Source organism: Pezoporus flaviventris, unplaced genomic scaffold (assembly GCF_033815535.1).
Source record: "Pezoporus flaviventris isolate CSIRO_AGI_PZ_B2104156 unplaced genomic scaffold, CSIRO_AGI_Pfla_v1 ptg000324l, whole genome shotgun sequence".
NCBI classification, from domain to species: domain Eukaryota; kingdom Metazoa; phylum Chordata; class Aves; order Psittaciformes; family Psittacidae; genus Pezoporus; species Pezoporus flaviventris.
Genome location: NW_026892871.1, coordinates 178,972 through 237,048, shown reverse-complemented (window position 1 = coordinate 237,048; position 58,077 = coordinate 178,972). Strand labels below are relative to the sequence as shown.

The following is a 58,077-nucleotide window of genomic DNA, read 5'->3' as shown; positions in this document are numbered from 1 at the left end:
TGATGCAGGGACACAAGGGGGGATGCAGGGACACAAGGGGGGGATGCAGGAACACAATGGGGGGATGCAGGGACACAAGGGGGGATGCAGGAACACATGGGGGGATGCAGGGAGACGCACGCCCGCCGCACACCCGTGCCCACCGTCGCTGTCCCCGCAGCGGTGCCTACTCGCTGACGCTGCGGGAGCTGTCGGTGCGGGCGCTGGGGCTGCGGTCCCTGCAGGAGATCAGCAGCGGGATGGTGCTGGTGCACCACAACCCCCAGCTCTGCTTCCTCCAGAAGGTGCCGTGGGGCAGCATCTTCCGCAACCCCCGGCAGCGCCTCTTCCAGACCCACAACAAGCCCCCGAGCAGTGCGGTCAGTGGCACCCATGGGATGGTGGGGACGGGAGCTGGAGGAGCCCCCCCCCCCCCGTTGATGCTCATTGTGTTCTGGTGCAGAGAGCGAGGGGTTGGTCTGCTTCCACCTCTGCGCCCATGGGCACTGCTGGGGCCCCGGCCCGACCCAGTGCGTGGCCTGCGAGCGGTTCCTGCGGGGCCAGGAGTGCGTCGCCTCCTGCAACCTCCTGGAGGGGTGAGGACTGAGCCCAGGGGACAGCGCTTTGGGGGGCCCGGGACCCCCATCCCATGCTCCCCTTCTCCCCCGCAGAGCCATCCGGGAGCACGCCAACGGCACGCGGTGCCTGCCCTGCCACCCCGAGTGCCAGCCCCAGAACGGCACCGAGACCTGCTTCGGACCGGTGAGCATGGGGGGCACACGCACAAGAAGGGGTGTCCCCGAATTCCCAGCTCCCTCCAACCACCCCGTTCCCATAGGAAGCGGACCAGTGCGTGGCTTGTGCCCACTACAAGGACGCGCAGCAGTGCGTGCGCCGGTGCCCCAGCGGGGTGAAGGCGGACGCCTCCTTCGTTCCCATTTGGAAGTATCCGGATGAAGACGGCGTTTGCCAGCTCTGCCCCACCAACTGCACCCACTCGTGAGTTTGGGGGGGGGTGGTGGGTCCCAGCACAGACAGGGGGCTGTGGGGGGGCTGCTGATGGTGGCAATGCTGCACGCTGTGTCCCTAGGTGCACGATCCGGGATGAGGACGGCTGTCCCGTGGACCAGAAGCCAAGGTACGAGCGCGGGTGCCCTGTGCCACCCTGACCCCCATCACTATGGGTGGTGGTGGGGGGGGTTCCTCCAGCCTGGACCCCCCCCCCGCCACCCCATCACCCATCTCCCCATTGCTGGTGCTGCCCTGCAGCCAGGTCACGTCCATCATCGCTGGCGTGGTTGGGGCTCTGTTGGTCGTGGTCCTGCTGCTCATCACCGTTGTGTGCGTGAAGCGCCGGCGGCAGCAGGAGCGCAAGCACACCATGCGGCGCCTGCTGCAGGAGACCGAGGTGGGGATGCTGGGACCCGCATGGGGATGGACCCCGCAGCACCCAGCGGTGCCAGGAGCGGGGTCCCCCCTCATCCGTGTGTACCCCACAGCTGGTGGAGCCGCTGACGCCCAGCGGGGCCCTCCCCAACCAGGCCCAGATGCGGATCCTCAAGGAGACTGAGCTCAAGAAAGTCAAGGTCTTGGGCTCCGGCGCTTTCGGCACCGTCTACAAGGTGAGGGGCGGTGGTGCCGCCGGTGGGCTGCCGCCGGCCCCGCTCCGCACCCTTCACCCCTGTGTGTGTGGGTGTCCCCCCGCAGGGCATCTGGATCCCCGACGGGGAGAGCGTGAAGATCCCGGTGGCCATCAAGGTCCTGCGGGAGAACACATCCCCCAAAGCCAACAAGGAGATCCTGGACGTGAGTGCGACCGCGGTGCCGGCGGGCGAGCGGTGCCGGCGGCGGCCCCTGCCCCGTCCTCACCCCCTTCCTTGCTGCCCACCACAGGAGGCCTACGTGATGGCAGGGGTGGGCAGCCCCTACGTGTCCCGGCTGCTGGGCATCTGCCTGACGTCCACGGTGCAGCTGGTGACGCAGCTGATGCCCTACGGCTGCCTCCTGGACTACGTGCGCGAGAACAAGGACCACATCGGCTCCCAGGACCTGCTCAACTGGTGTGTGCAGATCGCCAAGGTGAGGTGGGGAGCCTTGGGGTGCCGGTGGTGGTGGTGGTGCTGGTGGGGGGTTCATGGACCCAGCCTGACCCGCGGTGCCCCCCATCCACCAGGGGATGAGTTACCTGGAGGAGGTGCGGTTGGTGCACCGGGACCTGGCCGCTCGCAACGTCCTCGTCAAGAGCCCCAACCACGTCAAGATCACCGACTTCGGGCTGGCGCGGCTGCTCGACATCGATGAGACCGAGTACCACGCCGACGGCGGCAAGGTGGGAGCTGGGGGGGCAGCCATGGGGAGCGCAGTGCCCCCCCTTTCCCCAAACTCCGCATCCCGCTCACCCCCACATCCTCCCTGTGCCAGGTCCCCATCAAGTGGATGGCGTTGGAGTCCATCCTCCGCCGGCGCTTCACTCACCAGAGCGATGTCTGGAGCTATGGTACATTGGGGTGGCCCCACATTGGTGCTGGGGGGGGAAAAGGGGGGGGGCTCAGGGGTATCGCTGACCCATGGCCCCATCCCTGCAGGCGTCACCGTATGGGAGCTGATGACGTTTGGGGCGAAGCCCTATGAGGGGATCCCTGCCCGGGAGATCCCGGACCTGCTGGAGAAGGGCGAGAGGCTGCCGCAGCCGCCCATCTGCACCATCGACGTCTACATGATCATGGTGAAATGTACGGGGTCGGGGGGGGGGACACACACACACAGGGGGACAGGGACACGGGATGGGGCCGGGGCGCCGCGGTGGCCCCCGGCTCCTGGCCCTGATGGCGCTGGGCTCTGCCGCAGGCTGGATGATCGACTCCGAAAGCCGGCCCAAGTTTCGGGAGCTGGTCACCGAGTTCTCCCGCATGGCCCGGGACCCGCAGCGCTTCGTGGTCATCCAGGTACACGGGGTCCCCATGGGGTCCTGTGTCCCCCCCACCCCATAGCACCCCAATGTGGGCTCTGAGCGCTCTGCTTTCCCCCCCACACACACACAGAATGACCTGGCCGGGCTGCCTGGCTCCATTGACAGCACCTTCTACCGGGCCCTGCTGGAGGAGGAGGACATGGAGGACCTGGTGGATGCTGAGGAGTACCTGGTCCCTCACCACGGCTTCTTCAGCGCCGAGACCTCCACCACCTACCGCAGCTGCATCTCCTCCATGCGGGTAAGAGAGCTTGGGGTGAGGTACCCACGGTGCCAGCGCCCTCGGTGCCAGCACCCAACTGCGTCCTCTCCTCACCCAGAGCACAGCAGAGACCCCGGTGGACGCAGAGGAGGGCGAGGGCTTGGCCCCCTTCCCCTTCCCACCGCAGGGCCTGGCGGAGGGGCCGGAGGGCCCCGTGCTGGAGCCCCCGGAGGGGGATGCCGGGGTGAAGGCGGCCCTGCAGAGCCCGCTGGCGGCGCGGGAGCCCATCACCGTGCCGCCGCGGTACAGCGAGGACCCCACTGCGCTGGCGGCCGAGGACAGCGAGGAGCCTGAGGGCTTCAGCCCGGCGCCCTGCAGCACCATGCCGGGTAGGGAGAGGATGATGATGATGGGGCCATGCGGGAGCTGCTGCCCCATCAGCAGCCTCCATCGCCCCTAACGCAGCCCTTGCTCCCCACAGAGTACGTCAACCAGGCTGAGGAGCGGCGGTCGCCACCGCGGCACCCCCGTGGCCCCCCGTCCCCCCCGGACAAGCCCAAGGGGCACCAGGGCTTGAAGAACGGGCTCATCAAGGAAGCCAAGCACCCCTTTGGGCACGCCGTGGAGAACCCCGAGTACCTGGCACCCCCCGGTGCCCCTTTCAGCCAGGCCTTCGACAACCCCTACTACTGGAACCAGGACCCCCCCAAAGCCCCCGGCCCCGAGGGGGGCCCTGGCACGACACCCACGGCCGAGAACCCCGAGTACCTCGGCCTGGCCGGCCCCGACAGCGCCGCGGCGTAGGGCCACGGAGCCCCCATCACTTCACAGAGGCAGCTTGGGGAGGGCCAGCACGAGGCGAGACACGGATGTGGGGCCGGCGGCTGTGCCCAGCGCTGTGGGGTGACACCGGGCACGGATGCTGTGGGGCAGCGAGGCGTGGGGGACACCCCCCCCCCGCATTGGTGTGGGGGGGACCCACAAGCTGGATGGTGCTGGGACTGCAACGGGGAGCAGGAGACGCTGTCAGCATCGCCCCAATGGCTCCTCCGGCAGCAGGGCTCCCGCTGTGCCCCGCCACCGCTGCCCTCCTTCCCCGGTGCGCAGCAGCACCGGGACACACCGGACTTGCACTGAGGCGGGCGCCGGGCGCGTGGCCCGGCCCCGAGCGGGTTCCTTGGAAGCCGAGATGTATATTTGGTACCTGTACATTGGGTTTTTGTACTCCCCTGGTCTCTGTGGTTCCTGCGCCAGCTCCCAGGCGTAGCTCATCCATCCCTTGGGGGCAGCGTGGGGCAGGACCCACCTTTACCTGCAGGCTCCAAGCCTTCATCTCCCCTTTCCCCGTCCCAAGGCAGGAGCCAGGACCTGCTCTGACCACGCTCCCGTGCCTTGGGGCCCGTCAGGGACACGAGAGGGGCCACGGTCTCCTCCGTCCTTTATTCCTGCCTTTACACCCGGTACAGAAGAAACGGGGGCCCCTGGGCCGGCTCAGCCGCCCCATGGCAAAGGGCAGAGTCATTCCAGGCAGCAGGGGAGAGCCAAGAGCCTGAGAATGGGGCGGGGGGGGGCATTAACCAAACCTCTTGGCTATGGGGCCGGGCTTCCCGTGGCCTCGCACTGGTTTAAACAGTGCCAGGAGAGGCTTTAATCATTAACGAGTCCCAGCCAGCGCTCGGCCCTGCAAGCACCCAGCCTGGCTCTCCCTGACCCCCAAATCCCCCCCCACCCCACACTGCTGGGTGCTGCAGGGGAACCACGCTTGCACCCCACAGCAGGGATGTAACACACCCCCCCCCCCCATGGCACAGCCGGTACCGCAGCTCTCACCCCCCCCCCCCCGGTGCCCCACTGGCAGTGCTGGGGGGGGGGGGGGGCTCTGCCATTCAAAGCCACGCAGGGAGCTGAGGACGGCGTCGAGGCGCGAAGCGGGGGGGCTCGGAGGCCGTGGGGCTACAGGAGGGTGCAGGGGGGGCGGCTGGAGGTGATTTTCTCCAGGGGCTCCCCATTCCTCGCCCTGCGGATCGCTTCGATGAGCTGGGGAGGCAGAGAAGGGGTCAGAAGCCCTTGGAAAGGGGAAGGGAGGGGGGGTACGCAGAGGCTGGGGTGCAGCACGGGCTCGGATCACGGCCATGCTGGAGGGGGGGGGGCTCTCGAGCCCCTGGGACCGCATGGCAGAGCCCCTGGGACCCCATGGCAGAGCCCCTGGACCCCATGGCAGAGCCCTTGGGACCCCATGGCAGAGCCCCTGGGACCCCATCGCAGAGCCCCTGGACCCCATGGCAGAGCCCTTGGGACCCCATGGCAGAGCCCCTGGGACCCCATCGCAGAGCCCCTGGGACCCCATGGCAGAGCCCCTGGGACCCCATGGCAGAGCCCCTGGGACCCCATCGCAGAGCCCCTGGGACCCCATGGCAGAGCCCCTGGACCCCATGGCAGAGCCCCTGGGACCCCATGGCAGAGCCCCTGGGACCCCGTGGCAGAGCCCTTGGGACCCCATGGCAGAGCCCCTGGACCCCATGGCAGAGCCCCTGGGACCCCATGGCAGAGCCCCTGGGACCCCGTGGCAGAGCCCTTGGGACCCCATGGCAGAGCCCCTGGACCCCATGGCAGAGCCCCTGGGACCCCATCGCAGAGCCCCTGGACCCCATGGCAGAGCCCCCCGGTACTCACGTCCTTCTCGTAGGGGAAGCCGCCGTTCTCCAGCTTGGAGAACACGAGCTGCCCGTTGATCTCGATCTCGAAGGCACCTTGGGGGCAGGGGGGGGCTGAGCTGTGAGCACGGCACCGGGACCCCCCCCAACTCCCTGTACCCCCCCCCAGCCCCTCACCGGTGCCCCCCAAGCGGGACTCGATCTCGATGTCCGGGTACTCCTCCCGCACGGCGCTCGCCAGCTCCTGGTACGTGGGCTCGAAGCCGCAGGGCTCGCTAAGGGAGGGGGGGATGGGGGGAGGCAGCATCGGCACCCCCAGAGCCTGACCCATGGCACCCCCTGCACTGCCCCCCCCCGTATCCCATTGCCCCACATACCCCCCTTCACCCCCCACCCCACATCCCCCCTTTCACCCCCCAACTCCCCTTACCCCACATCCCCCCCATTACCCCCCAACTCCCCCTACCCTATATCCCCCCTTCAATCCCCCCCACATCCCCCCCTTTACCCCCCACCCCGCACCCCCTCTTCACCCCCCAACTCCCCCTACCTCACACCCCCCTTTCACCCCCCAACTCTCCCTACCCCACATCCCCCCACCCCACAAACCCCCTTCACCCCCCAACTCCCCCTACCCCACATCCCCCCTTCACCCCCAACTCCCCCTACCCCACATCCCCCCTTCACCCCCCAACTCCCCCTACCCCACATCCCCCCCACCCCACAAACCCCCTTCACCCCCCAACTCCCCCTACCCCACATCCCCCCTTCACCCCCAACTCCCCCTACCCCACATCCCCCCTTCACCCCCCAACTCCCCCTACCCCACATCCCCCCCACCCCACAAACCCCCTTCACCCCCCAACTCCCCCTACCCCACATCCCCCCTTCACCCCCAACTCCCCCTACCCCACATCCCCCCCACCCCACAAACCCCCTTCACCCCCCAACTCCCCCTACCCCACATCCCCCCCAACACATATCCTCCCTTCACCCCCCATCCCCCACCCCCCTTCACTCCCCATCCCCCTTCACCCTCCCACCCCACATCCCCCCCTTCACCCCCCTACCCCACATCCCCCTTTCACCCCCAACTCGCCCTACCCCACATCCCCCCCACCCCACATCCCCCCTTCACCCCCTGCCCCACACCTCCCCCTTCACTCCCCCCACCCCACATCCCCCCTTCACCCCCAACTCCCCCACCCCACACCCCCCTTTCACCCCACATCCCCCCCTTACCCCCACTCACCAATACTCCACCACGATCCGGACCCGCCGCTCGCCCCCGGTACCGGCCCCGTCCCCGTCCCCCATCGCCGCCGGGCCCCTCTCTTCCGGGTGCTGGCGCTTAGGGTACCGCTTCCGGCCGCGCTGCGCTTGCGCCCCCTGCTGGCGGGAGGACCGCACAGCGCCTGGCCCGCATCGACCCCTATGGGACCCGCATCGACCCCTATGGGACCCGCATCGACCCCTATGGGACCCACATAGACCCCTATGGGACCCACATCGACCCCTATGGGACCCACATAGACCCCTATGGGACCCGCATCGACCCCTATGGGACCCACATCGACCCCTATGGGACCCGCATCGACCCCTATGGGACCCACATCGACCCCGTGAGCCGCTCTTAGACCCCAGGGATCCCCTCCCAGACCCCCGCAGGAGCTCTGTGGTGCCATGGGCATCACCCACAGACCCATAGGACCCCCGCTGACCCCCCCCAACATCCCCATGGGAGTCCCATAGCGCCTCGGTCACCCCACAGCCTGCAGGGACAGACCCACAGACCCATAGGACCCACATGGGGTCCTCAGCATCCCCCACAGGGACCCCCCTGAACCATCCATGGGGACACCCGTGAGGGGTCTTTGGCCCCATGGGGACCCCAAGCTCCCCATGGAGACGCCAACCTCCCATAGGAACACATGGGGGGGTCCCACGGGCTCTCAGACCCAAACCCCACAACCTGAGCATCCAGTGACCCCCAGAGGGGGACAAGTTGGGGTGAGCCAGACCCACACCCCCCAAAACCAGCCAGGGTCCTCTGTGTGTGTGTGTGTATCCCACCCAGTCAGGCCACTTCCAGGGGGTCACCCCAGTGCATTGTGGGAAACTCCCCATCACCACCATGGGGCGGTGGGATGGAGCCTTGGGGGGGGGGGGGGGGGGGCTCGCCCCCCATGGGGGCTGGCACAAGGCCCCATGCCAAGGCCGGGAGGGGCTGGGGGGGGCCCGCCTGGGTGCTGGTGCATGATGTCAGGCAGGGGCGGGAGCTGGCGCAGGTAGATAAAGCCGTGGAGAACAGGAATCCCCGGTCCGGCGGGGCGGGAGGGTGCCGGGACACGGCGGGAGCCTGCAGGTAGGAACGGGGCCGGGATGGGCCCCCCCGCTTCCCCCCGGAGCCGTGGGGCTGTGGGGACAGCCCCGGATATCGGCCCCATCCCATCCGCACGACCCCCGCCCCCCGCTGCCCCTCAACTTCTTCCCTCCCACCTTCCTCCCGGCTCTTCCTCCTCCTCTGCCCGCCCCACCACGGCCCCATTGCTGCTGCCCCACAGCCTCGGCAACCACCGGCACCTCTGACCACAGCTGGGGGTCCTGGCTCCTCACCCCAGAGCCCTGCTGGCCCCAAGCCCCCTGCCCTATAGCCCTGGTGGCCCTGGGCCCCTGTGTCCTAATCCTGGTGGCTCTGGGAGCTTGCCCTATAGCCCTGGTGGCCCTGGGACCCCATCCCTTAGCCTGAACGTCCTCCAGTCCCCCTGCCCCACAGTTCTGTTGGTCCTGGGAGCCCATCCCTTAGACTTGGCGGCCCTGGGACCCTGTCCCCTAAACCCAGTGGCCCCTGGTTCCCCTGCTCCATAACCCTGGTGGCCCTGGTCCCCTTGACCCACAGCCCCTGGTCCCCCCCCGCTGTTTGTGCCAGACCCTGTGGACAGCCTATGGTCCCCCATCATCGTCACCATCCCCTCAGAGCCCTGTGTCACCGCCGCCGGGACAAAGGCTGCCATCGGGGTGACCTGAGGCCACGGTGATGGGCTGGCGGGTTGGTGGCAGGGCTGTGCCATTGACCCAGCACCCTGTGGGCTCCCCTGTCTGTCACGTCCCCATCAGCCGCCCCAGTGTCCCCTGTGTGGGTCTTCCACCACATCCCACCTCAGGCAGCATCACCCCACATGACCCCATCTGTCCCTATGGCCCTGTGCTCGCCGTGGGGCCTGGCCAGGCAGGGACACCCCATCCCGGTCCCTCCAGCACAGCCAGGGCAGGGATGGGGATGTGGTGGGGACAGGGATGAGGGTGCTGATGGCATTGGTCCTGCCTGGTCCCGGACTTGGACCCTGAGCAGGCCAGGGAGCAGGAGACGGGCACGGGGACAGGCAGGGGATGGGGATGGGTGAATGTTTAACCTGGTCCTGTGAGTCAGCCTGGGGCTGATGGGACCTGGTGTTGGTGTTCCCACAGCTGGTGGCTATGGGACCCCATCCCTTAGGTTCAGTGGCCCTGGGACCCCCATCCCTTAGGTTCAGTGGCCCTGGGACCCCATCCCTTAGGTTCAGTGGCCCTGGGACCCCATCCCTTAGGTTTGGTGGCCCTGGGACCCCATCCGTTAGGTTTGGTGGCCCTGGACCCCATCCCTTAGATTCAGTGGCCCTGGGACCCCATCCCTTAGGTTTGGTGGCCCTGGACCCCATCCCTTTGGTTCAGTGGCCCTGGACCCCATCCCTTAGGTTCAGTGGCCCTGGGACCCCATCCCTTAGGTTTTATGGCCCTAGGACCCCATCCCTTTGATTCAGTGGCCCTGGGACCCCATCCCTTAGGTTCAGTGGCCCTGGGACCCCATCCCTTAGGTTCGGTGGCCCTAGGACCCCATCCCTTAAGTTCAGTGGCCCTGGGACCCCATCCCTTAGGTTTTATGGCCCTGGGACCCCATCCCTTTGGTTTCATGGCCCTGGTCCCCATCCCTTAGGTTCGGCGGCCCTGGGACCCCATCCCTTTGATTCAGTGGCCCTAGGACCCCATCCCTTAGGTTTTGTGGCGCTGGGACCCCATCCCTTAGGTTCAGTGGCCCTGGGACCCCATCCCTTAGGTTCGGTGGCCCTGGGACCCCATCCCTTAGGTTCAGTGGCCCTAGGACCCCATCCTTTAGGTTCAGTGGCGCTGGGACCCCATCCCTTAGGTTCGGTGGCCCTGGGACCCCATCCCTTAGGTTCAGTGGCCCTAGGACCCCATCCCTTAGGTTCAGTGGCCCTGGGACCCCATCCCTTTGATTCAGTGGCCCTGGGACCCCATCCCTTAGGTTCGGTGGCCCTGGACCCCATCCCTTTGGTTTTATGGCCCTGGACCCCATCCCTTAGGTTCAGTGGCCCTGGGACCCCATCCCTTAGTTTCGGTGGCTGTGGTCCCCGTGCCCCATAGCTCGGTGCTGGGTCGTGCTGGCGGGCTCCGTGCGTGCATTACGTGTGCCACGTGCCGACGGCCGCGCCGAGCGGTGCCGTGGGGCTCCCCATGGCGGGGACATCGCAACCGGGGTCCGTGCTCCCCCCGCCCCTCCCCTCCGGACCCCGCGTGGGCACCGGCACCGGGGGCGAGGGGAGCCGGGGCCGGCGGCGGAGCTCGGGGCCGTTCCCACGGCGGAGCCCGGCCCGGATGCCAGCGCGGGGAGGTGCGGAGGGGAGCGGCCCCAGAACCGGTTTGGCCGGACCCGGGGCCGTGCCTGGGCTCGGTCCCCGCCGCTCTCCGCTTCCTGCTCCCCCGCTGCAGCCCCGCGCTGCTGCTCCCGTCTCGTTTCGGCCCCGTTGGTCCGGTCCGGGCTCCATCACCCTGGGTTGGTGGCTCCGCTGTCACCAAGTGGTGCCCGGGGGGTGATGGTGGGGCTGCGCTCTCGCTCCTGTCCCCTCCCGTCCCCCCCCCCCCAGCCCGGTTCCTGCCTCGGGATGGGGCTGGAAGGACGGGGACACCCCGGCCCTGGGCAGCCCCTCGGGGCTTGGCCCCAGCTGGCTCAGGGCACCGCAGGCTGAGTCACGACGCGTCTGGGCGCCGGCAAAACACACCCCGGGGTGCGGGGGGAACCTGGGTGTTGTCCCGATAATGCCATGGATGGGGGGGCTCAGCAGAGCAGCCTCCGGGAGCCCCCCGGGCCGGGCAGCGCGGAGCAGGAAGAGCGGGATGGGGGCGAGGGACCCCCCGAGCTCAAGCGCTCCCAGCCCCTCTTCATCCATGGCAGCAGGTAGGTGGGGCGGTGGGGGGGGATCCCCTGTGGATGCTGGGGGGGGAGGGGTCAGCGCGTTGAGATGAGGGGTGCTCAGCGCTCAGCCCCTCTCTGCCCGCAGCCGGCAGCCTCTGGAAGAGGAGCCGCGGGCCTCGTCGCTCCCCAGCATTCCCAACCCCTTCCCCGAGCTCTGCAGCCCCTCCAACTCCCCCATCCTCAGCAGCCCGGCCCTGGGACAGGGCCCCCCCCGCGAAGGAGCCTTGCACGTGAGTTGTGTGGCACAGAGAGGGCAGGGGATGGGGATGGGATGGGGATGGGGGATGGGGATGGGATGGGGATGGGGATGGGATGGAGATGGGATGGGGATGGGATGGGGATGGGGATGGGGATGGGGATGGGGATGGGATGGGGATGGGGATGGGATGGAGATGGGATGGGGATGGGATGGGGATGGGGATGGGGATGGGGATGGGGATGGGGATGGGATGGGGATGGGGATGGGGATGGGGACGGGGATGGGATGGGGAGGGGGATGGGGGATGGGGATGGGATGGGGATGGGATGGGATGGGGATGGGATGGGGATGGGGATGGGATGGGGATGGGGATGGGGATGGGGACGGGGATGGGATGGGGAGGGGGATGGGGATGGGGATGGGATGGGGATGGGATGGGATGGGGATGGGATGGGGATGGGGATGGGATGGGGAAGGTGGATGGGGATGGGGATGGGGATGGGGACGGGGATGGGATGGGGAGGGGGATGGGGATGGGGATGGGATGGGGATGGGGTTGGGATGGGGATGGGAATGGGGATGGGATGGGGATGGGATGGGGATGGGGATGGGATGGGGATGGGGACGGGGATGGGATGGGGAGGTGGATGGGGATGGGGATGGGGATGGGGACGGGGATGGGATGGGGAGGTGGATGGGGATGGGGATGGGATGGGGATGGGGTGGGGATGGGGATGGGATGGGGATGGGGATGGGATGAGGAGGGGGATGGGGATGGGGTTGGGGGTGGGGATGGGGATGGGGATGGGGACAGGGGTGGGGACAGGGATGGGGACGGGGATAGGGATGGGGAGGGGGACGGGGATGGGGAGGGGGATGGGATGGGGAGGGGGATGGGGGATGGGGATGGGATGGGAATGGGGATGCTCCTGACCTCGGTCAGGGTCCTGATGCCGTGGCCGTGCAGGTGGTGAAGGTGTTCGGGGAGGACGGCGCCTGCCGCTCGCTGGAGGCGGCAGCGGGGACCACAGCGCGGCAGCTCTGCGAGACGCTGGTGCGGAGGACGCGGGCGCTGCAGGACCACAGCTGGGCTCTGGTTGAGCTGCACCAGCACCTGGGCCTGGGTGAGCGGCTGGGGTGGTGCTGAGCGCGGCGCTGGGGTCCTCGGGGTGAGGATGTGGGGCTGATGGATGAGGCCGGAGGAGGGCAAGGGGATGCTGCGAGGGCTGGAGCAGCTCTGCTCTGGAGCCAGGCTGAGAGAGCTGGGCTGGGGCAGCCTGGAGAAGAGAAGGCTCCTGAAGGGGAGACCTGAGAGCAGCTCCAGTGCCTGAAGGGGCTGCAGGAAAGCTGGAGAGGGGCTTGGGACAAGGGATGTAGGGACAGGCCAAGGGGAATGGCTTTAACCTGCCAGAGGGGAGACTGAGATGAGCTCTTAGGCAGAAGCTCTTCCCTGTGAGGGTGCTGAGGCGCTGGCACAGGGTGCCCAGAGAAGCTGTGGCTGCCCCATCCCTGGCAGTGTCCGAGGCCAGGTTGGACACAGGGGCTTGGAGCAAGCTGCTCCAGTGGAAGGGGTCCCTGCCTGTGGCAGGGGTTGGAGCTGGATCCGCTCTAAGCTCCCTTCAAGCCAAACCAGGCTGCGGCTCCATGATTCCATGGCACTCTGTGGTGCTGGGATCCCCCCCCTGCAGCCCCACTGAGCCCTGTCCCCCCCGCAGAGCGGTGCCTGGAGGACCACGAGTTGGTGCTGGAGGTGCAGAGCTCTTGGCCCCCTGGCGCTGACGCCCGCTTCGTCTTCCGCAAGAACTTCGCCAAGTACGAGCTCTTCAAGAGCCCCGCGGTAGGCGCCTGCACCCAGGGGTCCCCAGCACCCCAGGAGCACCCCGAGCCCCTCATAGCTCAACCCTGACCCCCTCTCCCCCCCCCCCCCAGCAGTCCCTGTTCCCCGAGGTGATGGTGTCCAGCTGCCTGGAGGCGAACAAGAGCATGGCACACTCCGAGCTCATCCAGGTACGGAGCCAACGTGCCCGGATGGGCTGCGTCCCAGCGTTGGGTGTATGGAACCCCACCGTGCCATGGGGCCCCCACCGTGCCCCTCAGCCCTCTTCTCCCCCCAGAACTTCCTCAACTCCGGGAGCTGCCCCGAGGTCCAGGGCTTCCTGCAGCTGCGGGAGCCGGGCCGCAAGGTCTGGAAGCGGTTCTACTTCTCGCTGCGCCGCTCGGGGCTCTATTACTCCACCAAAGGCACCTCCAAGGTGAGGATGAGGCAGGGAGCACCATGGGGAGGGGGTGCAGCGGGGCCAGCCCTGACCCCTGTCCCCATCCCAGGACCCCCGGCACCTCCAGTACTTCGCTGACCTCTCCGAGTCCAACATCTACTACGTGACGCAGGGCAAGAAGCACTACGGGACACCCACTGAGTTTGGCTTCTGCATCAAGGTGGGGATGTGGCTCCTGCCTGGGGGGCCTGGGCCTTCTCTGTCCCCTTCCTTGCCAAGGGGGGGGTCTCTGCTCCCCACCAAGGCCCATCCGGGGCTGCTCCGTGACGGCTTCAGCCTCTCCCCACAGCCCTACAAGGTGCGGAGTGGGGTGAAGGGCCTGAAGCTGCTCTGCAGTGAGGATGAGCAGAGCCGGAGCTGCTGGATGGCGGCTTTCCGCCTCTTCAAGGTGAGCCCCGGGCACAACGAGGTGTTACTGGTCCCATGCTGGGGGGGGATAGCAATTGGGATACTGGGGTATGCTGGTGGGTGCTGGGGAGATACCAGTGGGATGCTGGGGAGATACCAGTGGGATGCTGGGGAGATACCAGTGGGATGCTGGGGGGATACCAATGGGATGCTGAGGGGATGCTGAAGGGATGCTGGAGGGATGCTGGGGGGATGCTGGGGAGATACCAATGGGATGCTGGTGGGATACTGGGGATATACCAATATGCTGGGGATATACCAATGGGATGCTGGGGATATACCAATGGGCTGCTTGAGGGATGCTGGGGATATACCAATGGGATGCTGGGGGGATGCTGGTGGGATGCTGGGGAGATACCGGTGGGACACTGGAGGGATGCTGGCGGGGATACCAATGGGATGCTGGGGAGATGCTGGAGGGGTGATGGGGAAATGCTGGAGGGATGCTGAGGGGATACCAATGGGATGCTGGGGTGATGCTGGTGGGATGCTGGGGGATACCAATGGGATGGTGGGGGGATGCTGGTGGGATGCTGGGGAGATACCAGTGGGACGCTGGAGGGATGCTGGGGGGGATACCAATGGGATGGTGGGGGGATGCTGGTGGGATGCTGAGGGGATACCAATGGGATGGTGGGGGGATGCTGGTGGGATGCTGGGGAGATACCAGTGGGACGCTGGAGGGATGCTGGGGGGGATACCAATGGGATGGTGGGGGGATGCTGGTGGGATGCTGAGGGGATACCAATGGGATGCTAGGGGGATGCTGGAGGGATGCTGGGGGGATACCAATGGGATGGTGGGGGATGTCCCCATCACTGTGGTACAAGAGATGCAGGATGGGTGTCCCCATCCCCACACGGGGTGGATGTGGAGGTCTCCGTCCCCCTCCCCTTGCACTGTGGGGCATTCCCCCTCACGGGGCTGCCCCCCAGTATGGCATGCAGCTCTACCGCAACTACCAGCAAGCCCAGGCGCGGCTGAGCCAGCCCCACTGGATCGGCCCCACGCCCCTGGTGAGTGCCAGTGACACCCCCCCCCCCCTCACCCTGCAGCCCCCATCCCATGGGGGACCCCTCCATCACCCCCCGGTCCCTCGCAGCGGAGCGTCTCGGACAACGCGCTCGTGGCCATGGACTTCTCGGGGTGCACGGGCCGGGTGATCGAGAACCCCAGCGAGGTGCTGAGCGTGGCCCTGGAGGAGGCGCAGGCCTGGAGGGTGAGTTTTGGGGTGTAGGATGAGGGGTCGTACAACCCCCCCCCCCGGCAAACCCCATCCTAACGCCTTGCCCCTTGCTTTGCATGGCCAGAAGAAGACGACGCACCGGTACAGCCTGCCGGCAGCGTGCCACAGCTCCCCGCTCAGCGCCGGTGAGCAGCACCGTGTGGTGCCATGGGGTGGATGTGTGTGTGTGGGGGGGGGGTGTCCCTTCATGGGGTTGGGGTCCCCCTGCCCCGAGCCTGACACCCGTGTCCCCGCAGCGATCCATCGCACCCAGCCCTGGTTCCATGGGCGCATCTCCCGGGAGGACACGCAGCAGCTCATCGGCCGGCAGGGCTTGGTGGATGGGTATGGGGCCATGGGGTGAGGGGGGCCCTGGGGACCATAGGGGGGGGGACATGATTCCATGCATGGGGACTCGACCCCCTGGGCACTGCAGGGATGTGGGGAGCTGTGGGATCCCAGGGCACCCCCCCCCCCAGGGTTTACATGGGATCTGCAGCCCGTGGGGGGCTTGGGAAATGGGATTGGGGGGGGGGAACACTTGGGAAGGGGGGGATGGGGGGGGAGAGGACCCATGGGTTTTGGGGGGGGCTCAGTGACCCCCCCCCCGGTGCTCGCAGCGTGTTCCTGGTGCGGGAGAGCCAGCGCAACCCCAAGGGCTTCGTCCTGTCCCTGTGCCACCTGCAGCGGGTCAAGCACTATCTCATCCTGCCGGTGAGTGCCGCAGCAGGGCCGGGGGACCCCGCAGTGTGTGTGTGTGTGTGTATGGGGGGGTCCTGACCCTGCACCCCCCTCCATGGCAGAGCGAAGAGGAGGGGCGGCTTTACTTCACCATGGACGACGGGCAGACGCGCTTCGCCGACCTCATCCAGCTCGTGGAGTTCCACCAGATCAACCGCGGCATCCTGCCCTGCAAGCTGCGGCACTACTGCACCTGCGTGGCCCTCTGAGCCCGGCACCGGCGCAGCACCAGCACAGCACCGCCACGGCACAGCACCGCCATGGCACAGCACCGCCATGGCACAGCCCGGCACCGGCACAGCACCAGCACAGCACCGCCATGGCACAACACCGCCACGGCACAGCACCGCCATGGCACAGCACCGCCATGGCACAGCCCGGCACCGGCACAGCACCAGCACAGCACCGCCATGGCACAACACCGCCACGGCACAGCACCGCCACGGCACAGCACCGCCACGGCACAGCACCACCATGGCACAGCACCACCATGGCACAGCACCGCCACGGCACAGCACCGCCACGGCACAGCACCGCCACGGCACAGCTCCGCCATGGCACAGCCTGGCACTGCCACCATGGCTCGGCTGTGCCGGAGCAGGATGGGCCCAGCTCGGTGCAGGGAACACGACGGCTCCTGCACCGCTGACCACCCCCGGTGCTGGCTTTGCCCGTGGGGTCCTGGGGTGCCACCGCCACCGGGTCCCCCCCAACTCAAGCACTTTGTCCACCCCCCATCCCCACAGCGCCAGCCCCGCGTGTCCCCGGGTTGGGGGGGGGGGGGGGGGGGGGGGCCTGGAGCTCCTCTCACTCCCAGGCCAGGCGGGTTTGGGGGTCCCAGGGGAAGGGGGTGCAGGGGGCACCCAGCACCCGGTGTCCCCGTCCCCCCCCCGTCCCCACAAGGCCAGTTCAACTGTGACGTGTTTTATACCACTGAGAATAAAGGTTATTTTTGCAGAGCTCCCGTCTCAAAACGGGGGTGCTGGGGGGGGGTCCCCGTGTCCTCACAGTGCCCCGGGTCCTACACAAAGACCCCTCTGTGCACCACGTGCGGCTCGGCCACGCGGCCACAGGCAAATCCCGGGATGGGGATTAACGGGAGAGGATTAAGAGCCTGGATCTGGGGGGGGGGGGGGGGGGGGCTGGAGAAGCCGCTATTAAAGGTTGGGGGGCCTGGAGCAGGGCTGTGACCCCCCCCCCCCGGTTCCAATGGCTCCCAAGACGGTGCTGATCACCGGCTGCTCCTCCGGCATCGGGCTGGCGCTGGCGGCGCGGCTGGCGCGGGACAAGCAGCGCCGCTTCCGAGGTGAGCGGGGTGCAAGGGGGGGACCCCCCCATTGCCAAAAGTGGGGGGGGGATCCTGCGTGGGGCTGAGCCGCCTCTGCCGCAGTCATTGCCACCATGCGGGACACGGGCAGGAGCGCGGCGCTGGTGGCCGCCGCGGGGCCGGCGCTGGGTACCACTCTGCACATCAAGCAGTTGGATGTGTGTGATGAAGGCTCCATCCGCGCCTGCGTCGACAGCATCCCCGGGAGGCACATCGACGTCCTGGGTGAGCCCCGGACACCCCTGCCACCGCCGCACCGGAGCCCCATGCCCTAGGCACTGTCAGTGCCATGAGAGTCCCATGCTGGGGACCCTCTGTGTCAGGGAGTCCCCATGGACATCCTGCACCAGCAAAACCCTGACCCCATGCACCAGGGACCCCCCATTCTGGGGACATCCTGCATCGGGGACCCCCATTATGGGGACATCCTGCATCATGGACCCCCATTCTGGGGACATCCTGCATCAGGGACCCCCATTCTGGGGACATCCTGCATCAGAGACCCCCATTCTGGGGACATTCTGCACCAGGGACCCCCCATTCTGGGGACATCCTGCATCAGGGACCCCCATTCTGGGGACATTCTGCACCAGGGACCCCCCATTCTAGGGACATTCTGCACCAGGGACCCCCCATTCTGGGGACATCCTGCATCAGGGACCCCCATTATGGGGACATTCTGCACCAGGGACCTCCATTCTGGAAACATTCTGCATCACGGACCCCCATTCTGGGGACATCCTGCACCAGGGACCCCCATTCTGGGGATGTCCTGCACCAGGGACCCCCATTCTGGGATGTCCTGCACCAGGGACCCCCATTCTGGGGATGTCCTGCATCAGGGACCCCCATTCTGGGGACGTCCTGCACCAGGGACCCCCATTCTGGGGACATCCTGCACCAGGGACCCTCTGTGCATTGGGGACACCCTGTGCTAGGACCCCCCCAGTGCCCTGGGTCTGTCCATGCTAAGCATGTCTCATGCAGTGGTGGGGATGCTCCACACCAGGTACCCCCAATGCCAGGGGCATCTTGCACCAGGGACCCTCAGTGCACTGGGGACCTTCTGTGCTAGGTGCCAGGGACCCTCCAAACCCAGGGCACCCCATACTGGGCACCGTTTGGGCACTGGGGACCCCCTCACCCCCGGCACAGGGGATGCCCCAGTGATGTCCTGTGCCCCCAGTCAGCAACGCCGGGGTGGGCATGGTGGGACCGCTGGAGTGCCAGAGCCTGGCGGCCATGCAGAGCCTCATGGACACCAACTTCTTCGGCCTCGTCCGCCTGGTCAAGGAGGTGCTGCCCGACATGAAGCGGCGCCGCGGGGGGCACATCGTGGTCATCAGCAGCATCATGGGCCTGCAGGGTAAACTGATGGGGAGGGGGGCAATGGGGCACCCCCAATGGGAATAACCCACATCCCCCTCCATGCCCTGACCAGGACCCTCCACCCCATCCAGGCATCGTCTTCAATGACATCTACGCAGCCTCCAAGTTCGCCGTGGAGGGGTTCTGCGAGAGCCTCGTGGTGCAGGCGCGGCGCTTCGACGTGGCGTGAGTGCAAGGGGCCCGGCAGCGCCGGCACCCCCCCCCCCCCCCCAAAAGGGGCAGGGGAGGGTTTGGGGGTACCGGGGTCCCCAGTGCCCTGTCCCTGGGCAGGATCAGCCTCGTGGAGCCGGGCCCGGTGACGACGGAGTTCGAGACGAAGCTGTACCAAGAAGCCGAACGCGCCGACTACTCGCAGACCGACCCCGAGACGGCCGAGATCTTCACCCAGCTCTACCTGAGGAACTCCAGGGACGTCTTCGCCAGCCTGGGGCAGACCCCCGAGGACATCGCGGAGGTGACCAAGGAGCAGGGGCTGTCCCCTGCCCGCGCTGGGCTGTTTAGAGGGGCCTCAATTAGTCCTAATGAGGAGCAGCGGGGCTGGGGTCCCACCCTGAGAGCTCCTTCCTCCTGAGCTCCATCCTCATAGGGCTGAGCCTGGCTGGGAATGGGGCTGGGGTGAGATGGGGATGGGATGGGGATGGGGATAGGACTGGAAGTGGTTGAGGGTGGGGATAGGATGGGAGTGGGAAGGAGGTGGGAATGGAAATAGGGATGGGGATAGGATGGGATCAGAATGGGATTGGGGATGGGGATGGGATGGGGATGGGGATAGGACTGGAAGTGGTTGAGGATGGGGATAGGATGGGAATGGGAAGGAGGTGGGAATGGAAATAGGGATGGGGATAGGATGGGATCAGAATGGGATTGGGGATGGGGATGGGAATGGGATGGGGATAGGACTGGAAGTGGGTGGGGATGAGGATAGGATGGGAATTGGAAGGAGGTGGGAATGGGAATGGAAATAGGAATGGGGATGGGATGGGATTGGAATGGGATTGGGGATGGGGATGTGGTGCAGACAGGATGGAGAAGGGATGGGGATAGGAATGGGACGGGAATGGAAATAGGGATGGGGATAGGATGGGATCAGAATGGGTTTGGGGATGGGAATGTAGTGCAGACAGGATGGAGAAGGGATGGGGATGGGAATGGGAATGGGATGGGAATGGGAAGGGGAATGGAAATAGGGATGGGGATAGGATGGGATCAGAGTGGGACTGGGGATGGGGATGTGGTGCAGATAGGATGGAGAAGGGATGCGGATGGGAATGGGAAGGGGAAAGGAAATTGGAATGGGGATAGAATAGGATCAGAATGGGATCAGAGGAATTGGAATGCAGTGCAGGTAGGATGGAAAGGGGATGAGGATGAGAACGGGATGAGAATGGGGATGGGGTGGGATGAGATGCGATGGACATAGGGATGGGAGGGGAAGAAGCTGGAGATGGGGATAGGATGGGAGTGAGAAGGGGATGCAATGGGGGTGGAGGTGGGGGGCTGATGGGCACAGCCGCGTCCCCACGCGCAGCACACGCTGCGGGTGATCGCGGCGCCACGGCCGCCCTTCCGGCACCGGACCAACGCGGCGTTCACGCCGATGGCGGCACTGAAACAAGCCGACCCCGGTGGCACCCTCATCACCGGCGCCTTCTACCAGCTGGTGTTCAAGCACGACGCGGTGCTGAGGCTCGGCCTCCGCGCCATCCGCCTGCTCCGCTGGAACATCCGCAAGGTGAAGGAGGGAGCCCGGCTCCTGGGCCTCAGATAGCCCCATAGGGGGGCAGCTCGGAGGTGGGGGGCCGGGACCCGTGTGGGGTTTCACTTCCTGCTCCCAGCCCCACATCGTGCCGCATTAAAGCCGGGAGTGGTGTTTTTAAGCCGCGCCGGTGAGCAGCAGAGAGCAGCGGCTGTGATGGTGCTGGGAAGGGCACCCAGCGCCCCACATCCATGGGTACATGGCACCCCGAGGCCCTTGGGTTGGTCATCGTCCCCCGATGGCTGCATCCTCTGTCCCCATGGGCACTGCTGTGGGACTGGCAATGCCCCTGGTGGGGGGCTCCGGTGTCACCCCCCCATCAGCACGGAGCTGTAGGGAAACGGGTGCAGGGTGCAGAGGGTGTGTGGCGTGCTCAAGGTGCATGGAGGGTGCATGGGGGATGCCAAGGGATGCAGGATGGACCTGGAGATCAGGATGGGATGTGTGCAGACAGGATGGAAAGGGGATGAGGATGGGATGGGGTGGGCATAGGGATGGGATGGGAAGAAGCTGGGGATAGGGGTAGGATGGGAATGTGAAGGGGATGGAATGGGAACAGGGATGGAGGTGAAGCTGGGCTGCAGACAGGATGGAAAGGGGATGGGGATGAGGTGGGATGGGCATAGGGATAGGATGGGAGTGAGAAGGAGATGGAATGGGAACAGGGATGGAGTTGGAGCTGAGGTGCAGATGGAATAGGAATGGGGGTGGAGGTGGAGCTGGGCTGAAGACAGGATGGAAAGGGGATGAGGATGAGATGGGATGGACGGAGGGGTGGGATGGGAAGAAGCTGGGGATAGGGATAGGATGGGAATGTGAAGGAGATGTAAAGGGAACAGGGATGGAGGTGGAGCTGAGGTGCAGATGGAATAGGAATGGGGATGGAGGTGGAGCTGGGCTGAAGACAGGATGGAAAGGGGATGGGGATGAGATGGGGTGGGCATAGGGATGGGATGGGAAGAAGCTGGGGATAGGGGTAGGATGGGAATGTGAAGGAGATGGAATGGGAACAGGGATGGAGGTGAAGCTGGGCTGCAGACAGGATGGAGAGGGGATGAGAACGGGACCAGGATGGGGATGGGGTGACGATGTGCACAGGAAGGGCAAAGCCCCATCCCCACGTGCAGCACAGCACAGGGTGCAGGGTGCTGGGTGCACGGTGGGTGCAGCGCCAGGCGCAGACGTGTCAGGGCGCCCCAGCAGGGTGCTGCTGTGTGGGTGCTGCTGTGACTGCACACGGTGAGAGCAGAACCCATCCCAGCTCCCACCGTGCTCCCCAGTGCTCCCCCATGCCCGGGATGGCGAGCGGCCGCACGTGTGATGTGGGTGCAGCCCCTAACCCCCCCATATGTGCGATGGGATGGATGGTGCTGTGCACCAGGCCGTGCCGTGCACGTGGCCCGTCCGGGGGCAGGATGGGTGGAGGGGCTGAAGGAGGACCCACGTTTTGCATGACCCCCCCTTCTCGCACGAGCTCCGTAGCTGGGGCTATGGCGATGGTGCAGCACCTGCGGGCCGTGCCGGGTGACACCAAAGCGGTGGCAGAGCCACAACCTCCCCCCCCCCCCGCACTGTGGTTTCTGCACCTTTGAGTAACTTTCTCCACTCCGGGGGGGCTGCAACAGCCTGGGGGGGGCCCCAAGGGTGGCTCAGCCCCCCCCCCCCCCCCCCCGCCCCAACACACAGCCACAGCTGTGGGAAATGGGGCTAAGGGAGGGCAGGACCCCCCCACACGTACCCCCAGCCCCACAGGGAGCAGGGGAGCAGCAGTGGGGCTGTGGCTGGGGGGGAGCAGGATCATTCCCAACGTTCCTGTGGTGGCTTTGGCTCCGCTCACAGCCTGCGGTGGGAAAAGCGAGGGGGAAAACGGAACCGGGCGAGGGGTTCCTCCATTGATGGGAGGCACCGGGGCCGTGCTTATGGCCGAGGAGCATCAGCCCCAGCCTGGGAGCATCCTCCCTGCTCATGGAGCACGGCTGCAGAGCATCACCCAGGCCAGGTTGGACACAGGGGCTTGGAGCAAGCTGCTCCAGTGGAAGGGGTCCCTGCCCGGGGCAGGGGTTGGAGCTGGGGGAGCTTTAAGGTCCCTTCCAATTCAAACCATCCCGTGATCCCCATCCCACTGCGGGTGCAGCCCTGCGGGGGTGAAGGGGTTGAACCCAAGGGGTTGAAGCTGTTCTTCTACACCCAACCACGTGCTGGGACTTTCCTGTCCCCGGCGAGGCCGCCTGGGACGCGCGGTGTCGCTGCCCAGATGCACTGCTTCGCTGCCATGCAAATGGGGAGCCAGATATAGGCCGTGGAGGGGATGGCACCGGAGCAGGAGGCTCCCCGGGGGGCTCAGGGACGGGGGGGGTGACAGGAACCTGCTGCCCCCGGCGCGGTGACGCGGTGACAGCCCGGCCATGGCCCTGCTGCACACCCGTGTCCCCCACACTGCGCCTTGGCAGTGCCGGTGCTGGGCACAAGGCTCTGCATGGGGGCATGTGTGAGGCTCCCATTCCACCCCCTCCCATCCCTTCCAATCCCATCCCCACTCCCTCCTATCCCCTCTTATCCCATCCCATCCCATTCATTGCTCCCTTTCCCCTCCCGTTGTCACTCAGCCCCCAGGGGAAGCACAGGGGTGTTCCCATGCCCCCGGTTTGGGATCAGAGGATCCCAGCCCATGGTGAGGGCGCAGAACGGCGGCGGCTCCTCACCGGGCCGGCGCAGGGGAGTGTGACTCGGCCTGGAGCGTCGCGACACGGAGGAGGAGGAGGAGGAGGAGGAGGTGTTGGTGGTGACTCAAATCCTCCCTGTCCTGCTCTCCCCTCTCCCAGTCGCCGGGCTCTGGAGCGCTCCCGGGGCGGCAGCAGGAGCCGGATGGGATGCTCCGGGGATGCAGCGTCTGACGGGAGTTTGGTGTGTGGCACAAAGCGTGTTTCGACACGACGGTGGAAACGGGTTCCTCTCTGCTCTATCCTCATTACAGCATATCAGCAGATAAGGATCTCCCTGTCATAACACCAACGTCTTCATAAAGCCGGGGCTTTAAAAGCGTTTGATTCCAGAAGAGGGCTGGGGAGGGGGGGTGGCGTCAAACCAGCTCTTCTTGAGTGAAAAGCCAGGCTGGGGCAGCAGCACAATGCAGGGAAAACACCTCTTGGTTCTTGTGCTGCCCCCAGGCAAGGGAGGATGTGGAGGTAAAAGGCAAAAAGGATCCTCTGGCTTGCTGCTTTTCCCCTTCTGTTTCTCAAGCCTGCCCAGCTCCTCGTGGTAGGTGTCAGGAGAGCGTGCAATGAGCGTGAACAACGTCACCCTGCCTGAAGAGGTGCTGAGAAAGGGCTGTGGGAGGGGTGGTGGGAGCCAGGATGTTTCCATCTGGCTCCAGCCTCACCTTGGGGCAAAGCTGGGCCCATCCTGCAGTGGGCTGGGAGCTGCCTTCACCCCATAGACCTGGCCCTGGGCAGGTCACGGGGGACTCTGACACTGCAGGATGCAGCTTGGTGACACCTCATGGCACAAGGAGTGTGTCCTGAGGCTGGGAGCAGGGCAGGCAGCCAGGGCATGGCACGGGAATAGCTTCCTGCAGCCCCTTCAGGCACTGGAGCTGCTCTCAGGTCTCCCATTCAGGAGCCTTCTCATGTCCAGGCTGCCCCAGCCCAGCTCTCTCAGCCTGGCTCCAGAGCAGAGCTGCTCCAGCCCTCGCAGCATCCCCATGGCCTCCTCTGGCCTCATCTGACAGCTCCACGTCCCTCTTGCACTGCTGCCCCAGGGCTGGACACAGAACTTCTGCTCTGCCAGGGCAAATTTGGGCCATTCCCCTCCCTCAAACACTTGTCCCGGGCTGGCTGGGGGGCCAAGGGAAGCCAGGAGCAGCCCCTGATCAGAGAAGAGGAAGAGGTTTCCTTCCTCATGTGCCACCATTTTCCCCCAGTTTTCCAGCCCTGAGCACTGCCATCACCTCTGCTTTCACAGAACCACACAACAGTTTGGGTTGGAAGGGACCTTAAAGCTCATCCAGTTCCAACCCCCTGCCATGGGCAGGGCCACCTTCCACCGGACCAGGTTGCTCCAAGTCCCATCCAAGCTGCCTTCAGTGCCTTTAACCATGACGTACATGAGAGTTTATTGAAGTTTTAAAGAACTTCTATCAACTCTGAGGCCCCAGAGGCTGCTTTCTTAGTGCTAAAAGCCACTTCCCTGAGCTGCCTCCGTGCTCCCACTGTTGGGCTCTAATTCATCAGTAAACGAAGAACCCAAGTGAGACAAGACCAAGCAGTGGTTGAAGAGAACCATCCCCACCAAAATTTGCTTTGTACCAAAAATAACCAAAGCAGGAGGAGCACGAATCAGGCTCACAACAAACACCGGTGCTTTTCATCCCTCTGCTTTCCCAGATGGGGTGATTTGCAAACCTCAGATGCCTGCCCGGGATGGAGCGGAGCTCTTGGATGGATGGGTCCGTCTCAATGGGCTTCCCTATGCTTAGCGACGAGGGAGGGTGCTCAGCTCGTGGGGCAGTGCAGTAGGATGGGGTTTGCCACGCTGGTGGCGTTTCCAGTGTGGAGGGGAGCACATGGAGGGGGCTGAGCCCGGCCCGGCGCCGGTGAATCCTGCTCTGGGGACACGGCTCAGGCACCACGCAGCAGCTAAACTCGTCAAAACACAGCGATAGGTTTTAATGAACGACTGGCTTGAAATTCCACCCCAGGGTTGCTCAACAGCGGAGCTGGAATGAGGCTGCAGGCAGCGCCGGGAATGGCTCCTGGTTCAGCCCATCTGGAAATCATGGCTCTGCCTGAGCAGCGGTGGGGAAACGGTGGGGAAACCTCCCTCCTTCCTCTCCCAACCCGGCAGCAGTGCTCCGAGCTGCTGGTGGCACCAGGGTGGAGGGTGCTGGCTCCCCTCAGCTGGGGAGGGAGGAAGGAGGGGTGGCCTCAGCTCTGTCTGACGGGAAGGGAAGTGGCAAGAGTTCATCTGAAGAGGGATTTCAAGGACTGGGCAGCGGCGTGAGGAACCGGTCACAGTGCTGTGAGGAGCTTCCAGTGCAAAGGACAAGTGATGCTTCACGGTGGGTGACCTTATTCGTCGCTGGCAAACCATGAGGAGTGCTGTTCATCAGCCACGGTGTGTGAGGAGCTCAGCTTTCCCCAGGAACGCAGCAGGAGGGATGGAGCTGTGGCAGGATTTACACCAGGTGAAGCGGGGAACTGGCCAAATGCTTCCCAAACCCAGGCTGCTGCCTGATGTCAGTCCTTGGATGACTGTGGTGGAACTGCAGCCTCGCTCACAGAAGGATCTTTGTCACGCCACGGCATTGGGAAGAGGCAAGATTTACCCTCTCACTGTGCCTCACAATGGGAAACTGGTCATTGGGAAAAGATCCTAAGCCTATTTTATCACTACACATGTAACAGCACACAAGGTACAAACCAGTTCTCCTCACCCCCTGCAACGAGCTGGATCGAGGATCTAGCTCTTCCACAGCACTTGTGACCTTAAAATTCAGGGAGGGAGAAAGTCTTTGAGGCCAAAGAGCGAGCCCAGGTCAGAGGGAGGGAGGAAGTTCAGTAGTTCTCGACCCTCGGCACTCTACCCAGGTCTTTGCACCTGACCTTCCCTCACGGGTCACCAGGGATATTGGCACAGCAACACTGAAGGAGTACAGAAGCGCTGTAGCTATCAAACCAGACGATGCAGGAAGTCCACCAGCACACACCTGGCTCCACGCTACACAAAATACTTTGCAAAGAACAAACATTCACTCAGCAAAACTGCTATCAAATTCCTATCTCCAGCGCAGTGAGTAATAATACAGCTGCAGAGCAGCGATTAGATTAAAAGAGCTATTTTAGAACCCAGCTTCAAAGTCATGGTAAATAGTCATTTTGCAAAACAGCACATTTCACACCGAGGGACATCCCCACCTAAGAGCAGACGGAGCTGGCGGCTCCCACACACCCCGGTGCAGGTTCTCACGGCGCCGGTGACTCCGCCACGAGCCCGTCGCTGCCTCCTTGGTCTTGGCACCCATTAGGAAAGAGAACTTCAGGGTGTTCCCCCCCCCACCAGACACAGTGTCCTCCTTGGTCCTGGCACCCATCGGAAAGGAGGACTTCCCATCACCGAAAGGCAGGATTTCCCCCCAGACTGCATGGGTGAGCCAAGCAGTGACCTCACTGGGTATCCCAAAAAGGCGTGCTGTTAAAACCCCCCAACCCAGGTCTCATCTCTCGCTTTGCTCTGACGGAGACACGTGTGGGAGTGACTTTAAAGCAGGTGAACAGAAGGGGAAGAAAAATGAAAGTGTGGTGGGGCCACATGCTCTTTAAAACTTAGGGGAAAACCTTTGAAGAGGAATTACTAATCCCTCCCAGTGTGTTTGCCTTGTTTTAGTGATTTGAAGCCCATCGGGATTGTAACAGCTAAAACAAAGCTCCTCCTATATTCCTGCTCCTACACATGGGACCAGCATCAGCAGGGCATCAAACCCTTTTGAGCTGAGTTAAAGCACACATTAGGAAACACAAATGCACGTTAAAAAAATAATGGCTCTTAATTTGCACAAAAATAAACTTCCTCTAAAAACGGGTCTCTGCTCCTGGGATTTGCTCAGTCCCAGCCAGCACAGCAGCGAGGCAGAGATGCTACAGAACACTGACTGGTTTGCAAAGGAACGTGTAAAAAGGTGTCACCTGCCCCATGACACTCATCGTAAAATATATTCAAGAGGTTTCTTCCTGCTAATGACAACCCAACGAGCCTCCCCTCTGACCTTGTGAAACGGGTCCTTTTACTTGAGCACCACCCGGTGCTCTCCTCGGGCTATGTGGGACGAGAACTCGTAGCGATCGTGGCTCCGGTACCCGCAGACGTTGCACTCGAAGGGGTCACGGAAGCCGTGGCAGCCCATGTGGATGGTGAACATCACGTAATCCAAAAAGAGGACGTGGCAGTGGTCACACCGGTACACCCCGATGGCTTCCCCGTCCTTGTTGATGACCTTGAAGGCATCTCGTGGGCATATGGCAGGCGGCTTGATGATGTCGTACGGCCTTGGGAAGTCCTTCAAGGGCTGGAGGCCGTTGCGGGCCTGAGCGGGGAGCATCTGGCTTGGGTGGAAAGCGGGATTCTGCCGCTCCTCGTGGTTGCTGTCAGTGTCTGTGGAGTCTTGGCCACTGTTGTTGGGGGAGAGGCCTCTGTCTGAAGACAGGCTTTTGTCCCTTAGGTGGGGGTGGCTCTTCTCAGCATCCTGCGAGGTGCCGTTGGGCACCTCAGCGCGAGTCAGCGCAATGGGGTACAGGCTGCTGATGACGGGGACCATCTCGGAGGTGGGAGCTGGTGGTGTCTGCACAAGAGGGCGCAAGGCTTCAGCCCCCAGGTAGGTGATGGCATTGTTTATGGCCTGGTCCATCATACGTCCTTGCATCACATCGCTTTCCTTTTCGTACATGAAACTTGAATGATAATTAACATCAAAACTGTGGCGTTTCTCACCTGCAAGAGAGGAGAGGCATGAAGTCACCTGGGTGGGTAAAGAAGCATTTAGACTACACGAGGTCTGTTTTAAATGGCAGCAGTCTCTGGAAAGCAAAGAGGCATGAAATGTTCTCTGCTGAAAGAGGCTCTTCACACACCCAAGTAGCTTTTGGGGGCGAGGGATGGGTTTTGTTCATTTGGTAAAGCTCAGGCTTGGAAGCAAAATAAGTCTCATAGAGGAGGAGGTGAGGATGGTTACTGACTTGGAAACATCAGATCCACCAATCTTTGAGTTATGGTAACTCAGATAGTGCAGATGTTTATCAGTCACCTGTCAACACCATGACTCAATGGATATGAAACTCATGAGGTTTCACTGCAGAGGCAGAAACCCAGGAGCTCACGTTTCTCTTATAAAAACACTCAAAAAGGTGAGTGAACCAAAAGTGTGTAACTGCTTCCAGCCCTCACCAGGACTTCACACAGGAGGAAACCAGACCATAGAGCATGTTTGTATGAGTCAAACCCAGCTCCAAGAGAATGAAAAATGTGAACAAAAAGGCAACAGAAGTGAAAATAGATATTTGGGACTCCCTGTGAATTTGGGGTTCATTGTCATAAGAGAAGAGACAAAAACCACAACATACGATCTCTGAGGCTCTCACGTGCTGTTATCCCACTATCCTGGTGGCTTTTGAAAGTCCTCACGACCATCGCCCTTTGATTCAAGGTTGTATCAAATGAAATGCAAACACCCAAAAGCTCTTCTGACACCAGAACGTTAATGCGTTGTGGTGCTGCACACCTTCAAAAGGCAACAGCGCATCAGATGCAGACTTGGCTCTCCAGTCTTCACTGGCCACGCAGCCACTGGTTAGCAGAACATCTTTCCTCTCTTTTGCTTGTCTCTGTAAGCAATGCTAAGGCTTTCCCTTTCAACATCCACACATGAGCCATAGTGCGGGACATGTTCTCGTGTGCTGGTTGCTCTGTGGCTCTTCACTCACTCGAAACCACTTTGATTTTGCAGCCTGGTGAGGTGTGGACACTGGGAAGAGGGAGGGAACCTGCTTCCTGCCACCCTGCTAACCAAAGCAGCCATTTCTCATGAGACTTCACACACCAGGGAACAGTGGTGTGTGGAGCTGCGTTGGAGCTGCCCTGACACTTCTACCACTATCAGAAATAGATTTTCGCTCTTGGTCTCTGGGAGAACTTGTTTTTAAAGTGAAGAAATAGAAGTCTGTAGGCTGAGATGCTCAGCTGAGGTACACTGCAGCAATGCCTTGACTGCAGCAGTTACTTTGACTTGCACCAATTGAAGATAGAGCCCTATGAGTGCTCTAGAGAGCAGTGAAACCACGAGCAGGTATCGAGCTGTTCTGCTGGGCTGTTTTCTTTATAAGTATCTGTTCATTAATCAAACCAGGAAGTACAAAAAGCCAAGGCTTGTACTTTGCTCCATACACATGCAAAACAGAGATCCAGAGCAAAACAGGAAACACAAAACCATAAACTTCCATTTAAATCCTTGTTCCCTCAGCACTAAGGGAAAAACTAAATCTTTATGGGAGAAGGCTTTGGAGAGGGGCGTAGCGCAGAGGTTAAGAGTCAAGTAGGTGGTTTGCTGATCTGCGTCCTTATTTGAGACTTACTATGCACACGAGGTAGCTCCTGCAGATGAAAATGGGAGAAATAAAGTGGGCAAAACTCCTGGTGCTTGTATGAACCTCTGCAGAGCCCTCAAATAATAATGCAGTTGAGTTTTATTTCCCCATCAATGGACTTCATTCACAGAACTGAGCCTAACAAAGAGGCCTTGTTAGTACACATCGCTATCCCTCCTCCCTGACAGCATGAAAAATCAGCACCCATTCCAACAACGCTGTTTCCCAAGGAACCCCAAAGCTGTCCTGTTAGATCTGCACTCCCACACGAGCAGTTCAGACAGTCACAGGAGTCACACTGAGGTCGGACAGACCCCTCTTCCCAAGGATAATCCACTTCCCAAGGATAAAAGGGACCGAGTAATGTTTTCACATGCAACTTAACAAGAACCCCACAGGTTCAGGAAAATCACTTTAAGCTTCAGAAATCAGCTATTTTGTTCCTGGGTCCTCCAACTTCCCCACAAACCCCCTCCCTGTGATGCAGCATGAGCGCATGCCATCACCCCAGTGCATTACTGAGCTCCATCACAAATCAGACAAGGATCTGTTCCATATGGTAACTGCTAAACTGGTAAAACAAACAAGAAACACGCTTCACTTGAAGTGAAGTATGCTGCGTGTGTGATTAATAAAGTACATCAGGATTGAAACGGTAGCAAGTGTCGACCAAGGTGGGGGGAAGCTCATCTCTGTGCTAAGAAAAAGGAAGCTAAAAGATTTTCAAACCCATTTGCATTAGCATTACTTTCTGAATCACAGCAGGACATGTAAGGCTGAAGTCACATAGTCAACAGTTTCAGTATGAAGCACCCAAAGGCACTCACATGGAGTGTTACTTCACTCCCGTGTGAAGAGGTGACCTTTTTAAAGCCATACTAAGGTATCTGAATAAAAACTAGCAGTTTTTGTAGGTGGAAGTCCAGTGCTACCCACCAAATCCACCCAGAGCTATGTTACCTTCAGAAACCACTCTGGGTTTATGTCTGTATGGATTCAGCAGCATTCCTGTACCTAGGCTTGGACCTCAGGGACACGTGGCCTTCAGGCCAGGTCCTCAGCACATCCCCTGCCAAATGGGCCTGATCCCTGCCTGTGTGCTCAGCCCCACGCTTCTTCCCTCCCTGGTCATGTGTGTGAGCACCAGCCACTGCTCAGACCCTGCACTAACCATGAAGTTCATAGTAAGAAAAGCATCACTCAATGCCTTATATGCCCAAACAGAACATAAACAAGGCATTGCTAGTATTAGTCTCATGTAACTGCTGACTAAGTCAGGTCTTTACTCAGGACACAAGAGTTGCATTTCACTTTCTTAAAAGGCGAGTTAATGAAAGCAGCCTAGCCGAGAGGATCAGGCGTTCACTGGAGCACAGAACCTGCCAAACTAGTATGTGAGATCCCCGGCATGTAAAACTCTGATCATAGGAAATTAAATGCAAAGAAAATACTATGGAAACATCCTGTTGCTTAAATTACCACAAGAAAGGATCTGATATTTTCTGAATCGTATTCAAATTCAGCAGCAGGATGACTAACAGAAATCCAATACCTTTCTGTCTCTAGGCCTTACGCCACACATGCATCCTAAGTATCTTCAGCTCCTGCTGACCAGACAGAGCACCTTGCTGTTAACAGCATGAAGCCTTCCTGTTCTCTTCCTGGGAAGAGCCTAGCAGAGAACATTTCAAACACACAGGTACAGAAAACAGCACATGGAAGCTTGTCAGACCTCTACATTGCCTACACAGACAGACACACAGCGCAGCAGTAGCTTCCATCCAGTTTAAGTATCTAGTCTTTGTATTTTAATCAACCCCCTACAACAAATCACTAAAACCACATCAGAATCAGCCAAGTTACTTTATTTATACTCTTTTGTATTAGCTTAGGTTATAAACTCGAGCAGGCTGTTTAAAAGAAGCAGAGGCATTGTCCTAGAAGTAACCAGCTCGCGCACATTAAACTGTTGCACATGAAAAGGTTTTTTGTTCTTACCAATAAATTTCTGAGGCATTGAGCTTTTTCTCTTTGCCACGTTGCTCGCTAGCCTGTCCAGCACAAGGGCTCTTTCACTCCCCATCTCTGCCTTGATGTGCCTTCCCTCCACGCTCGCTACTTCCGAAATGTGACAAGGAAGACAAGAAAAAAACAAGAACACAACAAGTAGGTGAAAAGGGGAAAAAAAGAAAAAAAAAAGACAGAAATTAAAATAATAAAGGAGGAGATGAATGGTTTAATCTCCGGAGTTTGCCACGCTAACTGGGAGGAAACAGTTTGGAGATCTGATGTCAGCTTGTTTTGCTGCTTCTGCTGTTCTTGCTCTTTGCGTCTTGGGCACCAGTTGCGGTCAGTGGAACCAAGCAGACACTGATCTTGCAGTCCTGAGCTCATGCAAAGGGAGCAGAAACCGTAAGACCCAGTATCTTCATTAGCAAGAGGAAGTGCAAAATCAACTGGCTGGAAGGGCTGGTTACAAAGTGTAGCTGGAGATACAACCTCTGCTAGCCTGCCTTTTCTATTCTGAGTAAGACCAGGACATGTGCAGGCTGCCACCATGCTCCAATGCTGCAGTAAAAGACATTCGGTCCTCTTGCCACACTGCTTTAGGTATCACTCACACTTGGAGGTCTTCAGTAACCAGTAAGAAACTGGCACGAAGTATAGCAAAAAATGATTCAAATAATAAAACCTTTCAAGAGTCTCTTCCAGCTCATTTCCCCCCAGGTGCCTTTATCACTTCTTTTTTGCCCCGAACATCCTCAGAACGTTGCTCCCTGGCACGCTCCTAAGCATGAGGTGCTTTAAAGCTCATCACAACCTCCATAATTCCCAATTCCAGGAAAACATGCCCTACGATCACTCTCTCGACCCAGGGCCACCGACAGCTTTAAGGCTAGGACCATTTTCCAGAGTCTCCTTGAGCCGTGCTCACCAGAGCTCACCGGTGCTCCCCATTTCACGGAAATGACTGCTTGTTCTCACCTCAGGGAGGCTGCACAGGCTTTTGAGGTGGATCAGCCACCTCATATCACTACTACCAGACTAATACTGAGTGTAACTGCTGTGGCTTCCCCCCCCCAAAGCTCCCGCTTGCCTGCAGAACAAGCAGCAGTTGTGGTGTTTTTATATTAACAAGTAGCACAAAGAGTTTCAGGGTCAGGGAGCAAATGTGGTGAAACTGGACACATTGCAAGAGCTTGCCCATGCCTTTAAGAGCTGGTATCTAAGTAGAGGAAAGCAAAGGCAAGGCAGGGTAATTTACTTTCCCAAGGTAATACTAAAGGTCAGCTCTCACTGTGAAAGAATCCTGGTTGCGTGTGATTGTACTTTTGTACCTAAATATATGAAGCATCATGTATGTAAGACGGAAGTAATGCCAGAGGAAAGTGATCCAAGTGCTTTGGTATCACTGCAGTCCTGTTAAATGCACTTTTCATTAAGTACTGGGCTTAAATTGCAGTTTGCCCAGTACAAGAAGTGATAAAAATGCAGCATCTCCCTGGAAATGCCAAAGTCACCCCTGTTTATTAGTGCTGCTATTGATATCATATGAGTTGCAGTCAGCACCAACCTCAGCCAGAAGCATCTGTTAATGTTTGTTCAGCATTTTAAACATGTAAAGTGCTTCAGAAGCACTCGATGCCACAAATACTGCCTTTGAGTATGACTCAGGGTAGATGGAGAACAGGGTTCACTTCAGCCCTGTTTCATCAGGCTGTAACCCCGTGATGTACGTGATAATGAGACCCACAAAGGGCATGCTCAGGGCCTGAAAGGTAATAACATCCTGCCTTCCTTGATTCTAAATTACCCTAGGATGCTTAAAGACTTAGAATAAATAGAACTCATATTATACTTAGAATGAATATATTCATTAGCTGCTAAAAGGCATCTGCTGCCAGCATGAAATACCAAGACACTACGTAATAGTTGACATAAAGTGAAGCAAAACATCAGATTAAGTTGAAACCGTAAAGGAAAGTGAGGTAGCAGAACATGATCATCCCTTTGGATTTTGGCCAGAAGCTCTAGTTAATTCTTGAGGATGCTGTGATGGGATTGGTGATTTCAGAGCTTCTGTTTAACACTCATGCCCCAGAAAGATGGACTATGCTTCCCGAGCTCCTTATATAGTCTGCAAACAACTGCAGTTCAAGGCTGGAACTATCCCCAAGGCAGAAAGCTGTCAACTTGTCAGATCACTGCACAAAGCAGTAGTAATTTGAATTTAACCCCCCCCCCTCCCCCCAGCAACCCACAACTGCCCTGAACAAGATAACACAAAGGGTGCTGTATATTCAAAAACACATAAAGAAAGGAAACACGATTCATCCACGTCAGAAAGCAGCACCTTGGTCCCTACCATTCCTTCACGGTTCTTGTTTTGTTCTAGTTCCGCTTTTTCTCAACCTTTAACTTCACCAGTTGCACTTATGCTCTACTCCAGCTTTAATTTCACATTTGCAGACTCTTTTGCTCTTGATAGTGAAGCTTCTGGAGCCTTATCAGCCAGCCCAGATGCAGGCTGGAGCCTGGGTGCAGTGTCACTGACTGCTTGTCTTGTCAATGGTATTTTAAGTGCCACCAAGGGAATGTCATTAAATTAGTGTCAAGAGGGCAGGCAAGCAGCTTCCTGCAGAGGTAACAAGAGTCTTTACTCAGAGGAGACTGCTGAGGAGACAGTAACTACTGACCTACATAAGATGTTCTAGGACATCTGTAATTATCAGTCTCTCAGCTTGATGTCTCTCTGCCATTTTACTTAAAGGCTGGGAGTCTTTTCTTGCACATTAAGATTTCCTACTCCTTGCTAAGAGCCATTTTTTTCCTCAAGAAAAAAAAATCATCTCCATTTATGGGCCACAAAGGGTCTTTGACAACCTCTTCATAGAGCAGCCTGAGGGAAACAGCCTCTGCTCCCACTGACACACAGGTGGTTACACTGGTTCCCTCCCACAACACTGCTCTCTACCCAAAAGTGAACTTAAAATTATCTCCCCCACCTCTTTCTTCTGGACCATTTATTAAACAGCCCAAGAATAATATTTAGTATTTAGGAAACATCAGCTTTAATCACTCAAAATCCTCTACAGACTTCTCAGAGAGAAACAATCAGGCCCTGTCTCCCTCTTCAATTACCTGACCCACTAATACCACAGGATTTCTTACAGTAGTAGGATGGGGTTTAGGTCCAATGTCCTGACTGCTTTTAAACCTGGGGCATTGCCTCCTACTCAGCTAACAGTGATTACAGCCTCCCCTCACCACCACCAGAGAGGTGTCGGTGGTGCTTCAGCGCACTGCTGCCCGCCTGAGGGCTGTGAACATTGCAGTTGTGAGCTTCTCTTTATAAAGCATTTCCAGAAGAAAACTGCTGAATCACAGAATCCCAGCCTGCTTTGGGTGGGAAGGGGCCTTAAAACTCATCCAGCTCCAACCCCTGCCACGGGCAGGGACCCCTTCCACTAGAGCAGCTTGCTCCAAGCCCCTGTGTCCAACCTGGCCTTGAACACTGCCAGGGATGGGGCAGCCACAGCTTCTCTGGGCACCCTGTGCCAGCGCCTCAGCACCCTCACAGGGAAGAGCTTCTGCCTAAGAGCTCATCTCAGTCTCCCTTCCAATAATCTAATAATAATAATAATGATATGATTAGATAATATCTAACCTAAATCTCCATGAATGACTACTTATGTATGACTGAGGGACGAGCCACCTCTCTCAAACAGTGCTGTCACCTCACCATCATGTCACTCTGCAGACATGCAGAGCAGATACTGTCCTTCCAGCCCGGGGCACGAGCACACACAATGATTTAACTTCTGCTGAGCTGTTTCCATGGTGTGGTTTCTGTCTGTCCCCCCAGAAATGTGCCATTTTTAGAACTTGTGGGCATTGCTAACACACCCCTAAAGCACAAAGCAGAGCTCAAATTAGAGGCATTGCTTCCTGTAGCATTTCTATGTGGTCACTCAATACTGGAGAGTGGAACGGAGAGGTGGGCTCTTGTGCAATGAGAACGATGCGAGCAGAGATTGCTATCAGGGACTGAGCAACGCTCTGACAATACTGTTACATGAAACTCTTTGTTCAGAGATATTTCCACATCTGGAACACGCAAACCCTGCACTACAAAGTGACCAGAATGGTTACCACTGCTGCTCTTTGATATTGTCATGAATTATTGGATGATGGCGTGGAGAGTGTGCTTGAGCTTTGAATTGGGAAGTTCCCCAATTCAAAGGGATGTGGATAAGTAGGGGAATGGTCAGAAAGTAAAACAAATGCTCACTAAACACAAGCACAAAATGCTACATTTAGGGGAAAAAAAATCAAACCAAAAGCACTAAATGAGCTCCTGAGGCCCTTTCCCGCCTTCCCACGCTCGGGCTCTGTCATCGAACAGAGCGCTGATAGCAGAGAATGGAATGGAAAAGCCTCAGCAAGAGTGGGGTTCCTGTTTGTCAGAAACCTCAGTGCTCCACTAAAACCAGGGCTGCATTTTTAAGATGCAAAGTCTCAAAGGCAGGGGTACGTTATGTCGTACTGGAAATTCACATTTCCTCTGTGTCACTGCAGCAAGTACACAGAGCATATTCTGGATAAGTGAAATGCTGCTATTCTGAAATGAATATCTACCATGAAGCAGATTTCAAAGCATAAATCTGTAGTAGGTATCATGTTTTCCATTTTCACATGGTATGGACATCTCTGAGTGATTGCCATCAGGGGAGTATGTGCTGTACCATCAAACCACACTTACAGTGCGTATGGGTTCTCATGAAACCCAAAACTTGCTGATGCTCTGATCGTAATTCAATTTTACTACAAAAACATGTCATTTGCTGAAAAGAAAATAGCCCATGGAAAGCTATAAAACTCAAACTTCTTTAAATCATTGTCTCTTTATGGAGGCTTGTGTGTATGCATGTGACCTAAGGCCTGACACACCAAGCTACTCACTCTGCTCAGGGTAAGGGCTCTTGTACCCACATGGCTACTGTCGTGTATCAACAGGTCTTCACACTGATTTTTAGGCCAGACTTGTGATGAGCCTGCACAATCCTTGCTTGATAGTCATCTCACTAAATCCAGTTTTTAAGTTATTGTCATTATTCTAGGGCCTTAGTAAATGTTGTCATCTAAGTATATTTTTACATGTTAGTGTGAAACTGTGAAAACTCAGTTTAGCCTTTTCTTTGCAAAGAAAATTCAAACTCAAACTAGGAAGCTCGAGTCCTTCAAGTTATGAATGCTCCAAAGATGGGAGCAGCTCTGCTCTGGAGCCAGGCTGAGAGAGCTGGGCTTGTTCAGCCTGGAGAAGAGAAGGCTCCAGGCAGACCATGGACTGAGACATGTGAACAAGTATCGTCAACAGTCATAGGCACCAACTTGGCCAATAAAACCAGCCAGGAAATGGCAGTAATGTAGGAATCATTTAACTTACTGTGAGTGTCACCTACAGAAATGCTGTGTGCAGGGTGGTTTAGATGTTTTATCCAAAGTAACTGTGAAATGAAAAAGTGATTACGATAACAGCATTCTTTAACTAGCTGCCTGAGGGATGCATTAAACCAGACCCTTTCCAGAGATGTTATAGACCTTGAGGCTCCTGAAAATGACTGGAGTAAAAACTGTTCTCAGGCTGTCCATTAGCAGCTTACCAGATGCCCTTTTCTAAAGCCACTGCAGCGTGACACACTCACCAGGCTCACACATGCCAGCGTTCTGCAGGTACGTACGGCACCGCTCCCGGTGCTCCTCCAACGAGCTCCTCTGCTTGTAGCTCCTCCCGCAGAACTCACACTTGTATGGCTTCTCCACTGGAAAAGGAAGAGTGCAGCATAAATAACCACCAGAGACTCCTGAAACGCTGGCGTTCAAGTGTATCATTACTAATAGCATGCAGTCAACTCTTGCTTGAAAATGCTTGAAGCTTCTGTTAAGTTTATGATGACGGTGATCATCAAAAAATGAGGGTTACACAAGGGTGCAACCCACCAGGCACAGAGTTCCTCTTCATCCCCTAAACTCAGCACCAGGAAAGAAGAGGATTTAGGATTAGACCCTGTTCCTAGGAGGTTGCTGGAGCTTTACTCTAACTGATGGCTTTTCTTGCCTAACTTCCTTAGGGAAGAGCAACTGCTCTGCTGTAAAGCAGGGCTGCTGCTGTCCCAATTGCCTCACCTAGCTCCTGCCTATACAGACTTTTTCAAGGATTTCATGAAACTGAAGAACTTAAACCAACCCAAAACTATATGTGAGCTTCATTTAATATCCAAAGACACGTATTGTAAAGGGAATGACGTTCCTAATTCGTTTAAGCTAAAGCAAACCTGTTTGAAGCTCAAGATACCCACACAGCCTTTCCCAGTGCCTCATGGACAAGGACTGGCAGCACCTTCTAGACTGTCTCATTACTGTTTTGTGAACAGACATCCTCTAACACACCCAAGCAAAATATCAGCCCTGTACAGCACAAATACAGCTAGCCTTGCACTGGATACTGTGCTCCCTGCTGCTAATGCAATTGCTCACTTCTTGATGTGATACACTTGGAGAGATTTTCTTTCTCCCATTTGATAAGCCAGCTCTTGCAGACTTTAGTCACGACAACCACATGGCGTGTTTGAAGCATGATGGCTTTAGCATTGTGCTGGTGGGGAACAGTGACCACCACTGTGCTGGGGCTTGACTAAACCAGAACCTCATTTATTCATGTCAGATAATCGCATTTCGAACTTTGATTCTTTGGGAAGTTGAACTTTTTTTGCCTGCGAAGTGCAGTGCAGAGATAACATCTATCATTTAGAATAACTGTTTTGTGCCTAGGTCCCTGCATAACACAGGATATACACAAAGCAAAGAGGAAGCACAGCCTGGCTCTGGGGGAACTAACAATCGATTTATACCTGGATTGTTATTCAAGTCACCTCAAGTCTGTGCCTCTGTTTCTCCCATCTGGAAAATGGACAGAACACGCTACCAGTCTTAGGGAAAAACCCCTGGCATTTGTTGAGCATGTTAAGACATTCAGATGAAAGGCACTACACAACAGCAAGGTGTTAACTGCCAATAAGGTCATGCTGTCCTGGGTGATGCTCCTAGAGCTCTCCTACCAGCGCAGGGTAGGAAGAGAAGGAAGTCCTAGCAAAGCACTCCTCAAATATGGAGCTTGCTGGCACAGCTGGCTCCACTCTGGAAACACCAAGGAGTTATTTTGTGCGGGGTGGTCTGGTTTGTCACAGAACACAGCGTGGTTCCCTGGGCCCTCCTTGTGCATCAAGAGGGGAGCCGAGCCCTGAGATGGTTCCATCAGCACAGCAGGCCCATGAGTGGTCACTGCTATTTGCTGACTCCTCAAAACCAGACCGGCTGAGCCGACTTTGCTGACGAGCTCTCCATTTTCCACGCCTCGTGTCCTAGTGACACACATCTAAAACACATGAAGTGCCTTTGAAGTCACTTACCAGAATGTGTCCTTAAGTGACCTGTTAGCGCATCCCTCCTTTGGCAGGCATAACTGCAAAGATGACATTTAAAAGGTTTTTCCCCTGTGTGTAGTTTAATGTGGCGGAGGAGGTTTCCCTTCTGAGTAAAGGAAGCTCCGCACTGATTACACTGGAATGGCCGTTCACCTTAAAATGACATACAAAAAAGGACATTTAATGGTTATGTGGGTATCATGTTTATCCTCACACCCTTTCCTCTTTGGAAGGGGAAAGAATGAGAGACTGGATCAATTTCTTTCTATAGAAACACACAGAGCCCTTCCGTTGACTTCAGTGGGAGTTACTGCAGCTCTGGTGTCAGAGCTTCTCGTAACATATGTAGACTATGGAAAACACTGTACAGTTTTTCCATGGGAATAAGTGTTCTGGAGGAGGCTGATTCCAACAAGCTAGCAACTTTTAGAAAAAGAAGGGCTTATCTTACTGCATGTTGAAACCCAAGATGCTCACCAGTTTGTTGCCAAAGTGTAGCACAAAGAGAAATACACACACAGACTGGAAACGGCAGCACAAAACCAATCTAACTTGTGTTTTGTGTCTAAAACACTTCAATTACGTAGTGCCTTTCATCCAAAATCCTTAAAATGCCCCACAAACACACTTGGGCTGACATTTGATCCTGATAGGAAGAAAAGGGGGTAAAGTGAGGCACAGAAAAGTGGGTAACTTGCTACAGATCACATGTGGCATCAAGGACAGAAGGAGGAAGTCCTGATTTTAGTATCCTTTGATAAAAATAAATAGACTAGATTACAAATAATTCAGTAGTCAGCTCTTACAAGAATAATAGAGAGATATTTACCAGTGTGGCTACGCTTATGAACCATCAAGACATTGAGGCTAATACATGCTAATCCACAGATATCACAAGTCATTTTCCCACTAGCTGGCCTGATGTTGTCATATGAACCCGAATGTCTTTCCAGTTTAATGCTTTCATATTCATTATATTCTCTGGGATAGGTGTAAGGCAGTTCAGATTCTTCAGGGGTTTCCATTGGCTCTGAATGTAAAGCACTCTCCTCTCTTTTACTGTATTCACCTTTCACTTTAACCACATCATCTGCAGGTAAAACAAAGCACAAAAGTGAAAAACGCTCATCTTTAGGCACAAGGAAGTAGCTTAGGAAAAAAACAAGTATTGCAGCAAATGACATTATCAACCTTCCTAAAAGTTTCATTTAAACCCCCGTAGATGAGGAAATGCAGTTGCGATGTGAATCTTCATGGGTCACGTACACTTCGTGATACTCACAGCAAGAGAACCTTTAAAAACACTGAGCTGCCTGTTATTTACCATTGGTGGATAATTTCCTTCTACTGTATAAAGTATATCACAATATAAACTCCTGCAATGACAGGGCACTATCCAGGCTGTTCCTGTGAACTGGAAATCTAGCAAGACACAAATGAGAAAGGATATTTATATCTTCCCTTGGAACCTCTGGTGCCTGAAAGGTGATTTCCCGATAAATAAATGCCCCCCAGAAACAGGAAAAGATTTGCCCAAAGTCAGATTGCAAGTACACAGTAAAGAACCCAAGGACTCCTGAAGATCCGTGGCCTTCAGACAGGTTCCTGGCTCTGGAGCCATGTCCAGAGAAAACAAAGCCATTGCCTTAAACGACTATCATTTCATGACAAAGAGGCAAACGCAACAGTTAGCAATAATGCTCCATCTTGGTCCCATTATATAAACACCTGAGGATTCCCAAGTCCTGTTGTTGGATTTCCTTTCCACCATTAACCCCAGCGTCACCAGCACTTGCACACAAATCCTTATTAAAAGCCAGGATAGCTTTTCCTTCTGCTTAAAGCTGACTTTTCCATCCAGACAAGAGCTGAAGGTTATGCCTCAAGCTACCAATCGAAGAAAAGCACCAAGAGATCAAATACAGAGCTTCCTGTTTGAAAGTACTGTTCTGGCCACCTGCTCCTCGCTCAGACTGAGGGTTAGACAGTTAAATCTGGCACTGAATCACTTGTCCTTTCTCCAAAGTACAGACCATGGACTGCTGAATATGTATTAACTCTGGTTCTGAGTAATAAACCACATCAAATGCAGAGAACAAACAATGGGTAACAGCGAAAATGAGGTGGCAACATGAAAGCAGCCCTGAAAAAGAAAGATCTGGCAAGCCATGCTGTATGAAATCAACATTTTCAACTATGTTTCAGGGGTAAATTCCCTCCTCGAGCTCAGATGTTTGCACTGAGCCCATTTGGGTTGAAATGAGGCAGAAGAAACAGGCAAGTGGTAATTTCTTCAGCCTATGTGAGAATCCACAGTAGTGTGGAAAACTCCAAGATTCCTCTCGGTGCTCTCCCTAGATGATGGTACCCACATCAGGGTGGGTTTTCCACCCATTCTGTGCAGTTTTATCCCCCTATCTCAGATGGGTTTCAGAGTTTGGCTTCAGGACTGAACTTTAAGGTCCCTTCCAACCCAAACCACTCCATGATTCTATGATTCCTGCTTCCTCTCAAACAGGCTTTCCTCTGCAGGTGCCTTTGCTGCCAACTTTATGTCCGAGGGTGCGAGAGTGATCCTGCTTTGAAGACTCCTTCAAAATTAGTTTATACACCCATTTCCATTACTCTAAGGAAAAATTCCTACCAATTCCTGAAAGCAGCTTTCAGCAGAATCTCCCCCCCCCCCCCAAACCCAAGGTTTGTTGCTTGTCTTTTTTTCCCCTCTCAAAAGGAGGCAGCTCCAAACTAATTTGCTACATCCTGCAGAGCATGGTGAAAGGAAGTGCACGTTGCAGCTGCACCTTGGTGGTACTTTCAGAAGCAATTTCAATTCCCACTTTCTACTTAACGTCTCACCTTTGGTCTGCATCAAAGGCAGTTGCTTAGTGCTGGAGGACCAGAGCAGGCTTCTCTACCGTTTTCTGCTGTTTCTCACCACAAGCTCACAGGTTTTCACTCTTTTACAGTCCTGCCAGCGTTCCTGCAGCGTGGCACTAACACCAGTTTGAGTTCCTCATGGCAAGCACTTACTGACTGGCACAAACTGGGCAAACCATCCTACAGCTCCCCCTTGGAAAATGAGTATCTCTGCTTTTTTATCTCAGTATTTTCCGCATCGCTGACTGCTCACGATACTTGTGTGTTCTGACAGCAACAGAGAAGGATGCACCCCAGTTCTGAGCAAGGCTTTCCCACCACTGCCTCCCCCAACAACCCTCACCCCCACTTCAGCTGGCGGTGCTGTCCCACCAAAGCTCCACTGCTTTTCAGTTTCCATGTAGGCACTTGGAGAGCCTCAATAGAAAAATCTCACCTTTGGTTGACTGAGAACAACAGAAAGAACGAGGGAAGAGGTGGGGTTTTGACCAAATAGAATCATAGAATCATCGAATAGTTTGGGTTGGAAAGGACCTTAAGATCATCCAGTTCCAACCCCCCTGCCGTGGGCAGGGACGCCTTACGCTAAATCATATCACCCAATGCCTCATCCAACCTGGCCTTGAACACTGCCAGGGATGGAGCATTCACAACCTCCCTGGGCAACCCATTCCAGTGCCTCACCACCCTAACAGGAAAGAATTTCCTCCTTAGATCCAATCTAAACTTCCCCTGTTTCAGTTTTAACCCGTTACCCCTTGTCCTGTCACTCCAGTCCCTAATGAAGGGTCCCTCCCCAGCATCCCTATAGGCCCCCTTCAGATACTGGAAGGCTGCTCTGAGGTCTCCACGCAGCTTCTCTTCTCCAGGCTGAACAGCCCCAACTTCCTCAGCCTGTCTTCATACAGGAGCTGCTCCAGCCCCTGATCATCCTCGTGGCCTCCTCTGGACTTGTTCCAACAGTTCCATGTCCTTTTTATGTTGAGGACACCAGAACTGCACACAATGCTCCAGGTGAGGTCTCACAAGAGCAGATCAGAGGGGCAGGATCACCTCCTTCGACCTGCTGGTCACGCTCCTTTTGATGCAGCCCAGGATACGGCTGGTTTCTGGGCTGCAAGCGCACACTGAAGCCGGCTCATGTTCATTTTCTCATCAACCAACACCCCCAAGTCCTTGTCCACAGGGCTGCTCTGAATCTCTTCTCTGCCCAACCTGTAGCTGTGCCTGGGATAGGTGTTAGAAGGGTTGGGATTTTTCTCTCCTAACACTCCTGTTATTCTTTAGAATATGACAAAAGGAAACTTTGGTACAAAGCACTCAGAAGAAAGGCCAACTCGGTACAGGTCACAGAACCAAGTAGCTGCAGAGGTCCGAAGCACCCTTTGGCAGCCCTGGCTTTTGCTCTGTGCACTGGCAGCACAGGGAACCCTGGGAGATCAGGAGTCCGGCAGCTGTGTGCAAAGGTTTGTATCTGTCACTTAAAACTCATATTTCAAAGAGAGCAGGGTCTTCAGCCAGAGGAAAGTGGCTGTAACTTCAAGCAGAACTGGGAAATTTGACAGAGGAAAACCACCTTTATCCCCAACACCACACACAAAGCTCCCCCAGTTGAACAAAACTGCTGTCATCTCTCCCTGCTTAGGAAAGCAAAGAGCTTGTAAGAGGGAAAAAACATCCATGGTGTCCAAGCCCATTTTTCTTGAGGCAGCTCAGGAAGGTAATAACAGCACAGCACAGCGCTGTTGTGGATTTGACACAACAAAGCACCAGTGTGATGTGTTAAGGCTGATGCACATGGTTTCATTTCCTGGGGAGATGATTACAAGATGAAAGGCATTACTCCAGAGTAATATTTTTGTTTCACCCGAAACACTGTAAAAACAATGGGTTCTGGAAAAAATCCAAAATAAAGCTGTGGTGGCAACTGCAGACTGAGTCACCACATGAACAGTGCTTGTGTACGTTAGAAAATGCATGACTAAAGAGAGGAGGCACCAGCAGCAAACAGGCCAGGACACAGCATTATCTTGGCTATTCCCCCCAGGAGGAGGCCCTGGAAGGAACACCCCCCCCCCCAAGTCCTGTATTTAAACCAACACCTTGGCATCAAACCTAGAGAAAAGAACATCAGTTTGGTCCTGTTGTTAAGCAAAGTTTACCAGCAGTGCTCTGAAAAGCACAAAGAATATAAAGCAGAAGCTATTAAAGACAACAGCACAAAAGGGTGATGTTACTCAAGTGTTTTACAAGGAGCAGGGTCATAATCGTGAAATCCTCAGCACATGCAAGAAGTCAGCTGGGTAACAAAGAAACTTCATCATCTTAATGTGGCACTTTAATGCTGCTGCTGATTTGCTGTGCCAATTCCGAGATAATGAGCCCCTAATGCTACAGATGTTCAGGCAGACTAAAGGGGGAAAAGAAAAAGGGAAAGCTTTTCTTGTATGCCATTTCCTAACTATGCAATTAAACAAATTGTGAAAGCACATAAATAGTTTACCAGGTTTTGACAGCTGTTAATAGGAGTCAGATGCCAAAGAACAAGAAGGGAGTTGATACAGGCACATACTGAAGGATTCTGGTGCCTACCTGGATTTGACAGGTATTAACTGCTGGATTCAGCACTGTTCCCTCCACAAGTCATCCCCAGAAACAGCAGTATAAAGCCCAAACCCAGCGCAGTCCTTCTAGAGCTGCTCTCCTCCCAGGATGTGAGACTCCTGTACCTAAGGCAGCTTGAAACACAACAGCCCTACGTGTGGAAACTGAAAAAGGCAGCAGAGTTTCCAGATTCGAGTCACAATAAACACCTCTGCCATGGAATTAACACACTGCGGGGGGAAGATTTGCCATGAATTAAACCCAACCCTATTCCTCAATGAATAGAGAGAGGTTTGCATCGGAATGACAAACATCAAAATAGTCAGCAATGCTGTACCTAAGGGGTTTTCCTTAAATAATAAGAAAGCAAGGACACACACATGCATGTGTATATTGAACATCTGGAGACTATAATGGGGAATTATAACACGCGAAGTGACACAAGAGCAACGTGAGATTGTTGGGGGTTTAATAGAGGCAACACAGAGAGAAGGGAACTTTTCTCCATGTCTGTCTCACCCCACTGCAGAGTTCAGTTCTAGGGAAGCAAAAGGAGTTCCAGGTTCCGTGGCCCAACCTGGCCTTGTTTCTCACACGGACTCCAGTGATAAGCTCCCTTTTTACAACCGCAACAATGCTTTTAGGAGATTGAAGCTTTTCTGAAGCCTTGTTTGCCACCAAGGGAGGGAGGGATCACCCAGGAGCACTATCAGCTTCCAGCTAGACAGCAGTGGCCACAACAGTGGCAAAGATGTAGTGGCAATAACCATGTGCTCCCACCCATGGTGAGTACAGCACCAGGCCTGGCCTGCTAGGGTCTTTAGCACCAAAAATCCCAAGTGTGGCATCCACCACCTCTGTTCTGTTGAGGAAATCACTGGAAATCCACAGATTTCACTGCCTCCACTTATGAAAATTATTACTTGGACAAAGCAGGCAGAAGCTCTTCCCTGTGAGGGTGCTGAGGCGCTGGCACAGGGTGCCCAGAGAAGCTGTGGCTGCCCCATCCCTGGCAGTGTTCAAGGCCAGGTTGGACACAGGGGCTTGGAGCAAGCTGCTCCAGTGGAAGGGGTCCCTGCCCGTGGGTTGGAACTGGATGAGCTTTAAGGTCCCTTCCAACACAAACCAGTCTGGGATCCTATATTTGCTTTATTTTATCTTTGTGCCTTCCAGTACTGCTGTTCAGTCTCCATTTTGTGCAACACCCAAGCACTATGCTGCTTAGACACTGTCTGAAGCACCCTTGGGTGGTAATTCCCAAAGGAACCCATGTGGTAAGCACCTGGTGGAAATGTCACTCTAAAAATACTCTGTGGTAATGTGCTTCTTTGGGTTTATTGTGACTTGAAACAAAAAATAGAAACAAACAAAATTGAAATGCAGCATGAGGATTGGAAAGGAAAAAAGAGCACCTGACCCAGGCATCATTTTCCAAGTGGTCGGATGCATATTTTCTACTTCATTAATACCAGGGTCTCTCTAGCATTAAAACACAGAATAATTTCTCTAGTTGTCCAGTTCATCACAAGCAAAACTCAATAAAACATAACGAAACAACACACATCATCTCCAAGCTTATGTGAGCCAGGAAACTTGAATTGTGTAACTGGGCCTTCAAGCATCGTATTCAAAGACAAAGATTTTTCTTGTAATTATGTATGTTCCTCTATAAATCTATCATTTCACACCCAGTATTTCCCATCTCTTCCCAATTTCTGCCTAATCATCATCTAGTGGGAATTATTTGACTTTCTTTCAAAATGTTGCTACAGGAATTAAAACTCTACTAACAGAAACAGGGAGAAATGAAACGTTCTCCAAAGGGAGCACTACCAGAGCTGGAGCTGAGCAGGACAACCCACAGCCCCAGGTCATGGCTCAGGGCATTTAACTGGTGCTACAAAACCTGGGGAGGCAGAATGCCATCACCTGAGACAACGTGACCAGGGGCTGGATATGGTCAGTGCCGTGCTGTAACTCCCATAGGATTTTACTTGTGGGGTTTTTTTACTTACAAAAGGCACCGACAGCTTGCTGCTTTCCCTCAGCTGTCTATACTGGAGCACAGAGGATCGGGGGAATGCCACCCCCCATCCCCAGGCCTACCAGCACCCAGTTTTTCCAAAGGCCAGCTGAATCTTGGCTCATTTCTGACACCTGTTAACATCACCCTTTCAAATCTCAAGAGCTTGAAAGCCTGCCTCTTAAAAACCACACGTAACAATATGAAACGGGATGAGTTCTCCCCTTCTGTGCCAGGGAAGAGAACCACACTCACAGAAAACACTTGTAAAATGACAATTCCTGAAGTCCAGAAAGCCACATACAACCACAACCGTTAAATCAGGCTGCAATTAGACACTTAATCATAGAACATCTGGACCCAACAGTCAGACTGAGAAAGGGCACATGTTAAATGCAGATAATCACCTTCATTAGTTATATCAGGGGACCTATTACTAATGCAACCACTCAGGCACGAGCCTCTCTGGTCAACTGCTTCTGCAAATGAACATCAAAGCTAAGAAGTTGAAGAGTTTCATTCAGCCTTTTCTTATAATCCACCATCCTCTTGTGTTTGGTACTAAAAAAGTATCATATGAAAAGAAAACATAGTCTAATAATATGAAGAACAGGGAAATCTGTGATCAATCTCAACGGAGTTTTAACTGAAGACAAGAGGTGGGTTAAGAAGTTGTTCAAATTCCTTAAACAATATAAACTTCACAAACCCAAGTGTATTGATTTGATTCAACTATAAACTATTTGTCTGCAGTAAATAACTAGATTTCAAGACTTGAATTTGAGATTTCAAGGACATTCTCTCCAAATTTAGGGATTCATAATTGAATACTTGTGATTTACTTTTAGCCTGCTCTTCTCCATGTGTCCACCCAGTGTTTCCTCAGTAATGTCCAAGCCTGTCCACCAAACCCAAACTCAGAGCAGAGGGGAAGGCTTGGAACCAGATGAGCTTTAAGGTCCCTTCCAACCCAAACCACTGTGGGATTCCATGATATCTCCCAGGCAAATTCCACTTTCTGCTGACAATGACAGGTTAATTGGAATAAGAAATAGCTGCATTTTTCTGGCTGTTTCAAGGCCATCAGAATATCCGAGCTCCTGCAGCTCTGGGCTTCCCATCGTGCAGGATAGGCCAAGCTGATGTCAGTCACTTAAGGCTGCGGTGAGACAACCCACTGTTGATGTCACTGAATGTTCTTGGGTGCACCCCTGCTGCTGCTGGTACAGTACAGAGAGCTAAAACAAAGTCAAGAGGATCTTCTGGTGATAAGACTCAGACACAGCGGAGCAGCACAGACTCCTTGCCTGGTTTTAACACTTACAGAAATCCCCTGTTAAGTGAACTTCTGCAGCACGGTTCTGCTGATGTTGTGAGATAAGCCCTGAGTCCCATGAGCAGCCAGGCTCGATCTGGGCTTGGGAGATGTAATAGCTGATAAAAAACGGCACTTCCTTTTTGAGCAGATAAGTGAGTGTGTGTGAGCAGCACCACTGGAACCTCAGTGCATCGAGGCAAGGGCTTTTCATCCCCTCCTGGCTCCCTTCAGCCTTTACCCCCCCTTTCACACACCTAAATGCAGCAGCAGTCAGCATCCAGAAACCACGAATGTGACTTCTATTGCTTTTTAGTTCACAACCAGGAAAGCTCACTAACATTCAGAACACCCCCAAAATCAGCAGCCTCAACAGAGGAGGGAATTTAGACATAATTAAACTTGACTCTGACTCCCATAGGGAAGAATGTGGCCTTTTTCTTTCATTTTTAAACGAAAGATGCCTCATCTATGGCCTCCAAAGATAAGTGTTGGGGACACATAAAAAGACCAGAGAAATTCAGTGCTTCCTCCCCTCTCTGGCTCAGGGTTTGCCTCTTCTCAGCCCAGCCACAGGAAGCACCATGGGAACAGTGTATTTTTATGGTTGCAGGCAAGCGTGCACCATGTGCACCACAGCATGCAGCTTCATTCCCCTGAGGCAAAAAGAGGGGGGGGCTCTTTCTTTTTTTCCTCCTTGCTCTCCAGCAGGCTTTTAATTAACATATTACTCCAGCCTTCTGCCTAATTGTTTGCCCTGTACTTAGCACTCAGCATGGCTGAAGTCCTTTCAAAAGCAAGACAGGTTGAAGCCTCTACCATTACTGAGTGCCTTTATGAAATTTCTGTAGCCTTTTGAAAGGATCAGAGTACCACTTTCTGCAGCTTAGCATAAAACCCCACCAAACTAGAGTCAGGCGACATCTAGATATGACCAGGCTCCAACTTCTGCTTAAAGTCTCAGGGGTTGGAACTAGATGACCTTTAAGGTCCCTTCCAACCTAAACCATTCTATGGTTCTATAAAGCTCACAGTGTATTTAGAGCATCAGCCATTAATAATGGAAGCTTCACAAAAAGCGTATAGTCCAAGGAATGGAAGATCACTACTGAATGGCTGGCGAAACATGGAAAAAACACATCATTGTGCTGAAGAAACACACGTTACAGACATATTAAGGCAGTGGAAACCAGGTTATCAAATGCTTGATCTCTCTCTTAGTCAGTGGTCTCACCTTCAGCAGATGGAACAAACCCTGTGGGCACAGCTCATATGCAGGGATTTGGGATTAAAGAGTTTGCAGTGTTGCAGGCTGTCGTCTGCAACGAATTGCAAGGATGCTGAAGTGGAATTGCTTACCCACAAAAGGCATGGATCATGGATACCGGGATTAACATTTATGAGAACCACACCAACATCTTTGCAAGACTCCTCTATACATTTGACACGCAAGGAGGGTGTTAGTGATCACATCAAGAAAAGGGACAAGTAGCGCTTTTAGGTTTTTCAAGAGACAGACTTTTCAGGTGCACACAGGACATAATCCATTTCCCAAGAGCAATCACTCATCCTGAGATTTCTATCCTGTGATTCTGGAGAATACTCCATACTCATTTGTACCAGGGTTAGTGATCCTGAAAGATCACACTCCCACCCGGGCAGCACCACCAGAGCGTGGCTCCACTTACCCAGAAGCACAACAGATAGTTACTGAGCCACAAGCACTGCTCCTAGCGGAGCTGCTCCTGCTCTTGAGTAGGCATGACATGTCAACTAAGATTATTTGGGAATTCTAGCATCCTAGCTTTGTCAGGAATTTGGACACAGCTCCTGCTGCTCACACAGCCTCGAGGACTTCAGCACACGTAAAGACATCAGATTTATCGTGCTTCCGGTATCAGAATGACTGTGGAGAACTGTATGCGAAGCAATGGAGTAAGCACCACATGGATTTTAGTTTGTGCCATTTCACACTGAGATACTGCAGCTTTTCTGTGCATTTCTAACAGCTTTCTCCCAGCAGTTGTGTCTTTATTCCTACAGTGAGAATCAAAGAATTGAGCACCACGGTACTAGGTTCATACTCACTTTAAAATGAAGGAATGCTCTCATGGTAAGGGAGGCAATCAGAGGGAAATGAGGTTTTGTTGGTATTTACAATGTTATCTTTGAAATGTGAATTCTCCATATTTGCACTCCAGAAGAAGTTGGAAAGAGAGTGCAAGAGATCAGCAGTGATGTAGAACAACGAATGGTGCACAAGAGCAGTGTCAGCATCAACATTCTCTCACAAGTGTCAAAGTTGCACCTGATGTATGTGTGTGGAAAAGAGCCTGAGGAAAGGTGCTGAAGGTGACATAGGACAGTCAAGGAATGGAAAAAGAGACTTGATGCCATGATGCTGAGTGTGCAAGCAGTATAGACAGTGCTCCTGGAATGGGGAGGCGGGGAGAAGCTAAAGCAATTCCTCTTGGATGGTCAATATTCCCAGTTCCCCTTGGAGGAGGCTGTGAAAGAAACCCTTCCCTGGTTTCTTCCATGCAGAGTTTAGGGATGGAGGAAGGGGACAGGGAAGGGCAGGGACACTGGGGAAGCAGAGGTGGAAGTGAGTGAATATGAGTGGGATGGGCAAATAGCTGGAACATGGATGCAAAGATTTTATGCGCTGTGAGATCCAAAAGAGAGATCAGGCGCCTTGGATGAAGAAAAGGCTCAAACCCATCCACATTTTGTGGATAAAAACATTAAACTTCTCTTTTTGGGGTAAGCAGAGCAGAACTCACCTGCCCAAGCTACATCCCACATTGCAGACGTACACTAAGCTACTCTCCACTGACTATAAATGGAGTCCTGCCGAGAAGCAGCTGCTCTGGGGACAGGAGGCATTTCACCCTGTCACACAGCCAGATTTGGTGAGGAACCTGTGAGCTCTCACGGCAGCAACTGCCAAGCAAGGCCAGGCACTGGTGCAGTTCACCTAGACACCAAGGTCATAGATACCCAAGGGAGATAACTTCTCCCTCCTGATGGGCTCTTGCTAGTGCAGCACTTCCCTCGAGGGTTTCATGTTTTCTACTTTGTTAATAAATAGGAAAAGTTCCATCTTTAATAGAGCTTTAATAATGTTTAATCCTGAACATTTCATGTTAGTCTAAAATAATCTCATTTCCATTGCAGGCACAACCCAAAGCTACTTGGGCATCCAAGACAGAGACAATTCCTTAGTGATACATAAATGCTACCTCAGAACTGATCAAAGCCACAGCCCTCATTTGTCCTGACAGTGCCACAGTGCCATGGCCATGCAGCACTTGAAAGGCCACATGAACCTGCCTTTTCCCCAGGATATGGACACCACATCCTCCACCAGGCAGCATCTTTCACTGTTTGTGGTTGAGAACTGGCATAAATGAACACGCTCAGCTAACTGGCAGGAAGGTTTATTCATGCTGTGATTTCACTTTAGCAGCTTCTACCTTGAGGAAGGGATTGAAAGTCTCTTGCTCTACATCTGTCATCTGCACAGCTCCTGAACCCTGAGGGGCTGCAAGACTGCCATATCCAGGAGCTGCTTCTTTTACCTTTTAGCTATTAAATGAAGGTGGGCTACTAGTTTTTAAAGCTACACATAAATACACACTTAGGTAGGACCTCTTCAATGAGAAATAGTACCTATTGGTTTAACATTTTGTTCATACCTGTGTCTTCTTTCAGAGCTGTATAGGAAGGGTTTACTGCTCAAATTAAACACCATGGTAAACTGGCCAACCTTCTGTCCACCCACAGTTTAAAGCACAGGATTACTGCCACAGTTTGACATGTTAAAGAGCTGGGTTGTCCTAGGAGTTTGAGGTAATTTATCCTTTGTTTAAAACAAAAAGCATGTTATTTTTCAGATATCAGAGTGGCTCAGCAACATTAATAAAAAGTGCATTTGTCATATGCAAACTACTTTTAAGAACTTGTATGCTCCAACACATCTTGAAGAGCTCACCCTACGCACAGGGTTTTTATCTTGCTCCTGTAAAAGTGACCTTTAGGAAATGCACGTGAGGTTCCCTGGTGGGATACAGTTACTCCTCCTCCAGAGCATGTTGAAACTCTCTAAAGTAATTGCATTGTACATCCTTTTGCAGCCATACAGGAAAACCAGAGCCATGATCCAAAATAAACTTCCTAATCACTCTCACGGCATGCCCAGATAATTCAAAAGACAAAATATAACTGTTAGTTTTCAGAACTCAGTCTCCACTTTACCTTCTGCTTCTTCATTAGACTGACTGTGTTCCTTCATATCTGCTGCATTATCCATCCTTTCCATTTCCTGGGATTTGTTCAGATTACAGTCTGTCAAAACCTCCTGTCCTTCTGAAAAACACCCCAACACAACAATTCGTTATTTATGCTCCAAGAGCATTTCCAAGTGATTCCCTCAAAGCATCTGCAAATTCCTGGTGCTGCTCATCATGGCCACAGTGTTCTGCTTGCAGAGGCATTAGGATGGATTTGCTTCTCAAAGTCATGGACAAACTCTCACATAGGATCACATTATTCTTGCTTCCCTAATCCAAACTTCCAGGTGTCTCCCGAAACATTTCCTTCCCTACTCTACAGTCTTCCCCCCACCCTGGCTTTTAGTATAATTTTCCAATATTATATTGAATATCCACAGTTTTATTTCAGTTCTGCAATTTCCCTTTTGCCTTCAGCACCCATCTTTGTCCTGGTGCTATTCAGTGTCCTGGGAATTGAAATAAGCTGCAATGCAGACATTTTCCTCCATATAAGAGGGTGAAAGAACATAACATGAAGCACTGTACCTGCAGCCAGTGGCTGTTCCTGAGGATTACTTAGGTCCATACCTGCCTCTGAACCTGCAAAAGGACAGAAAAGCCACCGGATTTGTTTAATATTCAGAACCATTTGTGACACAGTTGCTCTAAGCCCATAAATTCCCATTTTCTTGCTTGAAAGCAAAAGTGAAAAAGCAAAACTTCCCCAGAAATAAATACCAACTCATTGTTCTGTTTCATTGGACAACCTTGAGCAGTGGCATGTGCCCAGAAAAGGGATTAAATGTTATTTTCTGACTTTGAACTACTGCAGAACAGAGTAACTTACACTTGCAATGTACCGTCCTGCAAGTACAGTGGAGGGGTAGTAACTCTGTAGGAAGTGAATTTCTATAAAGCACAAAGGTGTTTTACATTCCTTTTCCAACACAAAGGGAAAACCTATCTTCATGACACCTTCCCATGATATCTAATTCCCATTTAGAGATTCTGATAGGGATTTTTGAAGGAATTTAGAGGGCTGCATGTGTGGTTTCCAAAAGCTCTGAGCACTCAAAAGAACGCCTGAAGACAAGCTGCAGGTTTTTCCATCTCCCACTGCAGTGCCTGAATTCAGGGTGGTGAGGTGAACTGGAGACAGCTCTGACCTGTCCAGTGAAGGCTTTACTCAGCACCTTGATGTCTTGAGATGTCATCGATGTAAGGGTTGGTTTTCTTCACAGTGTCACAGCTACCTGCCTCCTTCCTCCCTTCTCTCCTCTATTTTTTACACGCCATAAAATCTTTTCTCATCTTTGACCGTATCAAATAGCAGCTCCCAGCCTGGCAGAATTCCTTCCTGATAGTTACATAACTGCAGTGCACTTACAGTGGCTGCGAGGTGTTAACCACCACTGACATTTACCCAGAGCTCTCTCTCTGCCTATGGAACATTTCTGTGGTCTCTGCAACGTCAAAATACACAGCTCTGTTAACTACAGCAAAGCAGCCTGGTAGCAGAGGAGGCTTTCCAAAAACCTGCAGCAGCAGAGGAGGGGCTGATGCCTCCAACAGAATAAAGGCAAACGCCAAGACAACAGAACTCTCCAAAGGGAGCTTTTCCTTCTTTGGTTCATTGTTTCCTAACTGAAAGCACTCGGCTCCCATCTCTCAGTAGTGGGCCTCAGGGTCACATTATGCAGTAGCTCCCATTGCTCTTAACTGGCTGTTACCAAAGAAGGGCAAGGAAAACCAAACACTGTTAATGACTAGAGCTGGCCTGAGCTCTTCAGGGTGGAACTCCTGACTGGAGACAAGTGGTTTAAGCCATTAGCACTTATGAAACGTATCCTAAAATGAAACCAGAGCTCCTCTCCTTACACTAAATACAGCATGAGTGGGAGCTTTTCATCAAGTGGCTTTTATTAGAGCTAAGAACATTGCTTTGGGGCCTAAAGATAGGATTGAAATTTACTGACAAAAAGCTCAAATATTTACTAAATTTGTATTTTTAAAATCAACACATTAGAAGAAGGAAGTCCATGGTTAGAGCTCTTAGTTTGTCCTTGTTTCATCTATCATCACACCAGTAGAAGTGAGATCCAAAGCAGCAAACAGACCAATACTGATGGGGAAACACCAGTAAATACACAACCAAAATTCTCTCTAGCATCAATTTTAACTTTACATTGCAAGAATATAGACATTTCAATCACACAAACCCTTGGAACTGTGCAAACAATTAGGCTTTGGGCAAGACAATTCCCCATCTCTCTGGAATACTTGAGTTGGGGTTTAGTTGCATTCTGAAATCCTGGGCTGAGAAAATCCTGAACCGACCAAAGCCAAAATTAAGCCCAAAAGGTGCCAGCCAGGGCAGGGGGAGGTGTGGGTGGGAACACACAGCAATTCTGCCTTGCCCTGGGCTGCAGGAGGTCCTGAAAGGCAGAGTGAGAGCCCCTAAATGATGATTCAAAGTCCATAGTTCTGCACATGTTCCTGTGTAGCTCTATTGGTTTAGAAACCATGGGATTCCCCAGGACATCGCAGGCATTCCACCAGGGAGGCTGCATTGCTAAATCACATCACACAAGATTCTGTGTGCCCTGAACAGTCCAAGCACCATCCTGCTCTGAGCAACTCTGACCTGCAGCTGCAGGACAACCTGCTAGAGATCAGCACTGCCTGACCCACGCGACTGCAGAGCTGGATCTGCTCAGCCCTCAGCTTCCCATCTGCTTCCTAGTGGGATGGCCTCTGGGTTTATTATTGAGTGTAACAGGCTCCTGGCCATGATGGGCTGTTGGGCAGCACAGTCACACAATCGTTTAGGTTGGAAAAGACCTTTAAGTGCATCTGAGTCCAACCGTTAACTCAGCACTGCCCAGTCCACCACTAAACCATGTCCCCACGTGCCACATCTACACACCTTTCAAATCCCTTTAGGGATGGTGGCTCTACCACTGCCCTGGTCAGCCTGTTCCAACACTTAACAACTCTTTCAGGGAATAATTTCTTCCCAATATCCAATCTAAACCTCCTTTTGATGAGATAAGAACAACCGTATGATATCTTTTCTGTTGAGAAATAAACCAGACTTCCCATCACTTTCAAGCCTCCAACATCCACCCATCAGAGTCTGGTTTCTTTATATTAGTCCCAAGCAGCTTCTTAAAGCCCTAGTGGTCTTTTACTATTCAGGCTCAGGTCTCTTTCCTGAATAAAGTATTTTAAGCCGGATCCTTCACTATGTCACATAAGCATGCTGGAAGGAGGTCTAGGAAGCTTCCAGCCCTGATGATGTACAAATAAGACCATGTTCCTACCCAGCATTCAGAGGACAACATCACAGGAGGTCACTTACAGAACACATTAAGTCTTCTTGAGCTTCAAAGGGATGCACTGACCCGGGTGCACGGGAAGGAGACGCTTGCCTGTGTGTGCTGCAACGGGTGCTTGATGTGCATTTGCAAAGCAGAAGTAAAGTCCGTGTGCTTTTGAGAGCAATCCTCAGGCATCCTGTGTCCCCTCAACAGCCAAAGTGAGCACAGATATTCAAATCGCTCGCTAAGAAAGCACTGGGGCATTATAACATGGAACTGGACTCACGCTTTATCCTAGTATTTGACCAGTTAATAGAAGCAACAAAACCGACCCGTATTTTAAACACCCCCAAACTGGATGTTTTTCAAACAAAGGATAACACTGATACCCCTCCATCACCAGTGCAGACATCAAAACGTGAGGGATGCCTTGAATTATTCTAACCTTACCTGTTTGCCTCCAAAGCGAAACCCAGAACGTTGTCTTTTTACTGCCAGCTGCAGGTTTCAACCCAATAGCATCACGAAGGGGACTTCTTTTCAAATCCTGTGTGCTGTCAGTTCTAGCACAGCACGTGGAACAAGCACAGCTCATTTCCTTGTTCGTGCCATCTTCAGAGGCACAAGCAAGGCAAAATAAAACACACACCAAACCCTGGCCTCTGCCCTACAGGTAGACCCCCTCCAGCCTTACCCCTAAATGCTCACAGCAGAGCCAGCACCTTTGTGATGTGCAGCACTCAACTGCTCTCTCCCAATGTGGTTTTCGCTTTCAGGCCGAACAGAGGGAAAAGCAAATTTCCCCACTGAATGGCCTTCTCCAGCACTTCCACTCTCAATGGCTTTCTGAAGAAGGCACCAAAGAAACTCTTTACATGGTCTCTTACACTTTCCTGTTCTTAAGCACCATGTGATGCTCGAAGTGACAAGGGCATTTTAAGCCATTTGGGGAAGAAATCCTGACCAGCAGTAAGTAAAGATAATGTTGTTTTTTTTTTCACATTGTAGCATGCAACCTTCTAAACCCAGCAGAATAACTCTGACATCCAGATCAACACGTCCATCCCAGTGCAGCAAATCCCCCAACACGACCAAGCTGATCACAGGTTTTGGCTTCCTGGCCCCAGGTCTCAAATAGCTTCTCCTGCTGGTGCCTGTGTCCTGGGCAGTGATCATACGGGGCCTCCTCACACTGACAATCCAGGACAAAAGTGGTGTCCTTTTTTCCTCAACAGAAAATCCCCCTTCCTCCAGTAGAATTCAGGGTTCCCCAAGACCCATGGAAACAGAGACACTGCTCAGTTACTGTAGCCTGAGATACACAGAACAGCACTTTCACCTTCTGGATGAAGTTAATGTAACAAGCTCAGGCACATTACCTGATCCTCTGATACTCTTAATCCCCATGGACAGAACCAAAACCCAAAGGGTTATTTGCATGTTAACTTTAAGCATATAAGAAACAGGAACACAGAAAAGAGACTTCAATAACCTCAGTTGGAATGCCAAAAACATGCTCCCGTTCTAACCAGACTCCACTGACACACCTAAAGAGGTTCCTCCTCCCATAGACACACAGTGGACCCAGGGGGACCAAGAAAATGAAGCTGCCCAGCTGGCACCAGACCCAGTCTGTCTCAACATCAGTTATGTCTCTCGATTCAGTCAGATTCTAGGAGAAGAATTCTTTAAATACAAACATTTTTAAAGCTTTTAGCAAAGGAGAATACACTTTTTAAAGAGGCAGCTGCATCTAACTGACAATAACCAAAGACCTCAGGGCACTGAAACGGAAAAGAACCTAAACTCAAGTCCTTCAAATGATGAGTTGAAATAAAACCGTTCAACTCTGACACAACAAACCAAGTGATGCGTTGCCAGGCTTGTTACAAACTCTGCTAATGCTCCTTTTCTCCCAAATCAAATTACACTGCAGCCCAAGATTAACATACAGCTTGGGGTTTGCTGGCTCTGAAAGTTACCTGCACGTTTTCCAAGCAAAAAGAAACCAACACCCCCTTTAATTCGTTAAAACCTACAATATGAACAGCGGATACAGTAGGCTCTAAAGCCCGACTTTATCCTACACGTTGTGACGGTGCTGAAATTAAACAGAGAGGGGGCAAAGAGCCCCGTTCGTTTCCTGTTTAATTGCACCACGCGATGAGGTTTCTCCTCACGGCTGCAGAAGGAGACTCCGCGAGCACCGGGAGGTGGAGCCCGGGGCGAGCCCCCGAGCGGCGGCGCTTCCCCGGCCTCGGGCCCGCGGAACGAGCGGGATCGTTTCTCACCTTCCATGCTCCGGCCGCGGTCCCGGCTCCACCTGCCCGCCCGGGCTCGGGGCTGTCAGAGCGCAGCGGCCTCGCCTCCCGCGGGTACCGCGACATCCGGCCCGGCGGAGGCGCTGGGCGGGCGGAGAGCGGCGCCGGGCGGCGGCCGGAGGAGGCGACCTGGCCCCGGGGGCTTTGCCCTCCCTTGGGAGGCCGCTGCTGGTGCTTCGGCGATGACACAGGCAGAAGTAGGCCCCTCGGGAACGGGGGGAGAAAAGAGGTACAGGGGCTGAGGGATGCATCTCCGAAACGGGAGGCCAGCAGCAGCGCAAAGCGCCGGGGTCTCTGCAGCAGCATCACTCGGCCATCCCCCAGAGGCTGGGAGATGGGATGGGCAGAG

The 58,077-nt window shown here is 54.8% G+C and overlaps 5 protein-coding genes across 14 annotated transcripts; 3 read left to right on the top strand and 2 right to left on the bottom strand.

Moving 5' to 3' along the window:
• The first annotated feature begins 104 nt into the window (after nucleotides 1-104).
• LOC133263479 (receptor tyrosine-protein kinase erbB-2-like) lies at nucleotides 105-4,083 on the top strand. Its single transcript, XM_061443261.1, is given in 17 exon segments — nucleotides 105-342; nucleotides 345-359; nucleotides 443-575; nucleotides 651-741; nucleotides 818-978; nucleotides 1,070-1,117; nucleotides 1,249-1,387; nucleotides 1,479-1,601; nucleotides 1,687-1,785; nucleotides 1,873-2,058; nucleotides 2,153-2,308; nucleotides 2,401-2,476; nucleotides 2,565-2,711; nucleotides 2,827-2,924; nucleotides 3,021-3,191; nucleotides 3,271-3,541; nucleotides 3,634-4,083. Coding segments are annotated over 17 exon segments (2,475 nt in total). The 3' UTR covers nucleotides 3,957-4,083.
• A 999-nt stretch (nucleotides 4,084-5,082) lies between these two features.
• MIEN1 (migration and invasion enhancer 1) lies at nucleotides 5,083-7,150 on the bottom strand. The gene is made up of 4 exons (XM_061443250.1): nucleotides 7,059-7,150; nucleotides 5,984-6,081; nucleotides 5,826-5,902; nucleotides 5,083-5,189 (listed from the first exon to the last, which is right to left on the bottom strand). The coding sequence occupies exons 1-4, from the start codon at nucleotides 7,121-7,123 to the stop codon at nucleotides 5,106-5,108; spliced, it is 324 nt and encodes a 107-aa protein (XP_061299234.1). The 5' UTR covers nucleotides 7,124-7,150; the 3' UTR covers nucleotides 5,083-5,105.
• Nucleotides 7,151-10,898: 3,748 nt separating this feature from the next.
• Nucleotides 10,899-16,144, top strand: GRB7 (growth factor receptor bound protein 7). Of its 3 annotated transcripts, none has more exons than XM_061443239.1 (14): nucleotides 10,899-11,039; nucleotides 11,143-11,287; nucleotides 12,224-12,380; nucleotides 12,972-13,093; nucleotides 13,189-13,263; nucleotides 13,371-13,508; nucleotides 13,582-13,692; nucleotides 13,822-13,920; nucleotides 14,876-14,956; nucleotides 15,043-15,159; nucleotides 15,251-15,311; nucleotides 15,423-15,510; nucleotides 15,786-15,879; nucleotides 15,969-16,144. In XM_061443239.1, the coding sequence occupies exons 1-14, from the start codon at nucleotides 10,906-10,908 to the stop codon at nucleotides 16,113-16,115; spliced, it is 1,569 nt and encodes a 522-aa protein (XP_061299223.1). In that variant the 5' UTR covers nucleotides 10,899-10,905; the 3' UTR covers nucleotides 16,116-16,144. The 3 variants fall into 3 exon arrangements, with proteins under 3 accessions (XP_061299223.1, XP_061299224.1, XP_061299222.1); XM_061443240.1 differs by having other exon boundaries at nucleotides 13,186-13,263; nucleotides 15,254-15,311; XM_061443238.1 differs by having other exon boundaries at nucleotides 13,186-13,263.
• A 670-nt stretch (nucleotides 16,145-16,814) lies between these two features.
• RDH8 (retinol dehydrogenase 8) lies at nucleotides 16,815-20,390 on the top strand. The gene is made up of 6 exons (XM_061443243.1): nucleotides 16,815-17,212; nucleotides 17,297-17,458; nucleotides 18,420-18,599; nucleotides 18,694-18,787; nucleotides 18,893-19,076; nucleotides 20,151-20,390. The coding sequence occupies exons 1-6, from the start codon at nucleotides 17,116-17,118 to the stop codon at nucleotides 20,388-20,390; spliced, it is 957 nt and encodes a 318-aa protein (XP_061299227.1). The 5' UTR covers nucleotides 16,815-17,115.
• A 6,711-nt stretch (nucleotides 20,391-27,101) lies between these two features.
• Nucleotides 27,102-57,838, bottom strand: IKZF3 (IKAROS family zinc finger 3). Of its 8 annotated transcripts, none has more exons than XM_061443232.1 (8): nucleotides 57,699-57,838; nucleotides 52,634-52,687; nucleotides 52,071-52,181; nucleotides 39,824-40,084; nucleotides 38,980-39,147; nucleotides 37,216-37,332; nucleotides 31,508-31,627; nucleotides 27,103-27,860 (listed from the first exon to the last, which is right to left on the bottom strand). In XM_061443232.1, the coding sequence occupies exons 1-8, from the start codon at nucleotides 57,703-57,705 to the stop codon at nucleotides 27,157-27,159; spliced, it is 1,542 nt and encodes a 513-aa protein (XP_061299216.1). In that variant the 5' UTR covers nucleotides 57,706-57,838; the 3' UTR covers nucleotides 27,103-27,156. The 8 variants fall into 8 exon arrangements, with proteins under 8 accessions (XP_061299221.1, XP_061299216.1, XP_061299213.1 ...); XM_061443229.1 differs by lacking the exon at nucleotides 57,699-57,838 and adding an exon at nucleotides 55,858-56,269; XM_061443230.1 differs by lacking the exon at nucleotides 57,699-57,838 and adding an exon at nucleotides 55,858-56,267 and having other exon boundaries at nucleotides 31,508-31,624.
• Nucleotides 57,839-58,077: the final 239 nt, after the last annotated feature.

What these genes read in the sequence shown, in the direction of transcription:
- MIEN1 (XM_061443250.1), bottom strand. Translation starts at nt 7,123, where the DNA reads ATGGGGGACGGGGACGGGGCCGGTACCGGGGGCGAGCGGCGGGTCCGG. An exon ending in GTCCCGCTTGGGGGGCACCG is followed by an intron (nt 5,903 to 5,983) that starts GTGAGGGGCTGG and finishes CCTGCCCCCAAG; the next exon opens with GTGCCTTCGAGATCGAGATC. An exon ending in GCTTCCCCTACGAGAAGGAC is followed by an intron (nt 5,190 to 5,825) that starts GTGAGTACCGGG and finishes CTGCCTCCCCAG; the next exon opens with CTCATCGAAGCGATCCGCAG.
- GRB7 (XM_061443238.1), top strand. Translation starts at nt 10,906, where the DNA reads ATGGATGGGGGGGCTCAGCAGAGCAGCCTCCGGGAGCCCCCCGGGCCG. An exon ending in CACACTCCGAGCTCATCCAG is followed by an intron (nt 13,264 to 13,370) that starts GTACGGAGCCAA and finishes TTCTCCCCCCAG; the next exon opens with AACTTCCTCAACTCCGGGAG. An exon ending in CAGCTCCCCGCTCAGCGCCG is followed by an intron (nt 15,312 to 15,422) that starts GTGAGCAGCACC and finishes GTGTCCCCGCAG; the next exon opens with CGATCCATCGCACCCAGCCC.
- RDH8 (XM_061443243.1), top strand. Translation starts at nt 17,116, where the DNA reads ATGGCTCCCAAGACGGTGCTGATCACCGGCTGCTCCTCCGGCATCGGG. An exon ending in GAGGCACATCGACGTCCTGG is followed by an intron (nt 17,459 to 18,419) that starts GTGAGCCCCGGA and finishes CTGTGCCCCCAG; the next exon opens with TCAGCAACGCCGGGGTGGGC. An exon ending in CCCCCGAGGACATCGCGGAG is followed by an intron (nt 19,077 to 20,150) that starts GTGACCAAGGAG and finishes CCCCACGCGCAG; the next exon opens with CACACGCTGCGGGTGATCGC.
- IKZF3 (XM_061443229.1), bottom strand. Translation starts at nt 56,002, where the DNA reads ATGAGCTGTGCTTGTTCCACGTGCTGTGCTAGAACTGACAGCACACAG. An exon ending in TCATAAGCGTAGCCACACTG is followed by an intron (nt 39,148 to 39,823) that starts GTAAATATCTCT and finishes TGTCATTTTAAG; the next exon opens with GTGAACGGCCATTCCAGTGT. An exon ending in AATGCCTCAGAAATTTATTG is followed by an intron (nt 27,861 to 31,507) that starts GTAAGAACAAAA and finishes CCTCTCTTGCAG; the next exon opens with GTGAGAAACGCCACAGTTTT.